This window comes from Oncorhynchus gorbuscha, linkage group LG01 (assembly GCF_021184085.1).
Source record: "Oncorhynchus gorbuscha isolate QuinsamMale2020 ecotype Even-year linkage group LG01, OgorEven_v1.0, whole genome shotgun sequence".
Lineage (NCBI taxonomy): Eukaryota > Metazoa > Chordata > Actinopteri > Salmoniformes > Salmonidae > Oncorhynchus > Oncorhynchus gorbuscha.
In genome coordinates, this window is record NC_060173.1 from 16,695,145 (window position 1) to 16,767,233 (window position 72,089).

At 44.5% G+C, this 72,089-nt stretch overlaps 2 protein-coding genes and 1 long non-coding RNA gene across 6 annotated transcripts; 1 reads left to right on the forward strand and 2 right to left on the reverse strand.

Annotated features, from left to right (window-relative positions):
* The first annotated feature begins 6,321 nt into the window (after window positions 1-6,321).
* Window positions 6,322-10,433, forward strand: LOC123998761 (sal-like protein 1). The gene is made up of 2 exons (XM_046303928.1): window positions 6,322-9,437; window positions 9,873-10,433. Exons 1-2 carry the CDS (start codon window positions 6,345-6,347, stop codon window positions 10,296-10,298), a joined length of 3,519 nt encoding a protein of 1,172 aa, XP_046159884.1. The 5' UTR covers window positions 6,322-6,344; the 3' UTR covers window positions 10,299-10,433.
* Window positions 10,434-29,787: 19,354 nt separating this feature from the next.
* LOC124033795 (retinoblastoma-like protein 2) lies at window positions 29,788-55,064 on the reverse strand. Of its 4 annotated transcripts, none has more exons than XR_006838456.1 (22): window positions 54,448-55,064; window positions 53,214-53,344; window positions 52,572-52,772; window positions 52,220-52,284; window positions 51,330-51,458; window positions 47,208-47,368; window positions 46,979-47,043; window positions 46,751-46,895; window positions 46,478-46,641; window positions 43,344-43,557; window positions 42,947-43,084; window positions 38,264-38,428; window positions 37,989-38,076; window positions 32,989-33,225; window positions 32,523-32,776; window positions 32,103-32,279; window positions 31,872-31,943; window positions 31,574-31,670; window positions 31,175-31,452; window positions 30,877-31,050; window positions 30,277-30,572; window positions 29,788-30,069 (listed from the first exon to the last, which is right to left on the reverse strand). XR_006838456.1 is itself a non-coding variant. In XM_046346131.1 (22 exons), the coding sequence occupies exons 1-22, from the start codon at window positions 54,583-54,585 to the stop codon at window positions 30,405-30,407; spliced, it is 3,153 nt and encodes a 1,050-aa protein (XP_046202087.1). In that variant the 5' UTR covers window positions 54,586-55,064; the 3' UTR covers window positions 29,788-30,404. The 4 variants fall into 4 exon arrangements, 3 of the variants coding, with proteins under 3 accessions (XP_046202087.1, XP_046202073.1, XP_046202097.1); XM_046346131.1 differs by having other exon boundaries at window positions 29,788-30,572; window positions 32,523-32,624; window positions 32,733-32,776; XM_046346117.1 differs by having other exon boundaries at window positions 29,788-30,572.
* A 13,428-nt stretch (window positions 55,065-68,492) lies between these two features.
* On the reverse strand, window positions 68,493-71,519 carry LOC123998820. The gene is made up of 3 exons (XR_006832358.1): window positions 71,441-71,519; window positions 71,197-71,302; window positions 68,493-69,000 (listed from the first exon to the last, which is right to left on the reverse strand). It is a non-coding gene; the product is annotated as an uncharacterized LOC123998820 (long non-coding RNA).
* Window positions 71,520-72,089: the final 570 nt, after the last annotated feature.

Consider the following 72,089-nt stretch of genomic DNA (forward strand, 5'->3'; position numbering starts at 1 on the left):
CTTTCGAATAGCTTGGAAAGACAGTACCGTGCAGTATCGAAGAGCCCTCACTGCTGCTCGATCATCCTATTTTTCCAACTTAATTGAGGAAAATAAGAACAATCCGAAATTGATTTTTAATACTGTCACAAAGCTAACTAAAAAGCAACATTCCCCAAGTGAGGATGGCTTTCACTTCAGCAGTAATAAATTCATAAACCTTTTTGAGGAAAAGATCATGATTATTAGAAAGCAAATTACGGACTCCTCTTTAAATCTGCGTATTCCTTCAAAGTTCAGTTGTCCTGAGTCTGCACAACTCTGCCAGTACCTAGGATCAAGAGAGACACTCAAGTGTTTTAGTACTATATCTCTTGACACAATGATGAAAATAATCATGGCCTCTAAACCGTCAAGCTGTATACTGGACCCTATTCCAACTAAACTACTGAAAGAGCTGCTTCCTGTGCTTGGCCCTCCTATGTTGAACATAATAAATGGCTCTCTATCCACCGGATGTGTACCAAACTCACTAAAAGTGGCAGTAATAAAGCCTCTCTTGAAAAAGCCAAAACTTGACCCAGAAAATATAAAAAACTATCGGCCTATATTGAATCTTCCATTCCTCTCTAAATTTTTAGAAAAGGCTGTAGCGCAACAACTCACTGCCTTCCCGAAGACAAATAATGTATACGAAATGCTTCAGTCTGGTTTTAGAACCCATTATAGCACTGAGACTGCTCTTGTGAAGGTGGTAAATTACCTTTTAATGGCATCAGACTGAGGCTCTGCATCTGTCCTCGTGCTCCTAGACCTTAGTGCTGCTTTTGATACCATCGATCGATCACCACATTCTTTTGGAGAGATTGGAAACCCAAATTGGTCTACACGGACAAGTTCTTGTTATGCAGGTGAATGAGGACCCAAAAGCGACTTGGCGAAAACAGAGTTTTTAATCCAGTAAAGATACTTTACAAAACAAAAGGCATAATACTACTCGTAAAGACGAGAACAGACTGGAGACTTGATCAAGAACTGCAGGTTGCCTCGGGAAGGCACTTGAACCTAGCAGACTCAGACACCTGCTCACCACGCAGCATCTGAGGGAAACACGACACGACAGGGCAATACATAGACACAGCACGGTGAATTATAGACAAGGATCCGACAGGGCAGGAACGGAAAACAAGGAGAGAAATAGGGACTCTAATCAGGGAAAAGGATCGGGAACAGGTGTGGGAAGACTAAATGATTGATTAGGGGAATAGGAACAGCTGGGAGCAGGAACGGAACGATAGAGAGAAGAGAGAGCGAGAGAGTGAGAGAGGGAGGGGGAGAGAGAGGGATAGAAAGAGGGAAAGAACCTAATAAGACCAGCAGAGGGAAACGAATAGAAGGGGAAGCACAGGGACAAGACATGATAATCAATGACAAAACATGACAGTTCTGGCGTGGTTTAAATCTTATCTGTCGGAAAGATATCAGTTTGTCTCTGTGAATGGGTGTCCTCTGACAAATCAACTGTAAATTCCGGTGTTCCTCAAGGTTCCGTTTTAGGACCACTATTGTTTTCCATATATGTTTTACCTCTTGGGGATGTCATTCGAAAACATAATGTTAACTTTCACTGCTATGTGGATGACACACAGCTGTGCACTTCAGTGAAACACGGTGAAGCCCCAAAATTGCCCACGCTAGAAGTCTGTGTTTCAGACATAAAGAAGTGGATGGCTGCAAACTTTCTACTTTTAAACTCGGACAAAACAGAGATGCTTGTTCTAGGTCCCAAGAAACAAAGAGATCTTCTGTTGAATCTGACAATTAATCTTAATGGTTGTACAGTCGTCTCAAATAAAACTGTGAAGGACCTTGGGGTTACTCTGGACCCTGATCTCTCTTTTGACGAACATATCAAGACTGTTTCAAGGACAGCTTTTTTTCCATCTACGAAACATTGCAAAAATCTGAAACTTTTTGTCCAAATATGATGCAGAAAAATGAGTCCATGCTTTTGTTACATCTAGGTTAGACTACTGCAATTCTCTACTTTCCGGCTACCTGGATATTATTATTTTTTTTTTCAGTTAGTGCTAAATACGGCTGCTAGAATCCTGACTAGAACCCAAAAAATGTGATCATATTACTCCAGTGCTAGCCTCCCTATACTGGCTTCTTGTTAAGGCAAGGGCTGATTTCAAGGTTGTACTGCTAACCTACAAAGCATTACATGGGCTTGCACCCACCTATCTCCCTGATTTGGTCCTGTCGTACATACCTACACGTACGCTACGGTCACAAGACGCAGGCCTCCTAATTGTCCCTATAATTTCTAAGCAAACAGCTGGAGGCAGGGCTTTCTACCTATAGAGCTCCATTTTTATGGAATGGTCTGCCTACCCATGTGAAAGACGCAGACTCGGTCTCAACCTTTAAGTCTTTACTGGAGACTCATCTCTTCAGTGGGTCATATGATTGAGTGTAGTCTGGCCCAAGAGTGTGAAGGTGAACGGAAAGGCTCTGGAGCAACGAATAGCCCTTGCTGTCTCTGCCTGGCCGGTTCCCCTCTTTCCACTGGGATTCTCTGCCTCTAACCCTATTACAGGGGCTGAGTCACTGGCTTACTGGTGCTCTTTCATGCCGTCCCTAGGAGTTGGCGTCCCCCCTTGGGTTGTGCCGTGGCGGAGATCTTTGTGGGCTATACTCGGCCTTGTCTCAGGATGGTAAGTTGGTGGTTGAAGATATCCCTCTAGTGGTGTGGGGGCTGTGCTTTGGCAAAGTGGGTGGGGCTATATCCTTCCTGTTTTGCCCTGTCTGGGGGTATCATTGGATGGGGCCACAGTGTCTTCTGACCCCTCCTGTCTCAGCCTCCAGTATTTATGCTGTAGTAGTTTGTGTCGGGGCTAGGGTCAGTTTGTTATATCTGGAGTACTTCTCCTGTCTTATCCGGTGTCCTGTGTGAATTTAAGTATGCTCTCTCTAATTCTCTCTTTCTTTCTTTCTCTTTCTTTCTCTCTCCCGGAGGACCTGAGCCCTATGACCATGCCTCAGGACTGCCTGGCATGAGGACTCCTTGCTGTCCCCAGGCCAACTGGCCGTGCTGCTGCTCCAGTTTCAACTGTTCTGTCTGCGGCTATGGAATCCTGCCCTGTTCACCGGGCGTGCTACCTGTCCCAGACCTGCTGTTTTCAACTCTCTAGAGACAGCAGGAGTGGTAGAGATACTCTTAATGATCGGCTATGAAAAGCCAACTGACATTTACTCCTGATGTGCTGACTTGCTGCACCCTCGATAACTACGGTGATTATTATTATTTAACCATGCTGGTCATTTATGAACATTTGAATATCTTGGCCATGTTCTGTTATAATCTCCACCCGGCACAGCCAGAAGAGGACTGGCCACCCACATAGCCTGGTTCCTCTCTAGGTTTCTTCCTAGGTCTTAGCCTTTCCAGGGACTTTTCCCTAGCCACCGTGCTTCTACACCTGTATTGCTTGCTGTTTGAGTTTTTAGGCTGTGTTTCTGTACAGCACTTTGAGATATCAGCTGATGTATGAAGGGCTATATAAATACATTTGATTTGAACACAATAACTTATTTTTAAGTACTTGTTATGAGCTTTTCGAGTTTCAAGTGATTTCATTGAATGTAAGATATACATTTCAGTGTTATCAACATGATTTTAATAAAACGGTGACGTTTGTTACATTTCCAAATATATTTATTCACTTCTTCCAAGGATTGGACAGTTGGAATATGGACACTACCCACAGCGGATTGCCTTGACATACACTGTAAATGTGCGCGCGTCGTCAACTCTGCGCGCGCTGTCAAGTGCCGTCTCCTCCACGAAAGAGAAAACGGTGGTGCGCGCTCTGTCAGCTGGCAATAACTACTACAGAGTTCATTGAACACAACAAACTGTATGAATGGATCCAGCTTCCATAACTCCGAACTTCCGAAGCATATTTATTTTGACATTTTCTCTTCTGTCTGAATTGATGTGTGGAACTGGGACATCATCATGTCGCGCAGGAAACAAGCAAAGCCTCAACATGTACAGTCGGATCATAATTTGGCTTTATCGGAACGCATTGGTAAGTTTGGGACGAAACTGTAGGCTAAATGGTTATAAGGGAACATATGACGCAATTGAAAATGATATGAAGATAATGTAATAGTTGTGTGCAATTCTGTACTAGGTTTAGGGCAATTTTAGGCTTACAGAAGTTGCAAATGATTACTTTTTTCATTGTGTGATGATTGACAATGGAGGCTTCATTTTGTTTAAATGTCAAATATTATTGTTAGTCTAATTGTCCATAGCCTTCATTTTATTACTAATAATGTCTCAAAAACAGTCATCACAATTCAATTTTCATGTCAGACATGAAATCTGTGTGTCTGCCCCTTTCAATTGAACATAAATTATGTAGTCATAAATTACGAGTTAACACTTTCTACTATTCCTGGCTAAATAGGTAATACATATTTTTTTATAGTCAATAATTCATTGCAATTGCAGTACTATTTATTGGTGGAAAAAGTACCCAATTGTTATACTTGAGTAAAAATAAAGATACCTTAATAGAAAATGACTCAAGTAAAAGTGAAAGTCACCCAGTAAAATCCTACTTGACTCTAAAAGTGTTTGGTTTAAATATACTTAAGTATCAAAAGTAAATGTAATTTCTCAAATATACAGTACCAGTCAAAAGTTTGGACACACCTACTAATTCCAGGGTTTTTCTTTATTTTTGCTATTTTCTACAATGTAGAATAATAGTGAAGATATCAGAACTATGAAATAACACATATGGAATCACGTAGTAAGCAAAAAAGTGTTAAACTAATCAAAATATATTTTCTATTTGAGATTCTTCAAAGTAGCCACCCTTTGCCTTGATGACAGCTTTGCACACTTCTTGGCATTCTCTCAACCAGCTTCATGAGGTAGTCACCTGGAATGCATTTCAATTAACAGGTGTGTCTTGTTAAAAGTTAATTTGTGGAATTTTGTTCCTTCTTAATGCGTTTGAGACAGTCAGTTGTGTTGTGACAAGGTAGGGGTGGTATACAGAAGATAGTCCTATTTGGTAAAAGACCAAGTCCATATTTTGGCAAGAACAGCTCAAATAATTGAAGAGAAACAACAGTCCATCATTACTTTAAGACATGAAGTGGGTTACCAGCCTCAGAAAGGAGAATGCATGAATCAGGCCTTCATGGTCAAATTGCTGCAAAGAAACCACCACTAAAAGGACACCAATAATAAGAAGAGACTTCCTTGGGCCAAGAAACACGAGCAATGGACATTAGACCGGTGGAAATCTGTCCTTTGGTCTGATGAGTCCAGCGGCCGAGTCTTTGTAAGACGCAGAGTAAGTGAACGGATGATCTCCGCATGGGTGGCTCCCACCGTGAAGCATGGAGGAGGAGGTTTGATGGTGTGGGGGTGCTTTAATGGTGACACTGTCTGGGATTTATTTAGAATTCAAGGCACACCTAACCAGCATGGCTATCACAGCATTCTGCAGCGATACACCATCCCATCTGATTTGTGCTTAGTGGGACTATCATTTGCTTTTCAACAGGACAATGACCCAACACACCTCCAGGCTGTGTATGGGCTATTTGACCAAGAAGGAGAGTGATGGAGTGCTGCATCAGATGATCTGGCCTCCACAATCACCCGACCTCAACCCAATTGAGATGGTTGGGGATGAGTTGGACCGCAGAGTGAAAGAAAAGCAGCCAACAAGTGCTCAGCATATGTGGGAACTCCTTCAAGACGGTTGGCAAAGCATTCCTCATGAAGAATGCCACAAGTGTGTGAAGCTGTCATCAAGGCAAAGGGTGGCAACTTTAAAAAAAAATGTGTTTAACACTTTTAGATTACTATATGATTCCATGTGTTATTTCATCGTTTTGAAGTCTTCACTATTATTCTACAATGTAGAAAATAGTACAAATAAAGAAAAAACCTTGAATGAGTAGATGTTTCCAAATGTTTTACTGGTACTGTATATATATAAATAACCTTTACCTCCTTCTTGTCTGTTTCAGGGGGCACCCATGACAGTTTAGCGACTCCCCCCATTTTGGTCTCTTGTACTCATGTCTGCAGCAGATGCTGTGCTGCGTTTGTTGAACTATCAGATCTGGAACTACATGTCAGGGATTGCTCTCCCAATCATTTAGTCCTGATCGTCAATGATAATGAAGATCCAGTGTCGTCTGCTGAAATATTCCATCTAGCCTTGTCGCCTCGTAAAGCAGTGGAACCAGGCGAAACAGTCAACAACTCTGAAATGGAGGAGTGCGGCGATCTGTCGGAGGAGCAGTCAGAAGTGAAGGAAGAATCCATGAATGTTTCAAGAACTAACAATAGCCATTGCCGGCTAGATAGCCCCAGTAGCATCAGTAGCAGCCAGAAAAGCAGTACTGACAGCAAGACTGACATTGTTTCATGTACCTCAGTTCTCCCAATTTCACTACCTCAACCTGGCAGCGATCTGTTGGAACATCAGGGGACATTCTCATGGTTCAACAGCAATGTCATCATTGAAAACCTAGAAAGCACTAAAGTTGCAGTGGCCCAGTTTCCCCAGCAGAGCCGATCGGACACCGGCAGCAGTGGCAGCGGTAAGATGGCTGTCTCTTCTCTGATGGAACAACTCCTGGCCTTGCAGCTGCATCAGATTCACCAGCTGCAGCTGATTAATCAGATTCGTCACCAGGTCTTACTATTTGCTTCCCAGAGGTCTGAGGTATCAGAAACACTGACACAAACACCCATCAGCTGCCCTCAGGTTAGTCTAGCATCAACGCAGGCCAGCCAGTTGACAACCCTCAGTTCCCATCTCTCCCAGCAGCTAGCTGCAGCTGCTGGGTTAGCCCAGAGTCTCGCCAGCCAGTCTGCCAGCATCGGACACTTTAAGCGATTAACAGCAAAAGTACAATTACCACAGAGCCCCTTTGGAAGGAGTATTGTACACTCTAGCACTGAACCCTTGCAAAGTATACGTAAACACATAGCTTCAGCAGTTAGCAAGCCCCACTCTAGAAAGAAGTACACTCATGCTAGTGGTCTGTACCCTCAACTCAATTTTTCAGCCCAAACCATAAGGAACTCACCGGCACTTGGCACAGGTAGCTTGCTAAACCGATCAAATACACCACATCTACCTCAGCCACCACCCAGCAATCAAACACTCTCTAGCGCTGGACCAAGCATTGGCACAATTGTGCAGGACCTGAATGCCTTAAAGGCGCTGGCCGGACAAAGGAAAGGAACACCATCCAATGTGACTTCTTTCAAACCCAAAAGCTCTTCCAAAGAGGCATTCTTTAAACATAAATGCAGGTTTTGCGCTAAGGTTTTTGGGAGTGACAGTGCCTTACAGATCCATTTGCGATCCCACACTGGGGAGAGGCCATACAAGTGCAACATCTGCGGGAATCGTTTCTCCACCCGTGGGAACTTGAAGGTACACTTCCAGCGGCACAAAGAGAGGTTCCCCCATACCCAAATGAACCCGTACCCTGTTCCAGAACACCTGGACAACATCCCAACCAGCACAGGAATCCCTTATGGCATGTCTATACCACCAGAAAAAAAAGTTACATGCTGGCAGGATACTAAACCATCCCTAGCCACCTTGACTACTTCTGTAGGCCTGTTGCTCCAAACTGGATCACCCAACTTACCCTTTCTCATCAAGAAAGAGGAGCAGCCTGTTTCAATAACTGCATATTCCAGTCCAGTTGTACGTGATTCATCTAGTGCAGTAAAGAGCGTAGACTTGATAGAGGCTGGAAAAGTCCCAAAGTTCCACATTATGAATCTGAAAACAGACAACGTTATACCTCCCTTGACCTTTAGCTCGAAGATGAGCTCCACAACAGAAAGATCAGCTGACTATGTATCCGTCAATGTCACTTCCATCAGCACAAATCCCATCAAGTTGGAGCAGTTCAAGACCAAACATCCCTTCAGAGGAGGAGTCCTTGATCCCATGCAGACATCAGAGACCTTGAAACTCCAGCAGCTGGTTGAGAACATTGACAAGAAGGTGACAGACCCCAATGAGTGTGTCATTTGCAACCGCAAACTCAGTTGTCAGAGCGCCCTCAAGATGCACTACCACACCCACACAGGAGAGCGGCCCTTCAGATGTAAAGTGTGCGGACGGGCGTTCTCCACCAAAGGGAACCTGAAGACGCACCATGCGGTTCATCGCACCACACCGCCACTGAGGGTCCACCACTCCTGCCCTATCTGCCAGAGGAAGTTCACTAACGCTGTTGTCCTTCAGCAGCACATCCGTATGCATATGGGTTGCCAGATTCCCAACACCCCTCTCTCTGAACAGAACTACCCAATGTCAATGGAGTCTGATGGAGGTTCAATAGATGAGACGAAATTAGAAAAGTTGGAGAACCCTTCTGATGATTTAGACTTCAATGACAGTGAGATCGCAGGCATGTCTAGGTTTAATAACTCCTCGTCCAGCAGCATGTCTTCCTCTCCATCTGATAGTACAGGAGCAGGCTCCTCTGATCCCGAAAGGACAACTAACCATCATAAGCCAGTGGAGGAGAAGCAGGTCAACTGGTTTAAGATGAAGGTCTATGACTCGTCATCTCTTGGAGGTGATCGAAGTGGTGGGAGCCTTGCTGTTTCTGAGAATACCGTTGACAAGCAGTCTCTTTCCCAAAGCAAGGGTGTTCCAGTATGGTCTAGCCCCACAAGCTGTGAGGAAATGTACCAGAAAGCTTTATCCCAGGCACATATCAATCCAAACCTTTTGCAGTTCACTGGCACTGGTCCACTGGTGTCCCTAGACCATCTAAAATCTTTAAACCCACTGAAGGATCCCACTAACATGGTCTACACTTTCCGTGAACAACTAGGCATATTCAACAACACTGAATGTGATATTTGTGGTAAGACCTTTGCCTGCCAAAGTGCCTTGGACATCCATTATCGAAGCCATACCAGGGAGAGACCATTTATTTGTACAGCTTGCAACAGAGGGTTTTCCACCAAGGGGAACCTCAAGCAGCACATGCTAACACATCAGATGAGGGACCTGTCATCCAAGTTGTTTGAGCCCACCACTCCCAGCATTGCCTCATGCCCCGACAACTCTGTACATCCTCTGAGCACCCAAATGATCAAGAAAGAAGTGAACAGATTCCTGGGTAGTGCCCGCTATGGGGTACCAAGGGATCTTCTAGGCAGTTTGCATTTAAGGACGTCCTCTGCCTCTTCCTCCCCAGCGCTTGCCACCCCGCCACCTCGACGGACTCCCAAGCAGCATCACTGCCACACTTGTGGGAAAACCTTCTCTTCTTCTAGTGCCCTGCAAATCCACGAGAGGACTCACACTGGGGAGAAGCCGTTTGCCTGCACTGTCTGTGGTCGGGCATTCACCACCAAAGGAAATCTGAAGGTACATTCCACTTTTACACTTATGAGATAGGGTTTAGAGAGATTGTCAAGAAACAAAATGTGAAAACTGTGAAAGAGATGGACACTTGATATAAAATCATGCCAAGTGCAGCTTTTTTTCTTCATTAATTCAGTATATATAATTTTGAAAACCCAGAACGGAAATCTTGTGCCAGTTACTCGATTCAAGTCTATGGGCCAAATGTCCCCTCCCGTTCTGAATTTCAAAAGATGCTCACACCTGCAAAATCTAGATTTTTCCAACCAATCAGTGGCGAAAAAAACAGTTCACCGGAACGACTGTTGCTTGTTAGTCTTCTGACAGATGTTACGATACCATTTATGTTACGTACTCTGTCCACGAAAAATGTAGTATATCGAACCTTTTGTCTTCATAAAAGGAGTGTGACTCACCATTGCTCTCTTCCCCATGTAGGTCCATATGGGAACTCACATGTGGTGTAGCACCCCCACCAGGCGAGGACGCAGACTGTCTGTGGACGGACCATTGATGTTTATGGGAACTCATCATGTGAAGCTACCAGAGCCTCCCCAGAGGCCAGACATTAGGTCCATTAATGGAGACTCCTTTTTTATCTGGAACCACTGTACAAACTCCTTCTCTAAGAACTTGGCCATGAGGACCAGTGATATCTCAGTCATAGGTGGGCCTCACCTCTCTGGACCAATGGGCCATGGGGCCAGCTCACCCATAGGGGGCGTAAATGTTGGTCGGGACAAATGTCACCATACAGAACACAATGCTGCTCTTGCGCTGCCTGGTAAAGATGATACCAAAAGAGCGACTCACTTCTGTTTCACTCGTTTGATAGAAGAGAGGAAGGAAATGATTACAAATTAAAGAGTCTGAATATTATCTTAGGAGGAAATTACCTGTGATGTTGGAATAAACAGAGTTCTTTGGAGTTTGTATATAAATGATAATAACCTTATTTGGAGTCAAGTGGCTAGGAAAGTCTCTCTGATTTTCAGTGTGCTTATTAGAGTTGGACTCAATTTTTATTACCTATTCACATGGGTAGAGTAGCCTACTGGTTGTGTACAGTAGCCTACTGGTTGTGTACAAATGGGACTCCCTACAGCTTTCTTAGTTTACCAATCCCACAAGGTATGACTCCAAACACCCAGAAAAGGCTACTTTCCTTGATGTTATCTTGACAAATAATCCTGATAGGTATCAGTTTGGTGTTTTCTGTAATGACCTTAGTGGTCACTGTTTTACAGCCTGTGTTCGTAATGGCTGCTCAGTGAAACGACCTGTCCTAATTTGTCATAGACGCTTGCTAAAAAACTTCCATCATGACCTGTCCTGGTACAGAATCAGCTTGATCCCCTCTATCGAAGACGATTGGACCTTATTTTTTTATATTTTCAGTGATATTGTTAACAAACACGCCTCTATACAGAAAATGATAATTAAAAACAGGTTCATCCCCTGGTTCGACCTTGATCTTGCAGAGTTACTTCACCTCAAAGCTTGGCACATGCATACACAGGCTGACTGGCTCTCTTTCAGGCAAATGAGAAATAAGTGCACTCAGGCCTTCCGGAAGGACAAAGTTAGTTACTTTAAGCAGCAGTTCTCTCTCTGTGGATCTAACCTCAAGAAGTTCTGGAAAACTTGGAGACCTGGAGAATAAACCCTCCTCCTTACAGCTGCCCATGTCTCTTAAAGTTGAAAATGTGGTTGTTACTGACAAGAAGCACATGGCTGAGCTTTTTAATCACCACTTCATTAAGTCAGGATTCATATTTGACTTAGTCATGCCTCCTTGCCCTTTTCCTCATCTCCCACCCCTTCTAATGTGACTAGCCCCGATGCTCCTCCCTCTTTTTCGCCCCCGCCCCGCGACAAAGCTTCTGCCTGCAGGCGGTCACTGAGTCCAAGGTGCTAAAGGAGCTCCTTAAACTTGACCCCCAAAAAACATCTGGGTGTAGATGGTTTAGACCCTTTCTTCTTTAAGGTTGCTGCACCTATAATCGCCAAGCCTATCTCTGACCTTTTTAACCTGCCTCTCCTCTCTGTGGAGGTTCCCATTGCTTGGAAGGCAGATACGATTCGTCTTTTATTTAGAGGGAGATCAAGCTGATCCTTACTGTTATAAGCCTATTTCTATTTTGCCCTGTTTATCAAAAGTGTTGGAAAAACTTGGCAATAATCAACTGACTGGTATACAATCTGGTTTCCGCTCAGGTTATGGATGTGTCACTGCAACCTTAAAGATCTTCAATGATGTCACCATTGCCCTTGATTCTAAGAAATTTTGTGCTGCTATTGACTTGGCCAAAGCTTTTGATACGGTAGATCATTCAATTCTTGTGGGCCGGCTAAGGATTATTGGTGTCTCTGAGGGTTCTTTAGCCTGGTTTGCTAACTACCTCTCTCAAAGAATGCAGTGTATAAAGTCAGAACATCTGCTGTCTCAGCCACTGCCTGTCACCAAGGGTGTACCCCAAGGCTTGATCCTAGGCCCCACGCTCTTCTCAATTTACATCAACAACATAGCTCAGGCAGTAGGAAGCTCTCTCATCCATTTATATGCAGATGATAGATTATTATACTCAGCTGGCCCCTCCCCGTATTTTGTGTTAAGCGCTCCACAACAAAGATTTCTTAGTGTCGAACAAGCTTTCTCTGCCCTTAACCTTGTTCTGAACACTGCCAAAGTTCATGTGGTTTGGTAAGAAGAATGCCCCTCTCCCCAAAGGTGTGATTACTACTGCTGAGGGTTTAGAGCTTTTGAGGTAGTCACCTCATACAAGTACTTGGGAGTATGGCTAGATGGTACAATGTCCTTCTCTCAGCACATATCAAAGCTGCAGGCTAAAGTTAAATCTAGACTTGGTTTCCTCTATCGTAATCTCTCCTCTTTCACCCAAGCTGTCAAACTAACCCTGATTCAGATGACCGTCCTCCCATGCTAGATTACGGTGACATAATTTATAGATCGGCAGGTAAGGGTGCTTTCGAGCGGCTAGATGTTCTTTAACATTAGGCCATCAGATTTGCCACCAATGCTCCTTATGGGACACATCACTGCACTCTTTTCTCTTCTGTAAACTGGTCATCTCTGTATACCCTTTCGCAAGGGTTGATGCTTATTTATAAAACCCTCTTAGGCCTCACTCCCCCCTATCTGAGACATCTACTGCAGCCCTCATCCTCAATATACAACACCCGTTCTGCCAGTCACATACTGTTAAAAGGTCCCCAAAACACACACATCCCTGGGTGGCTTGTCTTTTCAGTTCACTGCAGCTAGCGACTGGAACAAGCTGCAACAAACACTCAAACTGGACAGTTTTATCTCAATCTTTTCATTCAGACTCAATCATGGACACTCCTACTAACAGTTGTGGCTGCTTTGCGTGATGTATTGTTGTCTCTATGTTTGTAAACTGTGCTGCTGCCATATTGTGCTGCTACCATGTTGTTGTCATGTTGTGTTGCTACCATGCTGTGTTGTCATGTATTGCTGCCATGCTATGTTGTTGTCTTAGGTCTCTCTTTATGTAGTGATTTTGATTTTTAACTGACTTGCCTAGTTAAATAAGTGTTAAATAAATTAAATAAAACGTTTTTTAATAGTCTGACATTTTAAAGTGGAAATTACAAACTTTAGAAGCGCTTTATAAAACCTTGAATACACTACAAGTTTGCGTTTCCTGCTGAGCAGGAGAATTCTCAGCAACAAAAGGGTGATCAAATTAAAATCCTATAATCTGTAATTATGTTTTTTTAATCGTTGAGGTATTGATGTTATTGAAGAGGAATTCAACTTGTAACATATAGTATCTTGTCATATCTTTGTAAAATACATGGATAGATCATTTATGTGTGTCAATGTCAATGTTCTATTGTAATTCGTGTTAGTTTGATATTTCTCAAAATAACAACATATGAATAGTATGTAATAATGATGTTCAACATAAAATAAGGAGGCAACATATATTGTACATGTAGATTAACTGTAAACTGTTACTTAAGGTGCTGTAATATATTGTAAATCACTTTTCCATTGGTTTTCAGAAAATGAGTGGCCATTATAGAACAATATTATTTCACAACTTCTGTACCTCAGTGGTTGTAGAATCCTATTCTATGATATGCTGTGGACACTTATCGCAATACCCCTGTTCAGTAACAATTGATATACAGGTTAACGGTAAAGCTGCACCTCAAATTAAAATGTTTGAGAGTGAGATGGGATATAGCTTTAAATTATTGTCCTTCTAGATGCTCCTTCTAGATGCCCCTGTTTCTGTCCTGAGGTGTATGGTCACCACATTCAGAATTCAGGTGTGTGTGTGTGTGTGTGTGCTTGCACACCCGCATCTGATGCCCTCTGCTGAAGATACTCTGTGTTCATTTGATATGACATATCACTTTCCAGGTAACAGCTAATGCAGACATGCTGCCCTAAAGCAGATGAATTTTCAAAGTGACTTGTTGTCTTTCCTGTTGTGTGCTACACCGTGTCACTGTTAAATTGGAGACAATGTGATGTCAGTCACTCGGGATATTATGTGTGGTTATCTTGACACCTGGACTCAACATTGTCTTGCTATCATATTGTCAATTTGTCAATGTTTAAACAAAGACCAATGACCGTATTATGGCTTTAGTTTTTCAAACATTGCTGCAAGTTTAATTTCACATTTTCAATCAATTCTGAAATGTATTTTGTTTGAATATTTTCATGTTGATACAATAACTCATCAAATGTAGATTTGAGCCAGGACTGTTGTCTCCTGTTCTACACTAGGGAGTAAACCTGTTATAAAATGCACCACCAGTCTGACTTCCCACTGGTTGTGAAACACTACCCCATTGAGTAATCTATGCAGCCTGTATGGCTGTAGCAGGAGCCCAGTGAAAAGCTGAACGAAATGCACAACACCTCTGACTAATAATGGCCACTAATATGTCCATTGACAGTAACCACATTCATCCCACATATCAAATCTCCTGTGAAAGAGACATGGTCCCTGTGCCACTGTCACAACCTATTGCACATATGTCACAGTCCCACTGACCAGCTGACAGGGCTGAAACCTTAAACCAGCCCTCTGTCATTAGCATTAGAACATGAGTAATCAACTGGAATGAACCATCGCGGAGCCCTAAACAAAGGCCAGTTGGTCTGAAGCTTTTCAAAGATATATATCTGATAGAGACAGAGATGAATCAGTCACACGCATGCGGACACACACACACGCACACACACACACCATACAATTTGTTCAAGTGTGTTATCACTTGAGATATAACTTAAGTCATAAGCCATGTTAAAATTTGGAGAATTTTGATGTTCTCTTTCTGAGAAATTAGGTACTGGCAAGCTGAAAGGTTTTCAACAATATGTATTGATTGTCAGACTGAGTTTGCCCTTGACTTGCCAATAAATAACAGATAAAGTCGAAACAGTTGGTTAACTAGTTCACATTTTAGAATCTTCTGAATGTGAGTCTGATACCGCAGAAAATATCTCTGGTGATATCAATCTTACAAATTAATGGTTTGTGTGGGTGTGAGTGAGTGTATGTGCTTCACAGTGGAATAATGTCCTTGGTGTTGACTCGTTCCACAATAGAACCATAGAATACTCTGGACTACATTACAAAATGATTATATCTCTGTCCAGGTTTCCAGTGGATTTTTAAAATATTTTCAGTGTTTTTCAGAATACATTGAAGTGGAACAGACAGAGGAGTAAGGCAGGTTGGGGTTTCAGAAGCGGCACACAATGAACCCAACAGTGAACTTTTTAAACTCATCGCAGGAAAACAAACGTGCCTTTCTAATCATTGCATATTTCACTTCAAAACTGCAGAGGTCAGCATGCTGTTTGCAAGATGGCATTTCCTTTGTAAGCATTTGAACAGTGATCATCACACTTTTGTTGCAGTGACAATGGAAATATTCAATAACAGAAGACCTGCCAAATCTCCGGCAGGGTGAAAATCTAACACCCCCCCTTCCCCGAACCAGAGCGTTGTCAACATTGTTCTTATGCTTTTGTGTCTATCTGACGTGCCTATTGCACAGATCATTTCTGATCATAAACTTGCATGGGTCAACTGTTTCATGGTGACCCGGCCGGGCCGGCACTGTTTATGCCTGTGTTTCTAGAGCGAGGTTGGCAGCAGGCAGCTTAGGCCTGGTACATATTTGTCAACCTTCTGATAGCTCCAAGCTCATAGCTGGCTTAGTTCTGTCACCTAGTACTGTATAGCCTCTCAATTTGAACATCACAAGAATTGTGTTATTATCTGAATAGAGTTATAGGCCCCACTTTAAATGAACTGCAACTCATGAATGCCATCTTTACAGGCATTAAGGGTCTATGAAGGTTTAGTGTGGCTTCATGAAGCCTTAACAGTATTACTTTGTTGAAAGTATGACTAGAAGGGTGATTCCATACTAATAATAATCAGTTATTTAAAATGACTTGGTGGGCTACTTTTTTGTAAATGTTTTCTGTTAGCTGCACTTTGCATTTTTCTACAAATAACCTCATGTATGAAATCTTTAATAAATGAAGCTGTTCTTCCATCCAGACATTTCTCTTCTCGTCCATTAGTAAGGGCTGGGGCCCTCATAACTGACACTTAACGTTAACATAATCTTTCAAGTCTGCTTGATTTTATACAGGTATGTATTTATCAGTCACTGCCTGAATCCATAAAACCACATTGTGTGGATTTAGTTAGTTAACAGTGACAAATAGCATTGTGTTGATGCGTCTGTCATCAGTCATACTGTATGATCATTTCTTCTTCCATTATCAACGAATCACACCATTGTCCTCATCATAGGACACAGCCCATGTCTGTGATATTAGTAGATATGGATTTAGTGGTGTATCAGTAATACTATTGTTTGTGTCCTCACTCCTCTCACTGCTGTAAGCTGCCCTCTCCTTTTACAAGCTCACTGTTGATCATACCTGTATTAAATCAATCAATATATCTCATCTCTCAATGCTGCATTGAGGCATATGCCAAAAACAGAGAGCCAACATCCAAAATACCTTTCTTATTCAGTATGTCCTATACAGTGGGGTAAGCTCTACTTTGAGTGACATTGTATCAGGTGTAGCGGTGTATAAGTTATCCTTCCCTCAGGGTTGGCTAGTTCTCTGTCTATCCTAATATCACTCAGCACCTGTCATCTTAACCTCATATCCTCACTAAACACCTGATCTCCACTTTGTCACACACAGCAGCCCCCTGCTTATGTGTTTTAATTCATTATTATGGTAGCCTGTGGCTAGGAGAGTCTGCACCTGGGCTGCATTCCTCTAGGGCTACTGGACTGCGTTTGTTTTCTAGTAATCTTGAATCTTTTCGACCCAGTTGATGTACAAAAGACATGACAGTATTTCATTCTGACCAGCAGGCCTCTGACCTCCAATACATGGGATGTGTCCCAAATTGCACTCTATTCCCTATATAGTGCATTACTTGGAGTTTTAGAAAAATGTTTCAAGTTGATGATTGACAGGGACAGATAGCCCTTTAAAAATCCTGCTGAGAGATGGGTAACCCTAAAAACAACCGTTGGATGCGCCCCAAATGGCACCCTAGTCCCTGTATAGTGCACCACATTTGACCAGAGCCCTATGACAGCAGCGCTAGTGTGGTGTTTCATTCAGTGAGAGAGCAGTGAGAGAGCAGTGTGCTTTCTGAATAGTAATAGCTGGGTGCTGCTGTGGTGTCCGTGTCACAGAGGAGAGATGAAGGATTTGAGCAGGGTGGTGGGGGTGAGGGTGGACATGGAAGAAGATAGTGAGAGAGGTGAAACATTGCCGTTCACAAGGTTTTGATCCACCCAAGAGGAGCAAGAGAGAGATCACCTGAGCTTCACTGAGATTAGTAGGGGGAGAACGGGGAAGGAGAGGATAGAGAAGGAGAGAGAGAGAGAGAGAGAGAGAGAGAGAGAGAGAGAGAGAGAGAGAGAGAGAGAGAGAGAGAGAGAGAGAGAGAGAGAGAGAGAGAGAGAGAGAGATACAGCATATATCCCCCCAATCACTCCCTATTCTGCTCTTTAACTTGACACATAGTAGAGGAAACTGTCATTGTAAATAACAGCATTACCCATGCATTGTGAATAATGCCTGTATAATAATTATTAAAACCTGATAGGGTATAGTCTACTGGATCCATCTGAAAATCTTAGTAAGAATCCTGTGTTGTCCAAGCAAGTGGTTAATACCAGTTCAGTTAAGGTGAATGACAAACACATGCATCTCCTACTATCTGCAGCTATACCTTTTATCAGTAACCTATAATATAAATATGCTAATCTACTGCTCAGTCATTACGATCTTCACTAGAGGCTATTCACCTCCTAATAGAGTTAATTTGCATTGGTAGAGGGACCATGCATCATTCATTGCGTGACACTTTTGAAACCAAATATTAATCAACTGTGAGTTTGAGGCCTGAATTGGCCCAAATCTGGCAGGCTGATGTACACACAGCAAGGCTATGGACTTTTATCAAATCAAATCTTATTGGTCACATATATAATATGTGGAAAAAGGGAAGGGTCTAAATGCTTTCTGAATGCACTGTACATCGTATCTGTTCTTGTAGTGCTGAGTCACACACACACACGTTGTTTTACTGTCCTTGTGGGGACCAAACAATTGATACCCATTAAAAATCCTATCCAATTGATACTCATTCAAAAGCCTCCTGGATGGAGCAGTGGTCTAGGGCACTGCATAGCAGTGCTAGCTGTGCCACCAGAGATTCTGGGTTTGCGCCCAGGCTCTGTCTTAGCCGGCCGCGACTGGGAGGTCTGTGGGGCGATGCACAATTGGCCTAGCGTCGTCCGGGTTTGGCCGGTAGGGATAACCTTGTCTCATTGCTCATCGCGCACTAGCGACTCCTGTGGCGGGCTGGGCGCAGCGCACGTTAACCAGGTCGCCAGACACATTGGTGCGGCTGGCTTACGGGTTGGATACGTGCTGTGTTAAGAAGCAGTGCGGCTTGGTTGGGTTGTGTTTTGGAGGACGCATGGCTTTCGACCATGGTCTCTCCCGAGCCCGTACAGGAGTTGTGGTGATGAGACAAGATAGTAACTACTAACAATTGGATACCACGAAATTGGGGAGAAAAGGGGGTAAAATGTTAAAAAATATATATATCCTAACTGTAACTCCAAAATCTTACCCGAATTGTAACCCTTAGGCCTAAAATGCCTTTTTCCTTGCGGGGACTATCCTTGAAGGACTTATGGTCCCCACAAGGATAGTAAAACCAGAAACACACACACAGATAAACACAAACAATGGCTCATCAGTTACTCGCGATTATCATATCAGCCAGCTGCCCTGAGACATAATTTGTGAACAATGGTGTACCAGCATGTGCCAGGCGGGCAGCGTGCCATGCTTGGCGGACAGAATTCATAGTCATATTCAGTACCAGTTAATCCAGTTGTTGTACAGTCAGTGGGTGCATCCCAAATGGTACCCTATGCCCTATACAGTGCACTACTTTTGATAAGGGGCCATAGGTAGTGTACTATATGACACTGTCCAGACCACTGTAACACAGCTGGTCTGGACAGTGTCATTTTCTCATGATGTCAGCACAGAAAAGTCAAATGAAACAGAAATAGAATGATAGGCCTCTAATGGCAATACTAACAGATTGCTGACAAATGATTACAAATCAGGTGCGTGCTCAGTCCCCTCCTGTACTCCTGTGTTCACTCATGACTGCACGGCCAGGCAGGACTCGACTCCAACACTATCATTAAATTTGCCGATGACACAACAGTGGTAGTCCTGATCACAGACACTGTCGAAATAGCCGATAGGGAGGATGTCCTGGCCGTGTGGTTCCAGGACAACAACCTATCCCTCAACGTGACCAAGACAAAGGAGATGATTGTGGACTATAGGAAAAAGAGGACCGAGCACACCCCCATTCTCATCGATGGGGCTGCCGTGGAGCAGGTTGAGAGCTTCAAGTTCCTTGGTGTCCACATCATCAACAAACTAACATGGTCCAAACAGACCAAGAAAGTTGTGAAGAGGGCCTGACAAAACCTATTTCCCCTCAGGAGACTGAAAGGATTTGTCATGGGTCCTCAGATCCTCAAAAGGTTCCACAGCTGCACCATCAAGAGCACTGGTTGCATCACTGCCTGGTGTTGCAACTCCTCGGCCTCCGACTGCAAGGCACTACAGAGGGCAGTGCGAACAGCCCAGTACATCACTGGGGCCAAGCTTCCTGCCATCCAGGTCCTCTATACCAGGCGGTGTCAGAGAAAGGCCCTAAAAATTGTTAAAGACTCCAGCCACCCTAGTCATAGACTGTTCTCTCTGCTACCGCACGGCAAGTGATACCGGAGCGCCAAGTCTAGGTCCAAGAGGCTTCTAAACAGCTTCTATCCCCAAGCCATAAGACTCCTGAACATCTAATCAAATGGCTACCAAGACTATTTGCATTGCCACCACTCTCTTTACACCGTTTCTACTCTCTGTTGTTGTCATCTATGCATAGTTACGTCAATAACTCTACCTACATGTACATACTACCTCAACTAACCGGTACCCGCCTGTATATAGTCTCACTATTGTTGTTTTACTGCTTCTCTTTAATTACTTGTTACTTTTGTCTCTTATTCTTGTCCGTATTTTTTAAAACTGCATTGTTGGTTGTGGGCTCTTCACTGTAAGATCTACACCTGTTGTATTCGGTGCATGTGACTAACACAATTTGATTTGATATGGTCCTACATTTGACAGAGCATGTCAGAGCAAAAACAAAGCCATAAGGCCTGAAGGAATTGTCCGTGGAGCTCTGAGACAGGATTGTGTCGAGGCACAGATCTGGGGGACATAAAAAATGTCTGCAGCATTGAACGTCCCGCAGTGGCCTCCATCATTCTTAAATGGAAATAGTTTGGAACCACCAAGACTCTTCCTAGAGCTGGCCGCCCGGCCAAACTGAGCAATCCACGGAGAAGGGCCTTGATCAGGGAGATGACCAAGAACCCGATACACACTCTGACAGAGCTCCGGAGTTCCTCTGTTGAGATGGGAGAACCTTCCAGAATAACAGCCATCTCTGCAGCCCTCCACCAATCAGGCCTTTATGGTAGTGGCCAGATGGAAACCACTCCTCAGTAAAATGAACATGACAGACTGCTTGGAGTTTGCCAAAAGGCACCTAAATGACTCTCAGACTATGAGAAACAAGATTTGAGAGATTGAGGGAAAGATGAACAGAGCAAAGTACAGGAGGAGCAGGAGTGGCTTCGGGACAAGTCTTTGAATGTCCTTGAATGTGCCCAGCCAGAGCCCGAACTTGCACCCGATCGAACATCTCTGTGCAGCAAAGTTCCTATCCAACCTGACAGAGCTTGAGAGGATTTGCAGAGAAGAATTGTAGAAACTCCCAAAATACAGGTGTGCTAAGCTTTTAGCGTCATACCCAAGAAGACTCAAGGCTGTAATTGCTGCCAAAGGTGCTTCAACAAAGTACTGAGTAAATGGTCTGAATGCTTATGTAAATATGATATTTCATCTTCAATCTAAACCTTATTTCACTTTTTCATTGTGGGGTACTGTGTGTAGATTGATGACGGGGGGAAACTACAATTTGACTCATTCCTCTCTGCCTCCGTCTTTCCGCTCCTCTCCTCTTTTGACCTCACCCTCTCACCTTCCCCCCCTACTCACAAGGCAGGCAATACGCTCGACCTCATCTTTACTAGATGCTGTTCTTCCACTAACCTCATTGCAACTCCCCTCCAAGTCTCCGACCACTACCTTGTATCCTTCTCCCTCTCGCTCTCATTCAACACCTCCCACACTGCCCCTACTCGGATGGTATCGCGCCGTCCCAACCTTCGCTCTCTCTCCCCCGCTACTCTCTCCTCTTCCATCCTGTCATCTCTTCCCTCTGCTCACACCTTCTCCAACCTATCTCCTGATTCTGCCTCCTCAACCCTCCTCTCCTCCCTCTCTGCATCCTTTGACTCTCTATGTCCTCTATCCTCCAGGCCGGCTCGGCCCTCCCCTCCCGCTCCGTGGCTCGATGACTCATTGCGAGCTCACAGAACAGGGCTCCGGGCAGCCGAGCGGAAATGGAGGAAAACTCGCCTCCCTGCGGACCTGGCATCCTTTCACTCCCTCCTCTCTACATTTTCCTCCTCTGTCTCTGCTGCTAAAACCACTTTCTACCACTCTAAATTTCAAGCATCTGCCTCTAACCCTAGGAAGCTCTTTGCCACCTTCTCCTCCCTCCTGAATCCTCCCCCCCCCTCCTCCCTCTCTGCAGATGACTTCGTCAACCATTTTGAAAAGAAGGTCGACGACATCCGATCCTCGTTTGCTAAGTCAAACGACACCGCTGGTTCTGCTCACACTGCCCTACCCTGTGCTCTGACCTCTTTCTCCCCTCTCTCTCCAGATGAAATCTCGCGTCTTGTGACGGCCGGCCGCCCAACAACCTGCCCGCTTGACCCTATCCCCTCCTCTCTTCTCCAGACCATTTCCGGAGACCTTCTCCCTTACCTCACCTCGCTCATCAACTCATCCCTGACCGCTGGCTACGTCCCTTCCGTCTTCAAGAGAGCGAGAGTTGCACCCCTTCTGAAAAAACCTACACTCGATCCCTCCGATGTCAACAACTACAGACCAGTATCCCTTCTTTCTTTTCTCTCCAAAACTCTTGAACGTGCCGTCCTTGGCCAGCTCTCTCGCTATCTCTCTCTGAATGACCTCCTTGATCCAAACCAGTCGGGTTTCAAGACTAGTCATTCAACTGAGACTGCTCTCCTCTGTATCACGGAGGCGCTCCGCACTGCTAAAGCTAACTCTCTCTCTTCCGCTCTCATCCTTCTAGATCTATCGGCTGCCTTCGATACTGTGAACCATCAGATCCTCCTCTCCACCCTCTCCGAGTTGGGCATCTCCGGCGCGGCCCACGCTTGGATTGCGTCCTACCTGACAGGTCGCTCCTACCAGGTGGCGTGGCGAGAATCTGTCTCCTCACCACGCGCTCTCACCACTGGTGTCCCCCAGGGCTCTGTTCTAGGCCCTCTCCTATTCTCGCTATACACCAAGTCACTTGGCTCTGTAATAACCTCACATGGTCTCTCCTATCATTGCTATGCAGACGACACACAATTAATCTTCTCCTTTCCCCCTTCTGATGACCAGGTGGCGAATCGCATCTCTGCATGTCTGGCAGACATATCAGTGTGGATGACGGATCACCACCTCAAGCTGAACCTCGGCAAGACGGAGCTGCTCTTCCTCCCGGGGAAGGACTGCCCGTTCCATGATCTCGCCATCACGGTTGACAACTCCATTGTGTCCTCCTCCCAAAGCGCTAAGAACCTTGGCGTGATCCTGGACAACACCCTGTCGTTCTCAACCAACATCAAGGCGGTGGCCCGTTCCTGTAGGTTCATGCTCTACAACATCCGCAGAGTACGACTCTGCCTCACACAGGAAGCGGCGCAGGTCCTAATCCAGGCACTTGTCATCTCCCGTCTGGATTACTGCAACTCGCTGTTGGCTGGGCTCCCTGCCTGTGCCATTAAACCCCTTCAACTCATCCAGAACGCCGCAGCCCGTCTGGTGTTCAACCTTCCCAAGTTCTCTCACGTCACCCCGCTCCTCCGTTCTCTCCACTGGCTTCCAGTTGAAGCTCGCATCCGCTACAAGACCATGGTGCTTGCCTACGGAGCTGTGAGGGGAACGGCACCTCAGTACCTCCAGGCTCTGATCAGGCCCTACACCCAAACAAGGGCACTGCGTTCATCCACCTCTGGCCTGCTCGCCTCCCTACCACTGAGGAAGTACAGCTCCCGCTCAGCCCAGTCAAAACTGTTCGCTGCTCTGGCCCCCCCAATGGTGGAACAAACTCCCTCACGACGCCAGGACAGCGGAGTCAATCACCACCTTCCGGAGACACCTGAAACCCCACCTCTTTAAGGAATACCTAGGATAGGATAAGTAATCCCTCTCACCCCCCCCCCCCTTTAAGATTTAGATGCACTATTGTAAAGTGACTGTTCCACTGGATGTCATAAGGTGAATGCACCAATTTGTAAGTCGCTCTGGATAAGAGCGTCTGCTAAATGACTTAAATGTAAATGTAAATGTAAATGTTAATACATTTTAGTACAAGTAACTTAACAAAATGTGAAAAAAAAGGGAAGGGGTCTGAATAATTTCCAAATGCACTGTATCCTACCACTAAACCCAATTAGCATTTCCCCCTTCAATTTCTCCAAGGGTTATTGAAATGTGTAATACTGTACTTTACAATGGACTGCATTAGTAATAATTTCAACAAGCAATGTGTCTTTTATGTTGATTTCTTTTCTATGCTGGGTTTCTATTTAAGCTGCCATTCCTAATGATGTAGGATCTTAATTTGATCACTCTTTTGTTGTTGAGAATTTTACTGCCCGTCAGGGAATGCAGATAAGCTTCCTGATTTACATAAATTCACTGAAAACCCACACTAACATATGTTGACATACACTGCTAAAAAAAATAAAGGGAACACAAACAACACAATGTAACTCCAAGTCAATCACACTTCTGTGAAATCAAACTGTCCACTTAGGAAGCAACACTGATTGACAATACATTTCACATGCTGTTGTGCAAATGGAATAGACAACAGGTGGAAATTATAGGCAATTAGCAAGACACCCCCAATAAAGGAGTGGTTCTGCAGGTGGTGACCACAGACCACTTCTCAGTTCCTAAGCTTCCTGGCTGATGTTTTGGTCACTTTTGAATGCTGGCGGTGCTTTCATGGTAGCATGAGACGGAGTCTACAACCCACACAAGTGGCTCAGGTAGTGCAGCTCATCCAGGATGGCACATCAATGCAAGCTGTGGCAAGAAGGTTTGCTGTGTCTGTCAGCGTAGTGTCCAGAGCATGGAGGCGCTACCAGGAGACAGGCCAGTACATCAGGAGACGTGGAGGAGGTCGTAAGAGGGCAACAACCCAGCAGCAGGACCGCTACCTCCACCATTGTGCAAGGAGGAGCAGGAGGAGCACTGCCAGAGCCTTGCAAAATGACCTCCAGCATGCCACAATTTTAAATTTATTTAAATGTATTTTACCTTTATTTAACCAGGCAAGTCAGTTAAGAACAAATTCTTATTTTCAATGACGGCCTAGGAACAGTGGGTTAACTGCCTGTTCAGGGGCAGAATGACAGATTTGTACCTTGTCAGCTCGGGGGTTTGAACTTGCAACCTTCCGGTTACTAGTCAAACGCTGTAACCACTAGGCTACCCTGCGGCTCAAGGGGTCTGCATGTGCATGTGTCTGCTCAAACGGTCAGAAACAGATTCCATGAGTCTGGTATGAGGGCCCGATGTCCACAGGTGGGGGTTGTGCTTACAGCCCAACACCGTGCAGGACGTTTGGCATTTGCCAGAGAACACCAAGATTGGAAAATTCGCCACTGGCGCCCTGTGCTCTTCACAGATGAAAGCAGGTTCACACTGAGCACGTGACAGACGTGACAGAGTCTGGAGACGTCGTGGAGAACGTTCTGCTGCATGCAACATCCGCCAGCTTGACCGGTTTGGAGGTGGGTCAGTCATGGTGTGGGGTGGCATTTCTTTGGGGGGCCGCACAGCCCTCCATGTGCTCGCCAAAGGTAGCCATTAGGTACCGAGATGAGATCCTCAGACCCCTTGTGAGACCATATGCTGGTGCAGTTGGCCCTGGGTTCCTCCTAATGCAAGACAATGCTAGACCTCATGTGGCTGGAGTGTGTCAGCAGTTCCTGCAAGAGGAAGGCATTGATGCTATGGACTGGCCCGCCCATTCCCCAGACCTGAATCCAATTGAGCACATCTGGGACATCATGTCTCGCTCCATCCACCAACGCCACGTTGCACCACAGACTGTCCAGGAGTTGGCGGATGCTTTAGTCCAGGTCTAGGAGGAGATCCCTCAGGAGACCATTCGCCACCTCATCAGGAGTATGCCCAGGCGTTGTAGGGAGGTCATACAGGCACGTGGAGGCCACACACTACTGAGCCTCATTTTGACTTGTTTTAAGGACATGGCATCAAAGTTGGATCAGCCTGTAGAGTGGTTTTCCACTTTAATTTGGAGTGTGACTCCAAATCCAGACCTCCATGGGTTGATACATTTGATTTCCATTGATCATTTTTTTGTGATTTTGTTGTCAGCACATTCAACTATGTAAAGAAAAAAGTATTTAATAAGAATATTTCATTCATTCAGATCTAGGATGTGTTATTTTAGTGATCTCTTTATTTTTTGAGCAGTGTATATTAATAGTATTGCACGTTTCATGTAGGCTACTTTTGGCCAGATAGTAGCCCAGGGGTATTAAACTCCTACCCTACGACAGGCCTGGACAATTCCAGTCCTCCGGGGCCTGATTGGTGTCACACTTCTCCCCCAACCTAGCATACATACCTGATTTAAACAAATTGCATTTTTAACTGAAGATCATGATTAGTTGATGGAGTCAGGTGTGTTAGCTGGGGCTGGGGCAAAAGTGTGACACCAAACAGGCCTCCGAGGCCTGGAGATGCCCAGACCTGCCCTACGAGGTCTGGAGCCTGCTGGTTTTCTGTTCTACCTGATAACTAATGGCACACACCTGGAGTCCCAGGTAAAACTGCAGTGGAACTGGGTTCGAGGTCCAGAGTTGAGTTTGTAGGTAATAGCCTAACCACTGATCATGCACCATTATGGACTAAACATAAAAATCCAGTTGCTACAGGAATATTTATTTTTTACATCTGTATAACAGACACATCAAATCCATAGAGGGAGCGATGCTATGTACAAATGTATTTAAAAGGTGAATATCAACATTAAAATATAAGGATGAGAGTGCTGTCGCTCTGTGACACTCACAACCTCATGCAAATAACATTTTGTAGCACAGTGGCAGGTGCATTTTGAGTGCCAAAAGGTATCTGATTTGATTTGAAGACACCAAAGGGTCTGGAAGGACATGGAGAATTAAGAGAGACATCTTGCCTGAGTTTAGGTCACAGTAGTACAGTAGGAACAAAAACAGCATGATGCTTTTTTACAATGAGCCAATCATGTCTTACTATCACTCTTCAGGAAGTACATAGGGCCATTGACAAATCTCCATCACATTCTGTTCTGGGCAGTCTTCTCCAGCTCGCTCCACCCTATGCCGGTTTTCTTAGTATCTGCCTCAAGCTGATGCCTCCATGTGTTTCTTGGCCTATTCCCTTGTGGGTTTCAGGTTAAGGCTTGACAGCATGGAGTAAAGGCAAACAAAAAGTGTACTAATTTAATAAATGATTGGGCGACAGTTCACCTTTTGAGTAGGAGCAATTAATTACCTGACCCCAGAAAAAAACCTTAAAACATATCTTAGAAAAGAAGCCAAAGGCACGGGAGGTAGAGCTTTCGTGTTCTTTCAGGAAGCACCCAGCTTCAGTGGTGGAGAAGCAGGAGTCTTTTTGTTGTTGTTGTTGCTCATTTCTCCTCAACTGACCAATAAACCATGAAATGAATGAGCTTCTTTTCCAATCACAACTTTATATAAGAGCCAACACTTTGTCTCCAACAAGACCAACAGGGGGATAGTTACATATTCTGCTCCAGCCACCCCCAGAACCACCAATTGAGAGAAAACTGGATCTTCTCCACATCTGTCCACTAAAAGACCAATTAGTGGAAAAATATCAGAAATGGGCTGCCTGTGTAAACACAGCATTAGTGGCCCAGATCCTGCCAAATGTAAAAAGGAAGCAGGAAAATTGAAGCAGCAGGATGAAGTAGAAGCTAACACAAAAGAGTACACATTTAATAAATAATAGAATGGTTTATACAGTTGTTCACCTCTCAGCCGGGGAAATTATCTGAACACATTCACACATTCTCAGAAACAAGCATTCAATAAACCATGCAAATACAACGGTTCAAAAGAAAATAAGTGAAAAGCACAGGAAGTGGTGCAGCCCAGGAAGCAGCCGTCTGCTTTCCTTGTAGTTTTTTTGTCTGTCAAATACATTCACCACTTTCTCAACAAGACAGAACAAAGGGTTAAATATAGTACAAATGACCACTTAAATAGTCAATGAATTAATTTAAATTATATGCAATTAGTTACATCTGTGACATAGCCATAGTCCCATTTTGTTGTGTGAATGCCTTTTAGTTGGGTTTATTTAATGTATCTTTTACCCAGGTATCTTTGCTGTGGACAGAGCTTTGTCAAAGTCACAACATAACACACCACTGTCCCTGTTGTGATTATCGTAACGTGACATATTTCAGGTCAAGAGCAGGAACAGGTTGCTTTGTATTCTGTACCATTGAAGTTAAGAGATGGGATCATGGCACATTGCTTATTTACATTTGAATAATTTAGCAGACATTCTTATCCAGAGCGACTTACAGGAGCAATTAGGGTTAATTGACCTTGCTCAAGGGCACATCGACCAAATGTTGACCTAGTCAGCTTGTGGATTCAAAACAGCAACCTTTTGGTTACTGACCCAACGCTCTTAATCGCTATGCTCCCTACTGCTTATGACCTAGTCAGGTTTCAGCCCTGGCTATCTTCAACAGCTGTGGTCAGACTGTCCCCCTTACAAATCAGATGTTATGTAGAGAAAATGCTTATTATTATGATCTGATAAACTATTGGCTCATGGTATTCCCAGACAAAAGCACTAGCAACACAAGAGAAGGAACAACATTGACTTATGTACATGTGGAGACGGTTGAATGCCTAATTGAAAAGTAACAACAAAGACTTTCACATAAAGCACAATCCCTGTCCTCCTGTATACTCCTCACACATTATAGAAGTCTACAATTACAGACAATACAGATTACTTGAATGGCCCATTTGGCACAAGCCACTGATCTATGGTGTTGACATAGTGATTCTGTACTTTATAAAGACCTCAGGTCTTCTCACCATAGTATTTTACTACTGGATATACATACAGCACCATCTAGTGGTGAGCTTACTGACAATCACAAACATAACATCTTGTGATGAATTAAGGGCACTTATGTATGGTTCCTAAGTAGATCTTTTTATTTCCAAAGGATGATTATTTTTAAAGGAAAGACAATTTGAAAAAAAGACATGTACAAGTACTACATCGCTTAAATTAATTGCTTCAGAAACGGATAAAGGCACTAATCACACTGCCTACGACAAAATAATATGCTTTATTTTTTATTTATTTTACAACAATGTTCAGACAAAGACATTTGCCATGACTTTTAAGTTGCTGATCATCAAAACGATAACATGCCATTGTGACTATCAACACAATTATAAAATGTATTGGATACTAAAAGTATTACCTTATAATTAATGGAAGCTACATGAGACAGAAAACAAATATTGTTGTCAGTGATTCTACTACTAAGTATTGTCATTGGTAAAATGGAAAGTTACTGTTTTTTGCTAACATATCTAAAGTTAGAAAAATAGCATAAATATATTACAGCGGCAGGTATCCTAGTGGTTAGAGTGTTGGACTAGTAACCAAAAGGTTACAAGATCAAATCCCTGAGCTGACAAGGTAAAAATGTGTTGTTCTGCCCCTGAACAAGGTAGTTAACCCACTGTTCCTAGGCTGTCATTGAAAATAAGAATTTGTTCTTAACTGACCTGCCTAGCTAAACAATTATACACAAAAAAAAAAAAAAACTAAGAAAAGAAAAACTCTGCCAGGAAAAGAAACCTGGCAGAGTTAACAACACCATGTCATCTTCTCTGGTGTTACAAAAACTTGAAAAATACGTATTTGAAATGCTTGCATGTACTCAAGGCCAAACAATGTACAAAATATTTTAAGAACATGGTCATTGTTAAGTGCTTTCTTCTATTCTGACGCAACTCAATAAAAAAAACGAATCTTATAAACTTCTGAGATATGAAATCCTAAATACATACTGAATATGAGTGTAATGATGGATTTTGTCTCAAGAAGAATATCAAAACACTGAAAGGAATTCATTCATAGTATATTGAACAGCTAAATTGTGGGCATGAGCAAGTTAGTAACACTGATAGAATACACTTCAAAATGCATGTGATTTTGAATTATTCTCCACCATATACACAAACTTGCAAAGCTCCACACCAATGGCAGTCCATTCTGTAATTGCTGTGTATTCTAGACAAAATACATTCATTTGACTCTGGACATACACAGTGTACAAAACATTAAGAACACCTGCTCTTTCCATGACATAGACTGACCAGGTGAATCCAGGTGAAAGCTATGATCCGTTATTGATGTTAAATCCACTTCAATCAATGTTGATGAAGAGGAGGAGACGGGTTAAAGAAGGATTTTTAAGCATTGAGACAATTGAGACATGGATTGAAGTGCCTTTGAGTGGGTTATGGTAGTAGATGCCAGGCGCACTACTTTGAGTGTGTCAAGAACTGCAACGCCACCGGGATTTTCACTCTCAAGTTTCCTGTGTGTATCAAGAATGGTCCACCATCCAAAGGACATCCAGCCAACTTGATACAACTGTGGGGAGCATTGGAGGCAACATCAGCCATGCTTTCGACACCTTGTAGTCCATGCCCCAATGAATTGAGACTGTTTTGAGGGCAGAATGGGGGGTGCAATTCAACATTAGGAGGTGTTCCTAATATTTTGTGCACTCGGTGTATATAGAAAAATATGGTGTTAAGGGACACAATCTGGCCATGCTAGAATAGACGGAAGTAACATAAAATCTGTGTAACATAAAATGTTTAACTACCAACCACTAGGATAACTCTGAAATTAAACCATCATACTAACCTTAGACTAGAAGATCTTATCCTTTATGAAAAACAAATGTATCCTCATCAATTTTTGATATTGATGATGTTGCCATGGTGACTACCGACTTCAGTCAGTGGTGTGTTCTGAAAGGGGTGTGTTCAACCTTAGTGGGAGGAGCTACGATCGTTGGCCACATCTTGTAGCCTGTGGAAGAGGGCTGTCTGGTTGTCCGGACACAACCTCTTGGGAGATGGCTCCTCCTCCAGCTGCATACTGCGTTTCTTGGTGGGCGTCTCCCCGGTGCGGATCATACTGTTGATCTCCGCCAGGCGCTGCACATTAAGAGATAGAGGTCAGAGACACAGGTTAGGGAGGTTCATCATCATCATTATCATCACAGGTTAGGTACGGTTCCAGAAACAGTTAGGGTTTCTAGATTAAGGACACTAGTACGAGGCGACATCAAAACCTGGTCCTGAAGCTCCACTATAGGGTGTGTAGGCTTTTGTTCTACCCCAGCATTAACACACCTGATTCAACTAATCAATTAGCCACCGTAAGGCTTTGAAAAATACTGTGCTGAACCAGTGTACATTGTGGGCATGAGTAATGTATGTGTGTGTACTTGTGACTCACGTTGGCTGGGCCGCTGCAGATGTAGTAGAATATCTTGTCCTGTGCGGTAGCGGTGGGTGGGCTGTCACTAGCCTTATGGGGGGAGATATAGATGGAGTGGTTGTGGGACAGGAGGACCCTGCGAGGGGAGTTGGTCCTCAGGGAGGGGTACAGGCACAGGGGAGGAGACTCTAGCTGTCAAGGATAAACACATGCAGCAGAGTTAGTTTTCAAAACAAAAGACAATGCAAAAAGTGAAAGGTTTGCAGAATAGAGGCTAGTTTGTAAACATAACTTCCTTCTTTTCTCTCTCGCTCACCCCTGCAGAGGATGAGCTGGGCGAGTAGCGCAGGGCAAAGTGGCGCATCTGTTTGATGTAGACCCGGTTGTAGAAGTGGATGAGGTCTCCTCGCTCCTCCACCCTTCCCCCAACCACCACTCCCCCTTCATCATCCTGCTGCTGGGAGGGAGGGAGGGATGAGGATGTAGAGAGGAGGGTGGAGGGGGCCAGGGTGGGGGTGGATGGGGTGCTGCCAGGCTGAGGGGTGGGTAGGGTGCTGGTGGAACGCATGGGTACGGGGCTGCTGTCTCCACTTCCTAAGGGGCGTAGAGAGAAAGGGAGATGGAAAATAGCGTTTGTGTGTGTGTGTGTGTGTGTGTGTGTGTGTGTGTGTGTGTGTGTGTGTGAGTGAGTGAGTGTGTGTGTTTGTGTTCCTACCCTCATGGCTGGTCTCTGTAGGAGAACTCTGTCCATTTCTCTCACTGCTTCCTGAGTGACGTCTCTTCCTCCCAGAGATTAACACACTCCTGTAGACCTGGTAAACAAAATCAGACAGCTGGTGGTCCAATGATAGCTTTGCCACTATTCCTTCCAACTGACAATACTTCAGTGTCTATAAGGGAAAAACAATGACGCTGCCACAGTACAATAGGCTCAAACTAGGGCCTGGAGTTATTACTGGTCAGGTCAGGAAAATCTCCTGACCCTAGCCATAAGGCCCTACTACATTACTCACGCTGCTGCTAGCCTGGGGCTGAGAGCGGTAACACTTCATGATGTTCTGGAAGGACTTGTCCTCTTTGGTCACCTTAACAACGGAAGGAAACACAAATACAAGTCTTTAGGAAGAGGACACACAAACAATCTGCATGCTACACATAAACTGCATGGTACAGTACCTTATGCACACGCACACCCCCATAACCCCCACCCCATACAAACATCCAACACACACACTCTAACCTACCTTGGTCATGACGTACACAGCACACATGAGTAGCTGGTCTAGGTGTCGGTCCATCATGAGCTCTGTGTAGTGCACCAGAGAGTACTCGAAACACGTCCAGATCTTCCTCCGCAGCTCACTAGAGATGTCCAGCTTGGCACACATGTCTCTGAGACGCACACTGGCCAGGTGGTACACCTGTTGGCACAGCACAGTGGCTTTAAGTCTTTAAACTCAACCAAAAATCTATAATTTATATATATATAATTTATGGTATGAAGCGCTATAGTTGTATGGTTCTTAAAGCTAGGGCAGAAACAGACTACTAGGACAGATCCAAACGACTTTCTTCATATCCAAAAGATGAGTTAGATTTGTAACATGCCTGAATTATCCCTTTAAATTCCGTGCCAGATGAATATGGTGTTTGTGTTCCCTTACCTTGCGGAAGAACAGCGAGAGGGAACTCTTTTTCTGAGGCCCGTTATTGGACGGGCCATGGGCTGCCGGCTTCTTGATTGGCTTGCCGGCGGCGTGGCTGCCCTGGAGAGTGGGACTTTTCAGGGTGGTGGTCTGTGGTTGGCTGGTCAAAGTGCCAGTCAGGGACTGGGCAGACAGGGGCTGGAGCGTACCTTGTCCCGTCACACTTACCTTGACAGGGATGAAGGTGATGCCTCCGTTCTCATTGGCTATTCCTAAAAAGGTCAGAGGGCATGATATTGCTAATTTATAATATGTAATAATTGTATAGGATTTATCATAGTGTAGCAACCTACATGCTGCATTGGAGTCAGAAATCTCCCTATATAATGCATATAGGAGTCACGCAGTAATTTGGCTGAAGGGGCATAAGGTGTACAAGAAAACATAATGACATACTGTACAGTAATTAATCTGCAAATGTCACCTTGCACAGGTATGGTGACAGTCTGTCCGTTGTTAGCGGTAACTGTGGCAGCTGCCATGGTGACCACAGTCTGTCCAGCAGGGATGGCCTGGGAGGTCCTGAGGTTGGTAGTGAGGTTGGTGGTGGAGGGGTCCGAGGGGGCGTCGCAGGACACATCCACAAACAGCCGTCTCCTGGCCGAGCCCGTGGTGGGGCAGCTGTAGCGGTCCAACATGGTGGTGGTGGAGGTGGACACATCTGGGAGGGAGAGGAAAGGGAGGAGTGACATGGTTAACTTGACTGAGTAACCAACTGACTGTAACCCATTGACTGACTGACTATTTTAATTTATTACACAACAGACTGATAAATTGACTGCCTGACTGGATGACTGATGGCTGGGAATAGCAGCAAGATGGCGCCAACAGAGATGGTTGCCTCGTTTCGAGTCCTTAGGAAACTATGCAGTATTTAGTTTTTTATGTATTACTTCTTACATTGTTATCTCAGGAAGTCTAATTACATACAGCCGGGAAGAACTATTCGATATAAGAGCGACGTCAACTGACCAACATTATGACCAGGAATACCACTTTCCCAAAGCGGATCCTCTGATTGGACCACCACCCAGGACTATGGACCTAATCCCAGAAGCCGACCCAAAACAAAGGCACTGCAGAAGGGGCAGACGGAGTGGCCTCCTGGTCTGGCACCGTGGACGTGCACATCGCCCACCGCTCCCGAGTATACTACTCACTAATGTTCAGTCTCAACAAGGTAGATCAAATTCGAGCAAAGGTTACCTTCCAGAGAGACATCAGAGATTGTAACATTCTCTGTTTCACGGAAACATGGCTCTCTCTGCATATGTTGACGGAATCGGTTCAGCCACTGGGCTTCTCCATGCATCACGCAGACAGAGGTAAACTCCTCTCTGGGAAGAGGAAGGGCGGGGGTGTATGCTTCATGATTAACGACTCATGGTGTAATCATAACAACATACAGGAACTTAAGTCCTTCTGCTCACCAGACCTAGAATTCCTTACAATCAAATGCCAGCCATTTATCTCCCAAGGGAATTATTGTAAATTATTATCACAGCTGTGTACATTCCCCCTCAAGCAGACACCACGACGGCCCTCAAGGAACGTCACTGGACTCTATGTAAATTGGTAACCATATATCCTGATGCTGCATTTATTGTAGCTGGGGATTTTAACAAAGCAAGTTTGAGAACAAGGCTACCTAAATTCTATCAGCATATTGATTGCACTACGTGTGGGTGTAATACACTCGATCATGCATACAAACAGCAAAATGTCGGTATAGAGACAAAGTGAAGTCGCAATTCAACGGCTCAGACATGAGACATATGTGGCAGGGTCTACAGGAAATCACGGACTATAAAAAGAAAACCAGCCACGCTTCCAGACAAACTAAACACTTTCTTTGCCCGCTTTGAGGATAATACAGTGCCATCGTCGCGGCCCACTAACAAGGACTGCCCCCCCCCCCTCTCTTTCTCTGTGGCCGACATGAGTAAAATATTTAAATGTGTTAACCCTCGCAAGGCTGCCGGTCCAGACAGCATCCCTAGCCACGTCCTCAGAGCACACGCAGACCAGCTGGCTAGTGTGTTTACAGACATATTCAAAAGCTCCCTATCCCAGGCTGCTGTCCCCACATGCTTCAAGATGGCCACCATTGTTCCTGTACCCAAGGCCAAGATAACTGAACTAAATGACTAGCACTCACTTCTGTCATCATGAAGTGCTTTGAGAGACTAGTCAAGGATCATCTCACCTCCACCTTACCGGCCACCCTAAACCCACTTCAGTTTGCATTACTCCCCAACAGGTCCAGAGACAATGCAATCGCCATTACAATGCACACTGCCCTATCCCATCTGGACAAGACAAGAGGAATACCTTTGTAAGAATGATGTTCATTGACTAGAGCTCAGTACCCTCCAAGCTCATCATCGAGCTGGTGGCCCTGGGACTCAACCCTACCCTATGCAATTGGGTCCTGGACTTTCTGACGGGCCGCCCCAGGTGGTGAAGGTAGGGAACAACATCTCCACTTCGCTGACCCTCAACACTGGGGCCCCACAAGGGTGTGTGCTCAGCCCCCTCCTGTACTCCCTGTTCACCCATGACTGCGTGGCCATGCACGCCTCCAACTCAATCATCATGTTTGCAGACGACACAACAGTAGTGGGCTTGATTACCAACAACGATGAGACAGGGAGGAGGTGAGGGCCCCCGGAGTGTGGCGTCAGGAAAACAACCTCTTACTCAACGTCAACCAAACAAAGATGAACGTGGACTTCAGGATACAGCAGAGGGAGCACACCCTACTCATATCGAAGGGACAGCAGTGGAGATGGTGTAAAGTTTTAAGTTCCTCACACATCACGAACAAACTGAAATGGTCCACCCATACAGACAGCATGGTGGAGAAGATGCAACAGCGCCTCTTCAACCTCAGGAGGCTGAAGAAATTTGGCTTGTCACCCAATTGAGAGCATCCTGTCGGGCTGTATCACAGCCTGGTACGGCAACCGCACTGCCTTCAACCGCAAAGCTCTCCAGAGGGTGGTGCGGTCTGCACAACACATTACCGGAGGCAAACTACCTGCCCTCCATGATACCTACAGCACCGGATGTCACAGGAAGGCCAAAAAGATAATCAAGGACATCAACCACCCGAGCCACTGCCTGTTCACCCCGCTTCCATCCAGAAGGCAATGTCAGTATAGGTGCATCAAAGCTGGGACCGAGAGACTGAAAAATTCGAGGCCATCAGACTGCTAAACAGCAATCACTAACTCAGAGAGGCTGCTGCCTACATTGAGACCCAATCACTGGCCACTAATAAATGCATCACTAGTCACTTTAAACAATGCCACTTAAATAATGCCACTTTAATAATGTTTACATATCTTACATTATTCATATCACTCAACCATATATTTATAAATTCAGCAAAAAAAGAAATGTTCCTTTTTCAGGACCCTGTCTTTCAAAGATAATTCGTAAGAATCAAAATAACTTCACAGATCTTCACTGTAAAGGGTTTAACTTCTTAGTAACAGGGGGGCAGTATTGAGTAGCTTGGATGAATAAAGTGCCCAGAGTAAACTGCCTGCTACTCTGTCCCAGATGCTAATATATGCATATTATTAGTAGTATTGGATAGAAACACACTTAAGTTTCTAAAACTGTTTGAATGATGTCTGTGAGTATAACAGAACTCTGGCAGGCAAAAACCTGAGACAAATCCAACCAGGAAGTGGGAAATCTGAGGTTTGTGGTTTCATTTAAGTGATTGCCTATCCAATGTGCTGTGTCTATGGGGCCAGATTGCACATCCCAAGGCTTACAGTAGATGTCAACAGTCTTTAGAAAGTTGTTTGAGGCTTCTATTGTGGAAGGTGTGTCGAATAAGAGCTGTTTCAACAAGTGGACTAGGCTGAGGCCAATCAGTTGTTCTATCTATATTTCTACTTTTTGTGACACCTCTCTTTGGTTGGAAAATGGCTGAAGGCTTTCTGTGACTAGTTGCTGTCCTAACATAATGATATGTTCCGCTTTCGCCGAAAAGCCTTTTTGAATTTGGCGCCCTGCACTTTCACTGGCTGTTGGCGAGGTTAAACACTGTTTCCCATGCTTGTTCAATGAACCATAAACAATTAATGAACATGCACCTGTGGAACGGTTGTTAAGACACTAACATCTTACAGAAGGTAGGCAATTACAGTCACAGTTATGAAAACATAGGACACTAAAGAGGCCTTTCTACTGACTCTGAAAAACACCAAAAGAAAGATGCCCAGGGTCCCTGCTCATCTTGATGAACGTGCCTTAGGCATGCTGCAAGGAGGCATGAGGACTGCAGATGTGGCCTGGGCAATAAATTGCAATGTCTGTACTGTGACACGCCTAAAACAGCGCTATAGGGAGACAGGACGGACAGCTGATCGTCCTCGCAGTGGCAGACAACGGGTAACAACACCTGCACCGGATCGGTACATCTGAACATCACACCTGCAGGACAGGTATAGGAGTTACCAGAGTTACACCAGGAACGCACAATCCCTCCATCAGTGCTCAGACTGTCCGCAATAGGCTGGGAGAGGCTGGACTGAGGGCTTGTAGGCCTGTTGTAAGGCAGGTCCTCACCAGACATCAGCGGAAACAACGTCGGCTATGGGCACAAACCCACCGTCACTGGACCAGAAAGGACTGGCAAAAAGTGCTCTTCACTAACAAGTTGTGGTTTTGTCTCACCAGTGATGATGGTCGGATTCGCTTTTATCGTCAAAGGAATGAGCATTACACCGAGGTCTGTACTCTGGAGTGGGATCGATTTGGAGCTGGAGGGTCCGTCATAGTCTGGGGTGGTGTGTCACAGCATCATCGGACTGAGATTGTTGTCATTGCAGGCAATCTCAACGCTGTGCGTTACAGGGGAGACATCCTTCTCCCTCATGTGGTAGCCTTCCTGCAGGCTCATCCTGACATGACCCTCCAGCATGACAATACCACCAGCCATACTGCTCGTTCTGTGCGTGATTTCCTGCAAGACAGGAATATCAGTGTTCTGCCATGGCCAGCGAAGAGCCCGGATCTCAAATCCATTGAGCAAGTCTGGGACATGTCTGTGGAACTTGTTCAGTTTATGTCTCAGTTGTTGAATCTTGTTATGTTCATACAAATACTTACGCATGTTAAATTTGCTGAAAATAAACGCAGTTGACAGTGAGAGGATGTTACTTTTTTTGCAGAGTTTATGTACATATTCTCATTCACCCCTCTAGATTTGTGTGTATTAGGTAGTTGTTGGGAAATTGTTTGATTACTTTTTATTACTGCATTGTCGGAACTAGAAGCACAAGCATTTTGCTGCACTCGCATTAACATTTGCTAACCTTGTGTATGTGACCAATAAAATTTGATTTTGAGCTAAATGACAAACTGACTTTCTGAATAGAGAGCTAACTGACTAATCTTTCCCACCATGGTTGGCGCCCAGGTCAGTGCCATGGTTGCTGGGGGTGAGAGGGGCGGCTCCGTCCCCATCCTCCAGATGCTGTGGTGGCATCACCTGAACATCAATGAGAAAAATTATTATTAAGTACTAATTTCAGTCCAGTCCATCTTTTCCAAGACATTGAATTCAGTATTCCTTTGGTTTCACATGCTTCAGCATGTGGGTGAGAAGTGAGACTTGGCATAATTTTCCTGTCTGTTAAAGTGATGAGGGATTGGGAGGGATACCGTGGATGTCTTACCTCCTGGCAGGAGGGTGGTTGGTTCTTGGCCCCCCTGACACTGTCCCACAGCGGGGATCCCCCCCTCCAGGCCAGGCTCTCCAGAACCTGCTCCTCCACCTGGTTCAGATGCTTCACCACCTTCCTGAACAGACCCTGCTCCACCCGCACCAGCACCTCTATCACCTGAGATACATTACACAGATATGATATATAAACACATGGAAGATCTCAGACAGGGGTTACATACAGTCTAATCAATTACTCGTGACTAGAACAGTCAACACATACAGTATATGTGATGATTCCAAGATGGCGTAGCAGACGTCTTTGTCCTGTCGTGTCCCTTGTATATCTTTTTACATATTTTCTTTGCATATCTTTTAAAAATATTTTTCTAAATACTCTCCTGCAACCCGCCTCACCCAATGCGGCGTGGATCTGTTTTTTTCTAAAGTATTTCTATTTACTTTGGATCTGGAATCCCTCAACTGAAGCTAGCCAGCTAACTAGCTATCAGCTATCAGTCAGCAAACCACTGCTAGCGGTCATCAGCTAACCTTTAGCTCGGAAAGCTCTAGCCAGTTCGTACAACGTGACACAAACAACAGCATAATGGATCTATTTTTCTCTCCATATCCCCGGATTCCTACCGCAAACTCTGAACCTTTTCACCTGGATCTTCGCAACGAACTAACCTCAATCCCGGGTGACTACTCCTGGCTAGCGTTTCCATCCCGGAGCAAGCACCAATTAGCCTGAAGCTAGCCCGGCTAGGGCTCCTAACTAGCCTGAAGCTAGCCCGGCTAGGGCTCCTGGGCTACCACCGAAGCCCACTCCTGGGCTACAATATCCAGACCCCTTCTACAGTCGGTACGGGGCACAGAACCCCGCCGATCCTCTACGACTGGAACAGCGACATAATCTGCCCGAGGATTCCACAGGCCCCTTAGGCGTGACGTCCGCTGAAGGCCCATTCTGTTAACCGTGGCCTGCTAGCTATCTAGAGCTACTTGGAACCCTACTAATCTACGACTGGTCTATCAACGTCACCACACAAGGAGGCAAAAATAGACTTACTTCCATCGTGACGTCCCCCAAAGGATCTTCTGCTAACTTACTAGCCATGGTCTAGTAACTGCTAGCTTGCTAGCCCCGGTCTGCTAACGGCTAGCTTGCTAGCCCTGGTCTGCTAACTGCTAGCTTGTTAGCCCCGGCCTACTAAATGCTAGCTTGTTAGCACCGGCCTGCTAACTGTCTGAATCGCCGTGTCCCCAGCCAGCCCAACCACTCACTGGACCCATTTGATCACTTGGCTATGCATGCCTCTCTATAATATCAATATGCCTCGTCCATTACTGTCCTGGTTAGTGATTACTGTCTTATTTCACTGTAGAGCCTCTAGCCCTGCTCAATATGCCTTAACCAACCATGTTGTTCCACCTCCTATATATGCGATGACATCACCTGGTAAACATTTCTAGAGACTATCTCTCTCTCATCATTACTCAATGCCTAAGTTAACCTCCAATGTACTCACATCCTACCTTACCTTTGTCTGTACACTATGCCTTGAATCTATGCTTTCGTGCCCAGAAACCTGCTCCTTTTACTCTCTGTTCTGAACGTGCTAGACGGACAGTTCGTATAGTCTTTAGCCGTACCCTTATCCTACCTCTCCTCTGTTCCTCTGGTGATGTAGAGGTTAATCCAGGTCCTGCAGTGCCTAGCTCCACTCCCACTCCTCAGGTGCTCTCATTTGTTGACTTCTATAACCGTAAAAGCCTTGGTTTCATGCATGTTAACATTAGAAGCCTCCTCCCTAAGTTTGTTTTACTCACTGCTTTAGCACACTCTGCCAACACCGTTGCTGCTTGCTATAGACCACCCCGGCCATCCTACAGTCTAAGCTTGATGCCTTCAATCTCACACCAATTATCAATGAACCTACCAGGTACAACTCCAAATCCATAAACACGGGCACCCTCATAGATATCATCCTAACTAACTCGCCCTCCAAATACACCTCTGCTGTTTTCAATCAAGATCTCAGCGATCACTGCCTCATTGCCTGCATCCGTAATGTGTCTGCGACCAAACGACCACCCCTCATCACTGTCAAACGCTCCCTAAAACACTTCTGCGAGCAAGCCTTTCTAATCGACCTGGCCGGGGCATCCTGGAATGACATTGACCTCATCCCATCAGTAGAGGATGCCTGGTTATTCTTTTAAAGTACCTTCCTCACTAGTTTAATTTTTTTGTTGTTGCCGTAGGCAAGTCAGTTAAGAAATAAGAAATTCTTATTTTCAATGACGGTCTAGGAACAGTGGGTTAACTGCCTGTTCAGGGGCAGAACGACAGATTTGTACCTTGTCAGCTCGGGGGTTTGAACTTGCAACCTTCCGGTTTCTAGTCCAATACTCTAACCACTAGGCTACTCTGCCGCCCCAATAAGCATGATCCATTCAAAAAATATAGAACTAGAAATAGATATAGTCCTTGGTTCACTCCAGACCTGTCTCCAGACCTGTCTAAGGATAGCTTTTTCAAACATAAATTTGCATCCTGTTGTACAAACTGAAAAAAGTTCTGGGACACTGTAAAGTCGATGGAGAATAAGAGCACCTCCTCCCAGATGCCCACTCCGCTGAGGCTAGGAAATACTGTTACCACCGATAAATCCACTATAATTGAGAATTTCAAGAAGCGTTTCTCCACGGCTGGCCATGCTTTCCACCTGGCTACCCCTACCCCGGTCAACTGCCCGGCACCCTCCACAGCAACCCGCCCAAGCCCCCAACATTTCTCCTTCACCCAAATCCAGATAGCTGATGTTCTGAAAGAGCTACAAAATCTCTACCCCTACAAATTAGCTGGGCTGGACAATCTGGACCCTCTCTTTCTAAAATGATCTGCCAAAATTGTTGCAACCCCTATTACTAGTCTGTTCAACCTCTCTTTTGTATCGTCTGAGATTCCCAAAGATTGGAAAGCTGCAGTCATCCCCCTCTTCAAAGGGGGCGACACTCGAGACCCAAACTGCTACAGACCTATATCTATCCTACCCTGTCTTTCTAAGGTCTTCGAAACCAATTTATCTAACAGATTACCGACCATTTTGAATCCCACCGTACCTTCTCCGCTATGCTATCTGGTTTCAGGGCTGGTCATGGGTGCACCTCAGCCATGCTCAAGGTCCTAAACAATATCATAACCGCCATCGATAAGAGACATTACTGTGCAGCCATATTCATCAACATGGCCAAGGCTTTCGAATCAGTCAATCACCACACTCTTATTGGCAGACTCGACAGCCTTGGTTTCTCAAACGTTTGCCTCGCCTGGTTTACCAACTACTTCTCTGATAGAGTTCATTGTGTCAAATAGGAGGGCCTGTTGTCCAGACCTCTGGCAGTCTCTATGGGGGTGCCACAGGGTTCAATTCTCAGTCCGACTCTTTTCTCTGTATACAGCAATGATGCCACTCTTGCTGCTGGTGATTCTCTGATCCACCTCTACGCGGACGACACCATTCTGTATACTTCTGGCCCCTCTATGGACACTGTGTTAACTAACCTCCAGACAAGCTTCAATGCCATACAATTCTCCTTCTGTGACCCCCAACTGCTCTTAAATGCAAGTAAAACTAAATGCATACTGTTCAATCGATCACAGCCCAAATCCGCCCGCCCATCCAGCATCACTACACTGGACTAGAGGTCGACCGATATCGGCTTCCTATATCGCAACACATGTGCAACACACATGCTGCCAAACATACCCTCGTAAAACTGACCATCCTACCGATCCTCGACTTCGGCGATGTCATCTATATAATAGCCTCCAACACTCTACTCAACAAATTGGATGCAGTCTATCACAGTGCGATCCGTTTTGTCACCAAAGCCCCATACACTACCCACCACTGCGACCTGTATGCTCTCGTTGGTTGGCTTTCATACTCATCGCCAAACCCACTGGCTACAGGTTATCTACAAGTCTCTGCTAGGTAAGGCCCCGCCTTATCTCAGCTCACTGGTCACCATAGCAGCACCCACTTGTATCACACGCTCCAGCAGGTATATCTTACTGGTCACCCCCAAAGCCAATTCCTCCTTTGGTCGCCTTTCCTTCCAGTTCTCTTTTGCCAATGACTGGAACGAACTGCAAAAATCACCGAATCTGGAGACTCATATCTCCCTCACTAGCTTTAAGCACTAGCTGTCAGAGCAGCTCACAGATCACTGCACCTTTACATAGCCCACCTGCAAACAGCCCATCTATCTACCTCATCCCCATACTGTATTTATTTATTTATTTATTTATCTTGCTCCTTCACAACCCAGTATCTCTACCTGCACATTCATCTTTTGCATATCTACCATTCCAGTGTTTAGTTGCTATATTGTAATTACATCATCACCATGGCCTATTTATTTCCTTAACTCTCTTATCTTACCTCATTTGCACTCACTGTATATAGACTTTTTGTTTTATTTTTTCTACTGTATTATTGACTGTATGTTTTGTTTATTCCATGTGTATCTCTGTGTTGTTGTATGTGTCGAATTGCTATGCTTTATCTTGGCCAGGTCACAGTTGCAAATGAGAACTAGTTCTCAACTAGCCTACCGGCTTAAATAAAGGTGAAATAAAATAAAAATATAAAGTACAAATACAGATATAAGTACAAGTATGTACCTTATAAAAGTGGTATGCAGGGAGCTGGAAAATGTGTATGATTCGTGGGAAGTCCCCTGGGGGTCGGTAGGAGAAGATGACAATCTCCAGACAGCAGGCCAGCAGAGAGCGCTGGAACACATCCTGTTCCAGAATACCCTAAGGACAGACACCAGAACACAGGGTTGATTGTTCATATTTTACAAGCAAGACTGGCAGGGACAACGGTGTCATAAGGTGTCATAACATGCAATATCTCAACATATGGATCAATTTAAACACATCTGTGAACCAAAAATACAAGAGCGTAACTTGGACCTTTCCATAAATCATGCTTTGACGTCAATGGGAAACATCTGTGAAATTTCTAGTTAGTTACAGCAAACTGAGCTAAGCTAGTTGGGCAGGTGAGACTCACAGAGAGATCCAAGTTGCCCAGTCTCTTCTTCTCCTGGTCAATGACGGCCTCCAGGGTTTTATAGTAGAGCGCCTCTGCCAGGCAGAAGTACACTGCGATGTCTTTCCCCAGTCCTGCGTTCTCTTCCCAGTTGCCCTCATAGTGCTGGCAGAAGAGCTGACACATGTCCTTCAGCCTAGTGGAGATGACCTCACTGGGGTCTCTGGCACACGACCTGACACAAGACAACACAGATGAATGTACTCTTACCACACCACTGCTGTTACAACACCACTGCTGTTACAACACCAGTGATGTTACTACACCACTGCTGTTACTACACCACTGCTGTTACTACACCACTGCTGTTACAACACCACTGCTGTTACTACACCAGTGCTGTTACTACACCAGTGCTGTTACTACACCAGTGCTGTTACAACACCAGTGCTGTTACTACACCAGTGCTGTTACTACACCAGTGCTGTTACAACACCAGTGCTGTTACAACACCAGTGCTGTTACAACACCAGTGCTGTTACTACACCAGTGCTGTTACAACACCAGTGCTGTTACAACACCACTGCTGTTACAACACCACTGCTGTTACTACACCACTGCTGTTACTACACCACTGCTGTTACTACACCACTGCTGTTACAACACCAGTGCTGTTACAACACCAGTGCTGTTACAACACCAGTGTTGTTACTACACCAGTGCTGTTACTACACCAGTGCTGTTACAACACCAGTGCTGTTACAACACCAGTGCTGTTACTACACCAATGCTGTTACAACACCACTGCTGTTACAACACCCAAGCTGTTACAACACCCCTGCTGTTATATCGTAGTTCCTGAAAAAACAACACTACTTAACTGCCTGTCTGCCTCCTGCACAGCTAAGCCAGTGTTTGCAATGATGATGAAAAGACAACATTCAATCGCTGTTTAGACTGCATGTCTGTGTCTTGCTGCGTTCCACCTCTGGGCAGATGAACATTCTAAGCAGCCATAGCTATGTCACAGGCCATATATGCAGATATACAGTTGAAGTCGGAAGTTTACATTCACCTTTGCCAAATACATTTAAACTCAGTTTTTCACAATTCCTGACATTTAATCCTAGTAAACATTCCCTGTCTTAGGTCAGTTAGGATCACCACTTTATTTAAGAATGTGAAATGTCAGAATAATAATAGAGAGAATTATTTATTTCAGCTTTTATTTATTTCATCACATTCACAGTGGATCAGAAGTTTACATACACTCAATTAGTATTTGGTAGCATTACCTTTAAATTGTTTAATTTGGGTCAAACATTTCGGCTAGCCTTCCACAAGCTTCCTACAATAAGTTGGGTGAATTTTGACCCATTACTCCTGACAGAGCTGGTGTAACTGAGTCAGGTTTGTAGGCCTCCTTGCTCACACACACTTTTTCAGTTCTGCCCACAAATGTTCTATGGTATTGAGGTCAGGGCTTTGTGATGGCCACTCCAATACCTTGACTTTGTTGTCCTTAAGCCATTTTGGAAGTATGCCACTTTGGAAGTATGCTTGGGGTCATTGTCCATTTGGAAGACCCATTTGCGACCAAGCATTAACTTCCTGACTGAGATATTGCTTCAATATATCCACATCATTTTCCATCTTCATGATGCCATCTATTTTGTGAAGTGCACCAATCCCTCCTGCAGCAAAGCACCCCCACAACATGATGCTGCCACCCCCGTGCTTCAAGGTTGGGATGGTGATCTTCAGCTTGCAAGCCTCCCCCTTTTTCCTCCAAACACAATGATGGTCAATATGGTCAAACAGTTCTATTTTTGTTTCATCAGAACAGAGGACATTTCTCCAAAAAGTACGATCTTTGTCCCCATGTGCAGCTGCAATCCGTAGTCTGGCTTTTAAATGGCGGTTTTGAAGCAGTGCCTTCTTCCTTGCGGAGCAGCCTTTCAGGTTATGTCGATATAGGACTTGTTTTACTGTGGATATAGATAATTTTGTACCTGTTTCGTCCAGCATCTTCACAAGGTCCTTTGCTGTTGTCTGGGATTGATTTGCACTTTTCGCGCCAAAGTACGTTCATCTCTAGAAGACAGAACGCGTCTCCTTCCTGAGCGGTATGACGGCTGCGTGGTCCCATGGTGTTTATGCTTGCGTACTATTGTTTGTACAGATGAACGTGGTACCTTCAGGCGTTTGAAAATTGCTCCCAAGGATGAACCAGACTTGTGGAGGTCTATACATTTTTTTTTCTGAGGTCATTGCTGATTTTTTTGGATTTCTCCATGATGTCAAGCAAAGAGGCCCTGAGTTTAAAGGTAGGCCTTGAAATACATCCACAGGTACACCTCCAATTGACTCAAATTATGTCAATTAGCCTATCAGAAGCTTCTAAAGTCATGACATCATTTTCGGGAATTTTCCAAGCTGTTTAAAGGCACAGTCACCATAGTGTATGTAAACGTCTGACCCACTGGAATTGTGATACAGTGAATTACAAGTGAAATAATCTGCCTGTAAACAATTGTTGGAAAAATGACTTGTGTCATGCACAAAGTAGATGTCCTAACCTACTTGCCAAAACTATAGTTTGTTAACAAGAAATTTGTGGAGTGGTTGAAAAACAAGTTTTAATGACTCCAACCTAAGTGGATCTAAACTTCTGACTTCAACTGTGGCTGCATGTAACTCAGCAGCTAAGAAGATCATGCAATCGCCAGACTGCCTGTTTGTGTCGTGCTTATGTTTGCAATACTGACAACAAAGTTTATATGAACATGTCGATAATGTATTTTGTGTAAAACATGTAAATAGCTGCATGTAGCCTACCCCATCCTGAAAAAGGAACATGAAATGGTGCTTTTGCTTACTGAGACAGGGAACGCAATAGTGAGAACAGTTTTGGGTACAACATGACGTTTGTAGGCTACACCAGCGACCAGACAAAGGCGATGAAGGAAGGGGGAGAGGCAGCGCAGCACTCAGCACAGCAGCTACATTGGCAGCGGAGTGGGCACTCAGCTAAATAAAAAACAATCCTGCTCATGCACAGAAATATCAGTCATTTTTGCCTGGGCAAATTGTGATAGAGAAACTCCGTATCCGTAGACACTCTGTAAATGTATTATTTGTATGGTGTGCAATACCTCAGTAAGTCTTTGAGTCTCCGGCTGGGGCCGCGCTTCAGTCCAGTGAGCAGGCTGTGTAGTCGACCAACACTCTGCATGGCAGTAGAGACCGGCATACACAGACTGTTGTCCTGGACATAATTACGACCCGTAAAGGAAGTGGACACCTTCAGGACTGGGGCCTACAGTGCACACACAGGAGACATAACACAGGTATTACTGTACATATGATTGAATTCAGACTCAAAGACACAAGTAACGGATGTGTGTGTGTGTGTGTGTGTGTCTTACAGTCTGACTGTTGTAGAGTCTGTATGCTGAGGCGTCCTGGTTCTCACAGAGACAGGGGCCTGGGGTGCCCTCTCCCAAAAATATCCTATCATCCAGACCTCCAGTGGCCAGAACATGCTCCTCATACACACGGCCTATGGACACACTACACAAACAAATGTATACACAAATATATGAGTAATGTCACTCAAAAGACTATCAATATAGTCTAATAGGATTGACACATACGAACTGTCTCCAAAATTCATAGGATCTAAGAAGCCAGTCAAGCTCTCTTCTTTCCCTTTGAGAATCTGTTGAGGACACAGAATATCCAAGATGAGGCAGAGCATACAAGTAGGACTGAGGCGCGCGTGTGTGTGTATGTGTGTGTGTGTGTACGTGCCTGTGCGTGTGTTTGAGTGCATCTGTATGTGTGGCTGTGTGACCCATGTGTGTGTGTGTGTGTTTGCCTAACCTTCTTATGGAAGAGTCTACTGATGAAGGGTTTCCAGAAGTGTTCCTTCACACCTTTGGCCTCCAGCACCAGGCCATCATGCAGTTCACACAGCTGCTCTATGAAGCAGTAAGGCCCTGCAGTGGGCTTGTAGTCCTTACTGCTGAAGTCCTCAGGAAGGCCTGGGGATCAGAGGAGACATAATAGCTTCCTGCATTAGATGCGTGATAAGGTATTTCAGTAACTATGCATATTTGTATACACAAACGTACCATAGATTTAACATACTCTACACACGCAGGGTAGCATATACTAGAGGTCGGCATGGCCGATTAATTAGGGCCGATTTCAAGTTTTTAAAACAATCGGTAGTCTGCATTTTTGGACGCCGATTACATTGCAATCCATGAGGAGACTGCTTGGCAGGCTGACCACCTGTTACACGAGTGCAGCAAGGAGCCAAGGTAAGTTGCTAGCTAGAATTAAACTTATCTTATAAAAAACAATCAATCTTAACATAATCACTAGTTATCTACACATGGTTGATGATATTACTAGTTTAACTAGCTTGTCCTGCGTTGCATATAATCAATGCGGTGCCTGTTAATTTATCATAGAATCACAACCTACTTCGCCAAACGGTTGATGATTTAACAAAAGCGCATTCGCGTCAGGGTTTATGCAGCAGTTTGGGCTGCCTGGCTCGTTGCAAACTGTGTGAAGACCATTTCTTACTAACAAAGACCGTAATTAATTTGCCAGAATTGTACATAATTATGACATAACATTGAAGGTTGTGCAATGTAACAGCAATATTTAGACTTAGGGTTGCCACACATTTGATAAAATACGTAACGGTTCCGTATTAAACTGAAAGAATAAACGTTTTGTTTTCTAAATTATAGTTTCCGGATTTGAGCATATTAATGACCTAAGGCTAGTATTTCTGTGTTATTATATTATAATTAAGTCTATGATTTGATAGAGCAGTCTGACTGAGCGGTGGAAGGCAGCAGCAGGCTCATAAGAATTCATTTAAACAGCACTTTCCTGTGTTTGCCAACAGCTCTTCGCAATGCTTGAAGCACAGCGCTGTTTATGACTTCAAGCCTGTCAACTCCCGAGATTAGGCCGGCAATAGTATAGTGCCTATAAGAACATCCAATAGTCAAAGGTATATGAAATACAAATGGTTTAGAGAGAAATAAAAGTGTTCATTCAGTATTGTTGTAATTGTCATTATTACAAATATATATATATAAAAATCATCCGATTAATCAGTATTGACTTTTTTGGTCCTCCAATAATCGGTATCCGTGTTGAAAAATCATAATCGGTCGACCTCTAGTGTGTACGGCCCAGTTCATCACTGGGGCCAAGATCCCTGCCACCCAGGACCTCTACACCAGGCGTGTCAGAGGAAGGCCCTAAAAATTGTCAAAGACTCCAGCCACCCAAGTCATAGACTGTTCTCTCTGCTACTGCATGGCAAGCAGTACGGATGTTTCCAAGTCGAAACACCAATAGGACCCTGAACAGCTTCTGCCTCAAGCTAGAAGACTGCTAAATAGTTAGTTAAATAGTTAACCAATAGCTACATGGAGTATCTACATTGATCCTGTTTTTCACAAAAATTTGACTCATCACATATGCTGCATTTCCTGTTTATTATCTATCCCGTTGCCTAGTCACTTTATCCCGACCTTCAGTGCATTTGGAAAGCATTCAGACCCCTTCCCTTTTCCACATATTGTTATGTTATTTCCGCCTTATTCAAAAAATGAAAAATAATAATACAAATAAATCCTCATCAATCTATACACAATAACCCATAATGACAAAGTGAAAACAAGTTTAGAAATTTTAGCAAATGCATTAAAAATAAAAACTGAAATAACTTATTTACGTAAGTATTCAGACCCTTTGCTATGAGACTCGAAATTGAGCTCAGGTGCATCCTGTTTCCATTGCTCATCCTTGAGATGTTTCTACAAGTTGATTGAAGTCCACCTGTGGTAAATTCAATTGATTGGGCATGATTTGCAAAGGCACACACTTGTCTATATAAGGTCTCACAGTTGACAGTGCATGTCAGAGCAAAAACCAAGCCATAAGGTTGAAGGAATTGTCCGTAGAGCTCCGTAACAGGATTGTGTCGAGGCACAGATCTGGGGAAGTCCACCAAAAAATGTCTGCAGCATTGAAGGTCCCCAAGAACACAGTGGCTTCCATCATTCTTAGATGGAAGAAGTTTGGAACCACCAAGGCGCCGGGCCAAACTGAGCAATCGGGGGAGATGGGCCTTGGTCAGGGAGGTGACCAAGAACCCGACGGTTAATCTGACAGAGCTCCTGAGTTCCTCTGTGGAGATGGGAGAACCATGACAACCATCTCTACAGCACTCCTCCAATCAGGCCTTTATGGTAGAGTAGCCAGATGGAAGCCACTCCTCAGTAAAAGACACAGGACAGTCCACTTGGAGTTAGCCTAAAGGCACCTAAAGACTATCAGGCCATGAGAAACAATATTCCCTGGTCTGATGAAACCAAGATTGAACTCTTTGGCCTGAATGCCAAGTGTCACGTCTGGAGGAAACCTGGCACCAACCCTATGGTGAAGCATGGTGGTGGCAGCATCATGCTGTGGGAATGTTTTTCCGTGGCAGGAACTGGGAGACTAGTCAGGATCAAGGGAAAGATAAATGAAGCAAAGTAAAGAGAGATCCTTGATTAAAACCTGCTCCAGAGCGCTCAGTACCTCAGACTATGTCGAAGGTTCACCTTCCAACAGGACAAAGACCCTAAGCACACTGCCAAGACAACGCAGGAGTGGCTTCGGGACAAGTCTCTGAATGTCCTTGAGTGGCGCGGCCAGAGCCCGGACTTGAACCCGATCAAACATCTTTGGAGAGACCTGAAAATAGCTGTGCAGCGACGCTCCCCATCCAACCTGACAGAGCTTGAGAGAATCTCCAAAGAATGGGAGAAACTCCCCAAATACTTATGTAAATGTCATATTTCCGTTTTAATTTCTCATACATTTTGCAACCTTTCCAAAAACCTGTTTTTACTTTGTCATTATGAGGGGAACAATTTCATAAAATGTTACAATAAGGCTGCAACGTAACAAAATGTGGAAAAAGTAAAGAGGTCTGAATACTTTCTGAATGCACTGTATGTACATATCTACCTCAATTACCTTGTACCCCTGCACATTGCCTCGGTACTGGTACCCCGTGTGAATAGCTAAGTTCTTACTCAATTTGTATTTATTCCTTATTTTTTATTTCTCTATTTTTTTCTACTGTTTCAAAAAACATTTTCTCTGCATTGTTGGGATATAGGCCAACGAAGGGGATATAGGCCTATGAAGGGGATATAGGCCAACGAAGGGGATATAGGCCCACGGAAGGGGATATAGGCCTATGAAGGGGATATAGGCCAACGAAGGGGATACAGGCCAACGAAGGGGATATAGGCCTATGAAGGGGATATAGGCCAACGAAGGGGATATAGGCCAACGAAGGGGATATAGGCCTATGAAGGGGATATAGGCCAACGAAGGGGATATAGGCCAACGAAGGGGATATAGGCCCACGGAAGGGGATATAGGCCTATGAAGGGGATATAGGCCAACGAAGGGGATACAGGCCAACGAAGGGGATACAGGCCAACGAAGGGGATATAGGCCAACGAAGGGGATATAGGCCAACGAAGGGGATATAGGCCAACGAAGGGGGTATAGGCCAACGAAGGGGGTATAGGCCAACGAAGGGGATATAGGCCTATGAAGGGGATATAGGCCTATGAAGGGGATATAGGCCAACGAAGGGGATATAGGCCTATGAATGGGATATAGGCCAACAGAGGGGATTTAGGCCTAGCGAGGGGATATAGGCCTAGGGAGGGGATATAGGCCTGCGGAGGGGATATAGGTCCTCAAAGGGGATATAAGCCTATGGAGGGCATATAGGCCTACGGAGGGGATGCAGGCCTACGGATGGGATGCAGTCCTATGAGGGGGATGCGGACCTACGAAGGGGATGTAGGCCTACGGAGGGGATACAGGCCGACGGAGGGGATTTAGGCCTAAGGAGGGGATGTAGGCCTATGGAGGGGATATAGGCGTGGGCTGGGAGTGCACCTTTGAAGTTGGGGTTGAGCAGCTCCTTCCTGGTATTACAGAGCAGGGCGTTGGAGAAGACCAGGTCCAGAGCACACAGAAGGAGATGGTACGAATTCACTAGGTCATCACTGATCATAGGGAAGTTTCCTGGCAGAGGGAGAGAGAGAGAGAAGCGACAAGTCAGAGAAATGTAGGAGACATAATCATACATAGGATTTTATTGTGCTTTTCTAAAGACTTTTCTAAAGACGCTTTGACACAACGGACAATGGAATCCCCCTCAATGATCTGGTCATTCCAATAAAGCTTGTTGAATAGAATTCATCTGAAGGATTGAGGTCTTGTATTGACTGCAGTAGTGCTGGTAGCCTCAAACATTGATTTTGCTCGCTGCAATTAGCGTACCAAAATGTCACCGCAAATGTATCTTTCTGAATGTAGCAATCACTGGCTTCCAAGCTAAATAGGCTGCTCTGTCGTATTGCCAACTATTATAAACACATGTGCCTGCTGGCAGTGCTAAATCCAAGCTGTGACACAGGCAAGTCCTGACCTGCCCCAATGCAATATGTTGCCAAGATAATGGATACACCCTGAAGGATCTGACTGTGTGTGTTTGTGTGTTATTATTAATGATTAAAGAGATAAAAAGGACACATCTACAGTATTTGCCTTTGCACCTGGTCTCCTGCTGATGGCAAGACATCAGTGCAGGCCTTGGCATGCCCAGTGTAGAGTACCTAGCCCTTGTCACTGACTTATACTTTGACTGTAACCAAGCAGCAAACACTTCAAATACAATCAAACCAGCCTTTTCTCCTTCAAAGTACCCCACTGAGCCCTAGCCCTTTCCCTCTGTCCTCCCCTCTTTTCCTGTATTTTACAATGAACAAAACAGACGTACTCACCTTTAGCGTGGACAAACAGAATCCAGCAGAAGTTGAAGACTTCAGCAACGGTGCAGGGATGGCGTCTAAATCAGAATAAGTCCATACATAAATTTAATCAGAATAAATCCATACATAAGTTTAATCAGAATAAGTCCATACATAAATTAAATCAGAATAAATCCATACATAAGATTAATCAGAATGCTTAAGCATGGTCAAGCAGACTGACCGCATTGATCAGAGATATTTCGCGATCAGGCTGGCACCAGGAAAGAAACCCCTTGGCTTTTTCAAGAGTGGCCAAACGACAGTATAAAATAGTAAAGCATCAGAAGTTCATATCTATCTACAGTATCAACAACTGACTCACCTCTGTTTGCTGCTCCTGTGGACTCTGGGCGGTTCATCCGAGGGCGCCTTAAAGATGGCTTTGAAGATGGGGACGTATTTCTTGAAGATGACGGCGGAAACTGTGAAATTTCTCTCCAGCTTCTCCGTGCTGTGGCGGAAGTCCTGAGGAAGACTGGCCATATCCTGCCATTTCTTTATCTTGTTGAAGAACTCAATGAGGCTGGAATCAGAGAACAGGGCAACTGTTTGGGTAATTCCATTAGTACTGTATTTTACTGTTCTTTAAATTATACATTACAACAAATAGATATGATTAGTTGATGTGTGGTCATTTGTTCAGCATTTTTAAACATTAATACATAATTTATTGCACAAAGAACCAGGCTGGAACAAGAATCTAAGATCTGGCCTAGATACCATATAGACATGTATGAAAGTCAATGATGAATTTGGATGAGGATTTGGGTCCTACAATAAATTGTGTATTGTATGATGTGGGATACCTTTAGGGCCAGTTTCCTGGACACAGAATTAGCTTAGTCCTGGATTAAGAGGCACGTTCAGTGTGTAATCTCCATTAAACACACTGTTTTGTTGAGGATTTCGCTTAATCTGAATTTGGCAAACCAGACCATTTAGATAAGTGCATGGACGTACGTACCTTTGTTCTGAACAGCGGAGTATTCGGGTCAGGGAGACGTAGTTTCCCTCTGCAGTACCCTTATCCACTGTTGGTACTGGTGTTCTACAGGCCACATAAATGGCACAGGCCAGCCAGTGTAGGCCACTGCCCTGTGTGTGTGTATGTGTGAACGAGAGTGTGAGAGAGGTTCAATGATTGTTCTGTAACAGGGTTCTCTCTCAATAGTAAGTCAGAGCTGATGGGGCCAGGGACTAGAGTTGTCATGTTGGAAATTCTCCCCTCAAGGGGTTTCTTATTTTCTTCATATTACCTTATGCAACCAAAAAAAACATTAAGATGTACACAAATATATATACACATAGTGATTATAATGACTACTATTACCATTCGCTGCTGTGGTGATTATTACCATTCGTAATTATCCTGCTACCAGCCACTTTCTATCCCTGTTCAATTATTATGATTATCATTATTGCCATTGGTATTTATACTGCTACTACTAGTCAATTTTATCACACTTCACATGTTCATACCTACCTCAATCACTCCAGTACCCCTGCAGATTATATTAATGGTACTGGCACTGACCTTTATATAACTGCATACTCATGTATTTCTTATCTCCTATTTCATGTGTTTTTTTATTCTGAGCTATATTATTACCTTTATTCTGCATTGCAGAGAATGAGCTGGCAAGTTAAGCCTTTCACTGTACTGTACACCTGCTGTATCCTGTGCATGTGACAATAAAACGTTGAAACTTGAAATAGGCACACCACTGCATATCCCTACGGACATTTTTTAATTAGGCCAATGTAAAATGTACACTGTCATTTGAATTTAGGGGTTGCGGACTATATTATAACAATATATTATAGAACATTTCAACAACATAATAGGCTAAAAACGGAATTATGTTAAACGTTTGATCATATTCAGTGTTAGTCCTAACCTAGTCCTATTCTAGACCCTGAGATTGGTCCGCCTCCAAACCTGACCAACACCGGAAAACTCCTCCCCTTTCCATAGACAAATATTAGCAATAATGCCGTTTTATGATATATTTATGCAAATCTACAAAAAATATTAGAAGCTGCGTCTTTAAATAGAAAATGTCACGACTTAACATATGTGTCATATAAGGTAGAGGCGAGGCAGACTACACGTGAACTACTGCTAAACCGGTTGCCAAAATAGGAACAATTATAATATATTGTACAATATACAATAAAACAGACATAATTAGGCATACCTCTAATGTGTATTTTTTTCTTATGCTTTCGTAACTCCTCCATGCTTCGTTGCTCGCCTCCACGTCCATATTCAAAGCTCGACAGAGTTCTTCAAACCCCAGCCTTATTTTCTGCAAAAAGTCTTCCTCCTCGTTCATTTCAAATGTGTGTCAAAAACGTCGGGGCAAATAGATTCGTGTACAAATAACAATGAGGTTGCAGAGCAGAGTCGACTCAAGTGCGGTTTGTTACAAAGTACATTGAAACAATGTTACTATTCGTACATTTTGAGCACCGATATACAGTGCTGTACAGTGTAGCCATTTAAATGTCATTTGAGTGAAAGCTACTATCGTGCGTAGAAGACTACGCCAAATGCTAGCGTACAGTACAACGTCACATTTTGGATGGTATGTTGTTTGGTGAATGCAACATCATGCGTACAGGAGGTTTCCTCCCACAAAAAATGCGTTCGGGTGTTTATACTCAACATTCGACGATCAACAACGTATGCCAGCCACTACATACTAAAATACATCTGATAACTGTGATACTTTCCTTTTTAGATGGATATTTTTACAAATGTCCCATTCTGGCCACTATAGGGTGTAACTTTGTAGCAACCACCACCCACGTGCCTGCCAGTCAACGTTCAAGTGCTGTGCAGGAAACTTGGTAGCAACTATGTAACAACAACTTGCATTTTAGCCCAATAGGCCGCCAGATGTCGCTTTTATTCGTTTTACATGGCTTGTCATCTGCAGTAATAGTGCCATCAGGCGGACGGTTGGGCTACTTGCAGCTATATGCAGATTGAAATTATACAATGTAAAACGTGAAAATCCTTTGTGGTTCTTTTGTTCCATCAACACTGCATCTAATATTTATTAAATGGCATCTTCTTTTGTCAGGCAACTCATTGTTGAAAAACACAACAATGTTTATCAGCACAAAGGAATGTCCCACTAGATTAGATTGCTATGCAATGAGTGGCATGGGAAGGGACAAGCATTTTTTAATTTGTATTGTATTTAAATAAAGGTATTTAACTAGGCAAGTCAATTAAGAACAAATTCTTATTTACAATGACGGCCTACCTGTCCAAACTCTAACCCGGATGACACTGGGCAAATTGTGCACCACCTCTATGGGACTCCCAATCACAGCCGGTTGTGATACAGCCTGGAATCAAACCAGGGTCTGTAGTGATGCCTCTAGCACTGAGATGCAGTGCCTTAGACCGCTGTGCCACTCGGGAGCCCCTGAGTTTTGATAAAGTTCTCAAATGGTGTAACAAAGCTTATACAATGGCATCGTTGAATACTTGTTTCTCATTTGCTTGAAGGGCATTCTAGAGCTTACATTATTTTCATATAACGCACAGAATTCATGGGTTATGTGTATCGTCACAATGGTTTTTTGAACATTCGTTTTGGACAGATGTCCAACTGAGCATTCTACTCAATGTACTGTCAATGAGCTCTGATGAAGATTTAATCAAAAGTGCATTACAGTTGCTTGGAAATACAATACCATTCAAAAGGAGGCAAATAAAAGAGTACTTAAGTAAAAATATGTATTACTTAAGTTGTTTTTTGGGGTACAGTGCCTTGCAAAAGTAGTCTTCCCCCTTGGTGTTTTTTCCTATTTTGTTCCATTACAACCTGTAATTTAAATGGATTTTATTTGGAGAAGTGAAGAAAAAAAAAAAAAAATAACGGAAAAATGGTGCGTGCATATGTAATTCACCTGCTTTGCTATGCAGCCCCTAAATAAGATCTGGGGCAACCAATTACCTTCAGAAGTCACAATTAGATTAATAAAGTCCACCTGTGTGCAATCTAAGTGTCACATGATCTGTCACATGATCTCAGTATATATATATATATATATATATATATATATATATATATATATATATATATATATATATCTGTTCTGAAAGGCCCCAGAGTCTGCAACACCACTAAGCAAGGGGAACCACCAAGCAAGTGGCACCATGAAGACCAAGGAGCTCTCTAAACAGGTCAGGGACAAAGTTGTGGAGAAGTAAAGATCAGGGTTGGGTTATAAAAAAATATCCAACATTTTGAACATCCCACGGAGCACCATTAAATCCATTATTACAAAATGGAAAGAATATGGCACCACAGCAAACCTGCCAAGAGAGGGCCACCCACCAAAACTCATGGACCAGGCAAGGAGGGCATTAATCAGAGGCAACAAGGAGACCAAAGATAACCCTGAAGGAGCTGTAAAGTTACACAGTGGAGATTGGAATATCTGTCCATAGGACCACTTTAAGACATATACTCCACAGAGCTGGGCTCTACGGAGGAGTGGCCAGAAAAAAAGCCATTGCTTAAAGAAAATAAGAAGCAAACATGTTTGGTGTTTGCCAAAAGGCATGTGGGAGACTCCCCAAACATATGGAAGAATGTACACTGGTCAGATGAGACTAAAATTGAGCTTTTTTGCCATCAAGGAAAACGCTATGTCTGGCACAAACCCAACACCTCTCATCACCCCGAGAAAACAATACTTACAGTGAAGCATGGTGGTGGCAGCATCATTCTGTGGGAATGTTTTTCATCAGCAGGGACTGGGTAAATGGTCAGAATTGAAGGAATGATGGATGGTGCTAAATACAGGGAAATTCTTGAGGGAAACCTGTTTCAGTCTTCCAGAGATTTGATACTGGGACGGGGGTTCACCTTCCAGTAGGTCAATGACCCTAAGCATACTGTTAAAGCAACAAGAAAATCCCAGTGGCTAGATGTGCCAAGCTTATAGAGACATACCCCAAGAGACTTGCAGCTGTAATTGCTGCAAAAGGTGGTTCTACAAAGTATTGACTTTGGGGGGTTAATAGTTATGCACGCTCAAGTTTAGTTTTTTTGTCTTATTTCTTGTTTGTTTCACAATATAAAACATGTTTTGTATCTTCAAAGTGGTAGGCATGTTGTGTAAATCGAATGATACAAACCCCCTTTTAATTCCAGGTTGTAAGGCAACAAAATAGCAAAAATGTCAAGGGGGTGAGTACTTTCACAAGCCACTGTATCTGTATTTTACTATCTATATATTTCACAACTTTTACTTTACTACATCCCTAAAGAAAATCATATTATATTTTCTCCATACATATTTCCTGACACCCAAAAGTTACATTTTTATTAGCAGGACAGAAAAATGATCCAATTCACACGCATATCAAGATAACATCCCTGGTCATCCCTACTGTCTCTAAATGCACATGCTTCATTTGTAAATTATGTCTGAGTGTTGGAGTGTTCCCCTGGCTATCTGTAAATAAAAAAACAAGAACATGGCGCTGTCCGGTTTGCTAAATATAAGGAATTTGAAATGATTTATACTTTTACTTTTGATACTTAAGTATATTTTATTATTTACATTTACTTTTTGCTATCATTTTGATACAGCCAGATTGACTTTAGATGCAGTATAAAGTTACTCCACCTCCCCCTAATTTGGCGAAGGGCTCAGCACACGCATACTCAGAATGGCAAATGAAAAATAAGTGCACTCAGGCTATCCGGAAGGCCAAAGTTAGTTACTTTAAGGAGCAGTTCTCTCTCTGTGGGTCTAACCCCAAGAAGTTCTGGAAAATGGTTAAAGACCTGGAGAATAAACCCTCCTCCTCACAGCTGCCCATGTCCTTGAATGTTGATGATGTGGTTGTTACTGACAAGGAGCACATGGTTGAGCTTGTTAATCACCACTTCCTTAAGTCAGGATTCCTATTTGACTCATCCAGGCCTCCTTGCCCGTCAAACATTTCCTCATCTCCCACCCCTTCTAATGCGACTAGCCCCAAAACTCCTCCCGCTCCCGCTGATATTTGACTTTTCTGTGTCACTGATTCAATAAACAGTTCATCAGCGTTTGACTATTTGATTGACATTTCATCTTCACTCACTGTGTGTACTGTTTTTCCACGGTAAGCTCTGTACACTTTTGCAAAGCGTCTGGTGTGCGCTCTGACCATGATCTGAATTTAGACGCACAGAGCGCACTCTGGCACTTCATAGTGAATTTGAGGTAATTTATGAAAGCACCCAAATTCCCTCAACCACAGGCCATTAGCAGAATGGGAGGATTTTCTAATATGAGTATGAGCCTGATATCGAAGGGCTTTATAAGACAAATGAGTAGGCACCCAATTGCCCTGGGAAATGTCGTAGGGGACATTGAGCACATGTTATCAGAGCAAGTGAACCTTGTGATATGAAATCCTGCCAAATACTTGATATATGCCTAAAGGATAATGTTTGGAAATATAGGTTGTGCTGGCAATCATTAAAACTAAACTAATGGATAGAAACCAATACAATATGGAGAAAATTTAAAAACTAAACTCTTTAATACTCCTAAAATACACAGGTAAAACATTTTTTTTGGACATTCTATACCTCTACCAAACAAAATTTCAGATATAAACTTGATCTAAAATATGTTCTGGAGGTACACATTTTCACAAACCATACATTACTCCTGATTTGAAATGGCCTAAACAGGATTTTGAAAGTGCTAATTATAAAATTACAATAAGGGAACATCAAAGCCAATGTCACGGGGCCCTATAAAACACACTGTTTAACAAACACAATTTCCTACATTACGCCATTGACATTGAGTGCCAAGTTGTCTCATAAAACAATCCCTTTCAACTATAAAAAATATATATAAATACAATGCAGTACCTAAATACAGTATAACTGGCAAATTACTGATTTGATACATATATATATAACAGTATCATAACATAGAAAAATAAGTTAATAGACCATATTCACTATTACGTTTCAAGTTTTACTTCTTGTAGCTTCCAGAATAAATAAGTAAATTGATGATTGCATGTGTAAACAGCAGTAAAATGTATTTATAGTGTTACAGTGGTGATTTGCTGAACCACATTTATGAGATAAGTAACCTTGCCTGAGACCAGAAGACTTGTGCTAGCTAATACCTAGTCTTTAGCTCAGTGAGCCAACACAGTCTTGTGGCATGCAGGAGACAGTGATGTGCAGTCTTTCGCACTAGTGAAATGTGTGGTGTGATTTAACCCCCTGCCTCTGATTCCAGTGAGAAGAGCGGAGTGGTTATGGTCTGGGTCCTCCATGATAGACAGTAGTGCCTACAGTCCCTCTATAGACACACACAGACTACCCATCACCACACTGCTGTCCTGCACATTGACAACTACACACCCAGACAGACAGAAGGGGAGAAGAAGTAAAAGAAAAGGAGGGAAGACAGAGAGTCACACACAGAAAAAGAGAGAGATTACTTCCTGTTGCACAAGTTGACATAAACACCTCTATACACACACACACACAATACTTACTGTTCAGGCTCGTCTCAATCAGGTCCTGCTGTTGCTCCAAAATCAAATCAAATCAAATGTATTTACATAGCCCTTCGTACATCAGTTGATATCTCAAAGTGCTGTACAGAAACCCAGCCTAAAACCCCAAACAGCAAGCAATGCAGGTGTAGAAACACGGTGGCTAGGAAAAACTCCCTAGAAAGGCCAAAACCTAGGAAGAAACCTAGAGAGGAACCAGGCTATGTGGGGTCGCCAGTCCTCTTCTGGCTGTGCCGGGTGGAGATTATAACAGAACATGGCCAAGATGTTCAAATGTTCATAAATGACCAGCATGGTCCAATAATAATAATGCAGAACAGTTGAAACTGGAGCAGCAGCACGGCCAGGTGGACTGGGGACAGCAAGGAATCATCATGTCAGGTAGTCCTGAGGCATGGTTCAAGGGCTCAGGTCCTCCGAGAGAGGGAAAGAAAGAGAGAAAGAGATCATTTGTAAGTCGCTCTGGATAAGAGCGTCTGCTAAATGACTTAAATGTAAATGTACATGTAAAATAATTAGAGAGAGCACACTTAAATTCACACAGGACACCGAATAGGACAGGAGAAGTATTCCAGATATAACAAACTGACCCTAGCCCCCCGACACATAAACTACTGCAGCATAAATACTGGAGGCTGAGACAGGAGGGGTCAGGAGACACTGTGGCCCCATCCGAGGACACCCGCGGACACCTCCAGGATATTAGGGATCCTAAAGTAGGCCACTCACCAGAAGTCAGACAGGACCAATCACAACAGGTCAGTTGTCAGACAACGGTCTGTACATTCACAAATCTACAGTCTGTCATCTCCAGACCAATTCAGTCTACAACAGTCTTCCAAAAAGAGCGACGCCACAGAGAAACACATAGCTCATCACTATCTGGTCTATTGATTTAGTTTTTTTTCTACGTGGCAGTAATTGTCACGGTTCATGAATCCACTGCCTCCCTCTCTCTTTCTCTCTCTCTCTCTCTCTCTCTCTCTCTCTCTCTCTCTCTCTCTCTCTCTCTCTCTCTCTCTCTCTCTCTCTCTCTCTCTCTCTCTCTCTCTCTCTCTCTCTCCCGTGTTTGTGTGGGCGTGGTTCCCAATCTCGGCCTGATTGTCTGCGCCAGCTGGAACCACTTATCTTCCCTTTATATGTTCTGTAGCCAGTGTTTCTTGTTGTCAGATCGTTGTTACTTCCCTGAGGTTGTGTCGTGTGTCCGTTCTATTCTTTCGCCGCCCTTGTGTGGATTATCTGCTGTGCTCCTTCCTACCCATCCGGACACACTCCCCTGGATTTCTCAGCACGCTATCATCGGAAGATGCGCCCTAGTCCCTGGGTCGGATTCCATCTGAGTACAGTCTGTCTGTCCTGTTGCTGCTGTAAACTGTATTCATTAAACCATCGTTGCTTGCATCTTGCATCCGCCTCTGTATTGTCACAGAACGATCTGACCAGACCATGGATGCAGCGAGTTCAACGAGTCTGACCGAATTCATTTCCCGCAGTATCACGAGAATGGATCAACAAGAGGAGAACATCTCCAGCACAGGTCGGGCAGTACAAGCCCTTGCGACGCAGGTATCCCAGCTGACCCAACAATTGCAACATCTGAGGGGTTCCGCTGCGCCACCTACACCAGCAGTTCAACCCGCCCCGCCAGAGCCGGATTCCCAGCTAGAGCCACGGCTACCGACACCAGAGGGTTATTCGGGTGATCCTGACTATTGCAGAGCTTTTCTTACGAGATGTTCCATGCATTTCTCGTTGCAGCCACAGACCTTCAACCGTGAACAGTCTAAGGTAGCATTCGTACTCACACTGTTATCAGGCAGAGCGGCTCTTTGGGGAACGGCGGTGTGGGCGAACCAGGACCCATGCTGCACCTCTTTCCAGACACTCTCCGAGGAGATGAGAAGGGTCTTCGATCGGGCCGTGGCGGTAGGGAGGCGGCCAGACTACTTGCTGACCTTCGCCAAGGAGACCGTTCAGTATCGGAATACTCCATCCAATTCCGCACTCTGGCCGCAGAGTGTCAGTGGAACGAGGAGGCGCAGTGGGACATGTTCCTGCATGGGCTGGAGGACCGGATCCAGAAGGAGATTTATGTTCTGGACCTTCCCAGGAGTTTAAATGGACTAGTGGAACTAGCCTTGAGGATCGACGCTCGTCTGAGTCGTATTGGCCGCCGAGCATGCCCTAACAGACCGTATAACGACACGGAGGGCTGGCATGCCAGCGGTGGGAACACGGCCAGTTCAGCCTCCGCTCACGAACCCATGCAGCCCGGGAAGAGAGGGAGAGGCGGAGATCCCAAGGACTCTGTCTCTACTGTGTCTCTACTGTGGTAGAGAGGGCCACTTTATTCACTCCTGCCCGGTAAAAGATCAGGCCCGGTAGTAAGCATGAGGCTACTATCGGGTGGTGTCACCACAGAGAAGACCTCATCATCTACTCTCCTCCCGGTAAGACTAAGATGGGCCACCCACACGCACAACACCCAAGCCTTACTGGACTCAGGAGCAGAGGGTAATTTCATGGACTTCAAGCTCGCTCACAAACTCCAGATTCCTATCACCTCACTCACGCACAAGATATCCGTCAACACTCTCAATGGTCAAGAACTCCCCAACATTTCTCACACCACTGAACCTATCACACTCATCACTTCTGGCAATCACACTGAGACACTATCATTCCTACTCATGGACTCACCCCTTGCACCATTAGTTCTCGGCCACTCTTGGCTCACCCAACACAACCCCAAAGTTGACTGGGGTCATAACTCTATATCCATGTGGAGTAACAAGTGTCTTGAGTCCTGTTTAGTGTCTGCTTGTTCGTCTGTGTCTGATTCTGTGTTTCTAGAGGAGGCAGTGGATTTGTCTAATGTGCCCGTTGAATACCTCGACCTGAAGGAGGTGTTCAGTAAGTCCCGTGCTGCTTCTCTTCCTCCGCATCGTCCCTATGACTGTGCAATAGAATTTTTGCCAGGTGAGTCTCCGCCTAAAGGCAAGTTATATTCACTCTCTGTTCCTGAGAGGGAGGCTATGGAGAGATACATCTCTGATTCTCTGGCATCTGGATTCATTCGTCCTTCCTCTTCTCCAGCGGGGGCGGGGTTCTTCTTTGTGGGGAAGAAGGACGTCCTTGCATTGATTACCGTGGGTTGAATAACATCACAGTGAAGAATACCTATCCCTTACCGTTGATGTCCTCAGCCTTTGAAAGGTTACAGGGAGCATCCGTGTTCACTAAGTTGGATTTACGTAATGCATATCATTTGGTTCGCATAAGGGGGGGACGAATGGAAGACCGTGTTTAACACCCCCAGAGGGCACTTCGAATATTTGGTCATGCCTTTTGGGCTATCCAACTCCCCAGCGGTTTTCCAGGCACTCGTCAATGACGTGCTGAGAGATATGATTGATCAGTTCATATATGTTTACCTGGATGACATACTGATTTTTTCTTCTTCTCTCCAGGAACACGTTCAGCACGTCAGACGAGTGCTTCAGGGGTTGTTGGAGAATGGACTTTTTGTCAAGGCAGAGAAATGCATTTTTCATGCACAATCCGTTCCATTCCTAGGTTACATCGTCTCGACTGAAGGTATTCGCATGGATCCTGACAAGGTTAAGGCTGTGGTGGATTGGCGAAGCCCAGATTCCCGTAAGGCCCTACAGAGGTTTCTGGGATTCGCCAATTTCTACCGGCGTTTCGTTCGCAACTTTAGCCAGATAGTCGCTCCTCTTACCGTCTTAACCTCCCCCAGAGTGACGTTCAGGTGGTCCGATACAGCCGAGGCTGCATTCGCCAAACTCAAGAGCCGCTTTGTTTCGGCTCCCATCCTCATAGCTCCCGATCCCTCGCGTCAGTTCGTGGTGGAGGTGGATGCTTCAGAGGTGGGGGTAGGTGCGGTACTTTCCCAACGTTCCTCTTCTGACGACAAGATGCATCCTTGCGCGTTCCTTTCCCATCGGTTATCACCTGCGGAACGCAACTACGACATTGGCAACAGAGAGTTGTTGGCAGTGAAGTTAGCACTGGAGGAGTGGCGCCATTGGTTAGAGGGTTCGGGGGTACCTTTTATAGTCTGGACCGATCACAAAAATTTGGAATATATCAGAACCGCCAAGCGACTCAACTCCAGGCAGGCGCGGTGGGCACTCTTTTTCGGACGTTTTGACTTCTCTCTCTCGTATCGCCCGGGTTCCAAGAATGTCAAACCCGATTCCCTTTCTCGCATTTTTGACCATTCCGAACGCCCATCCACTCCCGAGTGCATCCTACCCGGGACCCTAGTGGTCTCCACACTCACATGGGAGGTTGAATCGAGGGTCAAGACGGCCTTAGAAGGGGTAACGCCTCCGCCCGGTTGCCCGCCTAATCGGTTGTTTGTGCGGGAGGGGTGTCGGTCCGATGTTATTCGGTGGGGGCATTGCTCCAACGTAGCGTGTCATCCAGGAGTCAGCCGCACTAGCTTTTTGGTTAAGCAACGCTTTTGGTGGCCACTGATGGCTCGTGACATTCACAGTTTTGTCTTGGCTTGCTCGGTTTGTGCCACTGGGAAGACTTCTAATCGACCCCCAGATGGGTTACTCCAACCGCTGTCGGTCCCTTCGAGACCCTGGTCCCACATCGCGCTAGATTTTGTTACCACCCTCCTGCCCTCCCAGGGCAAGACGGTTGTTTTGACCATGGTGGACCGGTTCTCGAAGGCGGCTCATTTTAATCCCTTGCCTAAATTACCATCTGCCAAGGAGACAGCGGTAACTGTCGTGGATCACGTCTTTCGCTTACATGGCCTGCCGATGGACGTAGTTTCTGACAGGGGGCCCCAATTTGTGTCCAAGTTTTGGCAAGAGTTTTGTAGGTTACTGGGAGCGAGTGTCAGCCTGTCTTCAGGGTTTCATCCCCAGAAAAACGGTCAAACGGAGAGGGCCAACCAAGATTTGGAGAGAGTGTTGCGATGTTTGGTTTCTAAGAATCCCTCTTCCTGGAGTCAACAACTCTCTATGGTTGAGTACGCTCACAATTCGTTGCCAGTGGCAGCCACGGGTCTCTCTCCGTTTGAGTTTAGGTTACCAGCCACCTATCTTTCCCAGTACGGAGTCCGAGGTCACTGTTCCCTCCGCTCACGCTTTCATCCAGAGGTGCCGTCACGCATGGAGCAGAGCCCGTGAGACTCTTCTCCGGGTGGGGGCGCGCACCAAGGCTAAGGCCGATCGCCACCGGTCAAAGCCTCCGGTATACGCCGTTGGCCAAAGAGTGTGGCTTTCTACTAAGAACATTCCACTCCGATCCGTTTCGAACAAGCTTGCCCCCAAATTTATCGGCCCGTTCAAAGTCACTAGGATCATTAGTCCGGTGGCGGTCCGGCTCAAGCTTCCTCCGGCATATAGGAGAATTCATCCTACCTTTCATGTGTCTAAAATAAAATCTGTTTCAGGCACGCATTAACCCGCCGGTCCCGGTTCCCCCGCCGCCACGACTGGTTGATGGGGAACCCACCTTTTCTGTCAATCGTATTTTGGACTCTAGAAGGAGGGGACGCGGATTCCAGTACCTGGTGGACTGGGAGGGTTACGGCCCGGAGGAGAGAATTTGGGTGCCTGCTAGGGACATTCTGGATCACTCCCTTATCGATGATTTCAATCGACAGGTAAATTCGCCTGGGAACGCCAAGAGGCGTTCAAGAATCCACTGCCTCCCTCTCTCTTTCTCTCTCTCTCTCTCTCTCTCTCTCCTGTGTTTGTGTGGGCGTGGTTCCCAATCTCGGCCTGATTGTCTGCGCCAGCTGGAACCACTTATCTTCCCTTTATATGTTCTGTAACCAGTGTTTCTTGTTGTCAGATCGTTGTTACTTCCCTGAGGTTGTGTCGTGTGTCCGTTCTATTCTCTCGCCGCCCTTGTGTGGATTATCTGCTGTGCTCCTTCCTACCCATCCGGACACACTCCCCTGGATTTCTCAGCACGCTATCATCGGAAGATGCGCCCTAGTCCCTGGGTCGGATTCCGTCTGAGTACAGTCTGTCTGTCCTGTTGCTGCTGTAAACTGTATTCATTAAACCATCGTTGCTTGCATCTTGCATCCGCCTCTGTATTGTCACAGTAATATTGTCTGTTACTTTCAGTCTTGCTAGGGAAATCTCAGCTTTGTGTATTTTTTTATATGCATGCACAGGTAATGTACAAAACACTATTTTTCCTAACCTTTCCATTTGTGGGTTGTGTCCATCTAGTACCTCCCTCAGAATCATCCGTCTGGTCTTGTTATTCTTTATGTCCACATGAATCACTGTCAGTAGAAACAAGGCATGGCTTACTGAATCACATCTGACACTCCACACCTGACCCAGGAAACATTTCAGAGTTGCTCCATCAAGCCTGTCAGTTTCTCTCTAGATACCTAATCGAAAGCTAAAATTCTACACTGGCATGGGTTCCATCAAGGACAATAACAGAGTATTTACACTGGGTGGACAAAACATTATGAACACCTGCTCTATCAATGACCTGACAGACCAGGTGAATTCAGGTGATTCCTTATTGATGCCACTTGTTAAATCCACTTCAAATCACTGTAGATGAAGGGGAAGAGACAGGTTAAGAAGGATTTTTAAGCCTTGAGACAATTGTGTGCCATTCAGAGGGTGAATGGGCAAGACAAAATATATAAGTGCCTTTGAACGGGGTATGGTAGTAATAATAATAATAATAATATATGCCATTTAGCAGACGCTTTTATCCAAAGCGACTTACAGTCATGTGTGCATAGGTGCCAGGTGTAACTTTAGACCGTTGCCTCGCCCATACCCGGGCGTGAACCAGGGACAATCTGCACACATCAACAACAGTCAACCACAAAGCATCGTTACCCATCGCTCCACAAAAGCCTTGCAGAGCAAGGGGAACCACTACTTCAAGGTCTCAGAGCAAGTGACGTCACCATTTGAAACGCTATTTAGCACGCGCCACCGCTAACTAGCTAGCCGTTTCACTTCCGTTACACTCACCCCCCTTTTGACCTCCTCCTTTTCCGCAGCAACCAGTGATCCGGGTCAACAGCATCAATGTAACAGTATAGACTTTACGTCCGTCCCCTCGCCCTGACCTGGGCGCGAACCAGTGGACGCTCTGCACACCCTCGAAGCATCGTTACCCATCACTCCACAAAAGCCCAGGCCCTTGCAGGGCAAGTGACGTCACTGATTGAACCTCTATTTAGCGCGCACCACCGCTAACTAGCTAGCCGTTTCACATCCATTACACAGGTGCACCGGTTTGAGTCAAGAACTGCAACACTACTGGGTTTTTCACACTCAACAGTTCCCATGCGTATCAAGAATGGTCCAACACCCAAAGGACATTCAGCCAACTAGACAACTCTGGGAAGCATTGGTGTCAAATTGGGCCAGCATCCCAGTGGAATGGTTTAGTCACCTTGTAGTCCATGCCCTGACGAATTGAGGCTGTTCTGAGGGAGGTGCAAGTCAATATTAGGGAGGTGTTATTAATGTTTTGTACAGTGTATGAATGAGTGAGTCAGTGTATGAGTGAGTGACTGTGTGTATGTGAACACTCCATTATCCCTTACCGTTGCTGTAGTTGTAGTGGCTGGTTTTGCCAGGTGGGGGCTTGGGCAGGGAGAGAGGGGTCTCCTCAGAGGGAAGGTCCAACAGGGAGTACTCTACGAACAGCCTGACCACGCTGCTGTCTGCTGCCGCCCGAGACTCAGGCCTCACTGTCGGAAACATGATCTCCACACGCACACGCTCAGATTTTGGATTGGATTTGAGTTATAATGGTTATTATTGCTGTTGTGGATCCCTATTCAGTAGGCTGATGATGGGTCTATAGGAACACACCATAGAATCTTAACCTACCAGCCAGGGTAGTAATGACAAAAGTATTCCACACAGTCATGGCCCCATGTCAGTAAGTAATTGAACATTTTATAAAATGCATAAAAGAAAACAACACGCTCTAGTCAAAACATTGAAAGAATTAAAGAAATATAAGTCTTCTCTGATATCCATTTCTTCAGACAACAGCTCCACCTCAGATAGAAACAGATAGTGTTTAGGTGAACGGCTGGAACCATGTCTGTCTAACTCGTCTGGCATTTGCCTGAAGGCTCCACTCTCCTGTGCTCTGATTGGCTTAATGCCATTGTCGCTGTCCAATCTGTTGCAAGAAGTGCACAGAAATAAATATTTTTTATACTTCCTAATATGTTTGAAGGGGCACGTAGCCTAGTGGTTAGAGTGGTGGACTTGCAAGATCAAATCCCCGAGCTGACAAGGTAAAGATCTGTCTTATTGTCCCTGAACAAGGCAGGTAACCCACTGTTCCTAGGCCATCATTGAAAATAAGAATTTGTTCTTTAACTGACTTGCCTAGTTAAATAAAGGTTAAAACACTGAAATATAAACTTCTACAATAATCAAAGTAAATTGTCAAACAACATTCTAAGCAGATGATGTGAAAGGGACATACGAGCAACTCACTTGCAGAACAATTGCTCCCATCCAGATGATCAGTGAGAAATATTTTTCTAGCTATCTTTCTAAGCTTTTCTATCCATCAACAACAACAATGCTGCTAATATTAAATAGGACATCATATCTCTACAGTGCAAACCCACACCATGAATGATTCATGAACACCTGTGTTTTGTTTTGTGCTTTCAATAAGAAGAAAAAAATCTCATCTGCCAAACTGGTTAAAGGCTATCAGTACCAAACCTCAGCATGAAGCAGATATACCTACAGCACTTGAGGTTCGTCCAAACAATGGCGTTGGCAAGATAAACAATACAAATCTAATAAAAACAAACAAAGGCAACTAGACTTGTTGAGAAAAAACTTGTCTTTCCAAAGCTGATGTACAGCTTTCATCTGGATGTTGCTGTTTTATTCCTGTGATGCTGGACCCTCATGATCCAACGGTCTTGATATAAACACAACAAGCCCAATAACCTTGATACAGTACTTTCTATCCAACGGTACTATACTCCTATCCTCTACGGACTGAGGTTCATCGAAGTGTACAAGGTAAACAGGCTAGGTTCTATCCTGTATCCCTGGTTTACCCACCTTCCTTCCCATGGAGGACTGGCCAGGAACAATGCAGTCATCACTGTCTGAGAGGATCGATTCAGTCTGATCCTCATCTTCTGCTGCTGGCGCCTCTTCTGCATTTGGGGGAGGGAGAAATGGAAAGAGGGGGGCGGATAACATGCTGACCAGACCACTCGCGGACATGTGCGTCAGCGTGCGGCATCGCGCGCATCTTGAATTTGTCCACCCACACCAGACGCAATCAGGACATGCAGGTAGAAATATCAAAACTAACTCTGAACTAACTATATTAACTTGGGGACAGGTCTAAAAGCAAACACGTATAGCAATTTAGCTAGCTATCTTGCGGTTGCTAGCTAATTTGTCCTGGGATATAAACATTGGGTTGTTATTTTGCCTGAAATGCACAAGGTCCTCCTCTGCTCTGACAATTAATCCACAGATAAAAGGGTAAACCAAGTTACTTTCTAGTACTCTCTCCTCCTTCAGAGTTCATCTTCTTCTTTGGAATTTATATGGTGGTTGGCAAACAACTCCAAGGTACATTACCACCACCAACTGGACTGGAGTGTGGACCGCAGTTCATCTTTCAATCACTCACAAGGGCATATGCTCCTAAAAACCAATGATGAGATGGGAGAGGCAGGACTTGCAGACCTTCAAGCTTCACAAATAGAACCAAGTTCTATTTTCAAGCACAAAACATTTTAGCGACCCCCCTCGACAGTGACAAGAAAAAAAATATGTTTTTAAGTTAATTCCCAACAATTCTACACATTTTGCCATGGGGCGGATTGACAATTTTAAAGTAGTATAACTAATTTGCTGGAATTCTACTAATTTTACCATGGGTGGAGGGAAAATCAGCAGTCTTAACTGCAAATTTACTGCAATTCCACAAATTTTTCCATTGGCTGGCAATAAATGTATGCTGTTTTTAATATATTTGAGTGAGATTGACTTACAAATCAAATGGGGTCCCCCGATCGGTAATGATTACAGGGTTTTTTTCTGGATCAGAATGGGGCTTAGGTGGTATGGCATGGCTGGGTCTGGCCATGGGCGTGGCCAATTAAGCACTTGCAGATTGAACCTCCTGTAGGCTACAGTGACAAAATGTTGCTATTTTAAAGCTAATTTCCTGCAATTATACACATTTTGACATGTGGCAGAGATTACATCTTTCACACACACACACACACACACACACACACACACACACACACACACACACACACACACACACACACACACACACACACACACACACACACACACACACACACACACACACACACACACACACACACACACCACTGTTCAAAAGTTTGGGGTCACTCAGGAATGTCCTTGTTTTTGAAAGACACATTTTCTTTTTGTCATTTAAAATAACATCAAATTGTAGACATAGTTAATGTTGTAAATGACTATTGTAGCTGGAAATGGGAGATTTTTCATGGAATATTTACATAGGCGTACAGAGGCCCATTATCATCAACCATCACTCCTGTGTTCCACTGGCACGTTGTGTTAGCTAATCCAAGTTTATCATTTTAAAAGGCTAATTGATCATTAAAAAAACCTTTTTCAATTATGTTAGCACAGCTGAAAACTGTTGTTCTGATTAAAGAAGCAACAAAACTGGCCTTCTTTAGACTAGTTGAGTATCTGGAGCATCAGCATTTGTGGGTTCGATTACAGGCTCAAAATGTCCAGAAACAAAACTTTCTTCTGAAACTCGTCAGTCTATTTTTGTTCTGAGAAATGAAGGCTATTCCATGTGAGAAATTGCAGAGAAACGGAAGATCTCGTACAATGCTGTGTACTACTCCCTTCACAGAACAGCGCAAACTGGCTCTAACCAGAATAGAAAGAGGAGTAGGAGGCCCCGGTGCACAACTGAGCAAGAGGACAAGTACATTAGGGTGTCTAGTTTGAGAAACAGACACCTCACAAGTTCTCAACTGGCAACTTAATTAAATAGTACCTGCAAAACACCAGTCTCAATGTCAACAGTGAAGAGGCGACTCCGGGATGGTGGCCTTCTAGGCAGAGTTGAAAAGAAAAAGCCATATCTCAGACCGGCCGATACAAATACAAGATTAAGATGGGCAAAAGAACACAGACACTGGACAGAGGTACTCTGCATCAGTTGACGTTGAGACTGGTGTTTTGCGGGTACAATTTATAAACATGTTGGTTAAAGTGGGCAGCAGATAAATAATACACGAAATGAAAATAAAAAAATGTGTAAATCTGAATTCACACAAAACAATTTTAAAGACACAAAGGTCCTGGTCGACAGATACCTCTTTCAACTTTGATCTTGTCCAGAATCTTGTTTTGGTCTGTCAGGTCAGACTTCAGTGCCACCTCTAGCTGGACTAACTGTAGTTTCAGCAACGTCCCAAATTTCTGTTCTCAGATTACATTGAAAGCACCGGGAAGACAAAACCAAATGTAATCCACAAAATGGTCATGCGGAAAAAAGTTTTCAATGTAGGATTTCAACATGCAAAGAAAAGTACAAAAACGTGGAGTCAAATCCCTCACCTGTTAATTAGTTTATCACAGTTCTCTTTTAGCAGCTCTCTCTCCTTCTCCAGATCATGGATTCGCTCCTGCAACTGTGTTTCCTTTAAAAGAGGATAGTTAATTAGTCAAGAGGTTAGCCAAAAGTTTCCCTACGTTGTTGAGATTGTATCAGCCTCATCAAATTGCTCTTGATAAGAGAGTCTACTAAAAGGCTAAACCAAAGGGCTGTTTCCCAGACACAGATTAAGCCGAGTCCCCATTGAAAGTGCTTTTTTAGTCGAGGACTTGGCTTAACCGGTGTCTGGGAAACCAGCCTAAATTTATTGCAAGGTTACCTCCTCTATGAGAATGAGTTGGCCTGTAGTTGGCTCTCCAGGCCAAAACTCCTCAGTTGCTTATTTTTCAGATGGCCCGTGAGCTCTTCCATCTTGGTCATCACAGCTTCATGACTGGCCTTCAGGGTCTACTGACTCTGCAATCACAACATAGGGGTCATTACCATGGTGACTGGGTTTAAATAGTATGTGTTCTTTCAAGAACAAGTTATTTGAAGTTTCCATGACGACTATTGATTACAATGTGCTGGGGAGACCAAAACATTTGCTAATCAACTAGTGTCTCCTGTAACGTGCTGTTGTGTTTCACCTCTTGGGAGTTGTAGGAATCT

Bases quoted from the DNA above. Each gene is read 5' to 3' on its own strand.
- LOC124033795 (XM_046346117.1), bottom strand. From the start codon at position 54,585: ATGAACGAGGAGGAAGACTTTTTGCAGAAAATAAGGCTGGGGTTTGAA. The intron at 33,226-37,988 runs GTGGGAAAGATT...TCTCCCTCCCAG, and splicing joins TGACCTGGGCGCCAACCATG to ATGTGTCCACCTCCACCACC. The intron at 31,051-31,174 runs GTGAGCGAGAGA...TATCCTTGACAG, and splicing joins CCAGCTCATCCTCTGCAGGG to CTAGAGTCTCCTCCCCTGTG.
- LOC123998761 (XM_046303928.1), top strand. From the start codon at position 6,345: ATGAATGTTTCAAGAACTAACAATAGCCATTGCCGGCTAGATAGCCCC. The intron at 9,438-9,872 runs GTACATTCCACT...TTCCCCATGTAG, and splicing joins CCACCAAAGGAAATCTGAAG to GTCCATATGGGAACTCACAT.